This window comes from Saccopteryx leptura, chromosome 4, assembly GCF_036850995.1.
Source record: "Saccopteryx leptura isolate mSacLep1 chromosome 4, mSacLep1_pri_phased_curated, whole genome shotgun sequence".
Classification (NCBI taxonomy): Eukaryota; Metazoa; Chordata; class Mammalia; order Chiroptera; family Emballonuridae; genus Saccopteryx; species Saccopteryx leptura.
In genome coordinates, this window is record NC_089506.1 from 192,214,082 (window position 1) to 192,285,943 (window position 71,862).

Below are 71,862 nucleotides of genomic sequence, written 5' to 3' on the forward strand. Positions count from 1 at the left end.
GAATGGCTCTGGTTGCAACACAGCGATGCCCCAGATGGGCAGAGCATCGCCCCCTGGTGGGCATGCTGGGTGGATCCTGGTCGGGCGCATGCGGGAGTCTGTCTGACTGCCTCCCCGTTTCCAACTTCAGAAAAATACAAAAAAAAAAAAAAAAAAAGAGGAGAGAAGGGGTGAAGCAAGGAGTGTGTGCTGGCATATTAAGCCAACCAGTGAGAAATTTCCGGATAGACACTAGTAAAAAGAACTCTTGTCTCCCCCACAGGGAAAAGTGTCCTTGCGTGAAATAATCCACTCTTAACTTCTTAGTCTCACTCTTGTTCTGCCTATAGAAACCTTCCCTTTTTGCCCTGGCCAGGTAGCTCAGTTGGTTATAACGTTGTCCCCATAAAACAAGTTTTGGGGTTTTATCCCTGGTCAGGGCACATAAAAGAATCAACCAATAAGTACATAAATAAGTGGATGACGGCCATGGCCGGTTGGCTCAGAGGTAGAGCGTCGGCCTGGCGTGTGGGTACCCGGGTTCGATTCCTGACCAGGGCACATAGGAGAAGTGCCCATTTGCTTCTCCACCTCCGCCCCCCCCTCCTTCCTCTCTGTGTCTCTCTTCCCTTCCTGTAGCCAAGGCTCCATTGGAGCAAAGATGGCCCGGGCGCTGGGGATGGCTCCTTGGCCTCTGCCCCAGGCGCTAGAGTGGCTCTGGTCGTGGCAGAGCGACGCCCCGGAGGGGCAAGCATCGCCCCCTGGTGGGTAGAGCGTCGCCCCTGGTGGGCGTGCCGGGTGGATCCCGGTCGGGCGCATGCGGGAGTCTGTCTGACTGTCTCTCCCCGTTTCCAGCTTCAGAAAAATACAAAAAAAAAAAAAAAAAAAAGTGGATGACAACAACAAAAAAACCCATTTTCTTTCCAGTCCTTCATAAATGTGCCCCCCTTTTCTCTACCAAATAAAAAGGCCAGATTGAGATAGGGTGTTAGGACATTAAAAAAAATTATTGATTTTACAGAGAGAGGAGAGAGAGGGACGGGGAGTAAGAATTATCATCTTATAGTTGCTTCACTTAAGTTGTTCATTGAATGATTTTTTTTTGTGTGTATGTGTGACAGAGACAGAGAGAGACAGAGAGAGGGACAGATAGGGACAGAGACAGAAAGGGAGAGAAATGAGAAGCATCAATTCTTTGTTGTGTCACCTTAGTTATTCATTGATTGCTTTCTCATATGTGCCCTGACCGGAGGGGCTACTGCAGACTGAGTGACCCCTTGCTCAAGCCAGCGACTTTGTGGACTCAAGCTGGTGAGCCTTGTTCAAACCAGATGATCCCACACTCAAGCTGGTGACCTCTGGGTTTCAAACCTGGGTCCTCCGCATCCCAGTTTGACACTCTATTCACTGCACCACTGCCTGGACAAGCTGAATGATTGTTTTTACCGGTGACCTCAGCGTTCCAGGGCCATACCCTATCCACTGCACCACCACAGGCCAGGCAAGGTGGGTTTTGTTAGGGGAAAACCCTGCACCTTCTTAGATCGCCCGTCACCGGAATAAAGCAGTTTAAAAGATTTAATCCCTGCCCTGGCTGGATATTTTGGTTGGTTAGAGCATACTCCTGAAGTGCAGAGGTAGCTGGTTTGACCCCTGGTCAGGACACATACAGGAACAGATCAATGTTCCTGTTTCCCTGTCTCCTGTCTCTCTCTCTCTCTCTCTCTCTCCCTCCCTTCTTCTCACTAAAATAAATTTTAAAGAAAGATTCAATCTCTCTCAAGGAGAGCCTTATTAGATGTCATATAACACAGTGGTCCCCAACCCCTGGGCTGCGGACCGGTACCGGTCTGTGGGCCATTTGGTACCGGTCCACAGCGAAAGAATAAATAACTTACATTATTTCTGTTTTATTTATATTTAAGTCTGAACAATGTTTTATTTTATTTATTTATTTTATTATTATTATTTTTTTGTATTTTTCTGAAGCTGGAAACGGGGAGAGACAGTCAGACAGACTCCCGCATGCGCCTGACCGGGATCCACCTGGCACGCCCACCAGAGGCGACGCTCTGCCCACCAGGGGGCGATGCTCTGCCCCTCCGGGGCGTCGCTCTGCTGCGACCAGAGCCACTCTAGTGCCTGGGGCAGAGGCCAAGGAGCCATCCCCAGCGCCTGGGCCATCTTTGCTCCAATGGAGCCTTGGCTGTGGGAGGGGAAGAGAGAGACAGAGAGGAAGGAGGGGGGGTGAAGAAGCAAATGGGCGCTTCTCCTATGTGCCCTGGCCGGGAATCGAACCCAGGTCCCCCGCACGCCAGGCCGACGCTCTACCGCTGAGCCAACCAGCCAGGGCCACAATGTTTTATTTTTAAAAAATGACCAAATTCCCTCTGTTACATCTGTCTAAGACTCACTCTTGATGCTTGTCTCGTAAGTTCGACAATTATGTTTTATTATTATTTTTTTTTAGATTTTATTTATTCATTTTTATTAGAGAGAGAGGGGGGAGAGAGAGAGAGAGAGAGAGAGAACGGGAGGAGGAGCAGGAAGCATCAACTCCCACATGTGCCTTGCGAACCTGCATGGGCCAGAAGGCTGCTTTGATAGTGGCCATGGCTCCTGGCTTTACATTTGGCGTAGTCGGCAGGATTCGATACAGATCGGCAAGGAGCCTTTGAGTGGTGGAGTAGAGGACTGCTAGTGTTAGGGTTCCCCATGGCTGTCCTTTTGGGGATTGTAGGCTGGCTGACTTTTACAGCCATGCGTGAGGAAACTGAGAGCTCTGTGGAAGAGGCTTCCCAGGACCTGCAAACCGAGCAGTGGAAGGAGCTGGAGCAAACGCAGGAGAAACCGATGCTGACCCTGGAGCTGGAGGAAGTGCTGGAGGAGGAGGCCAACCAGGTGTTCGAGATTCGCCTGGAAATGGAGCAAACGCTGGAGGAGAATTCAGAGGTTCATGAGTTGCAGCTTGCCCTGGACGTTGTGGAGAGCCAGCAGCAGCAGGAGGCCAGGGCTGAGGCTGAGGCTGAGGCCGGGTCCAGAGCTGCAAGGTCTGCGGAGCAGAAGGCTGCGGCAGCCCGGGGCTCGAGACCGGCAACGGGAGCTGGTGTTTTCAGTTCCTCTTTGGAAGATGAGGAGAATCGAGCTGGAGTTGTGATCTACAGTCTCCAGAAGATGGAAGCCCAGCTGAAAGGAGCACCTACTGTGGCCCCGGTAGGTCTGCGATTTGGGGACATAGGGCTGGACATGCTTTCCGGAGCAGAGATGGAAATGCTGACTGCCATTGCCACGTGCTCCTCTTTGGGACAGTGTAAGACCTGCGAGGATGGCAGGGATGAGGGGGGTGGCTGACGCCCTATGTGCACGGACTGATTTCCTGGACTACAACCGGAGTGGGCATTGGCTCCTTTGTTGGATGGACTTACGGATTACGGATTTTGGACAATGTAAAATACCCTGATGGGGGTGGGGGGTGGCTTTGCTGGAAGCACTCCCCTGCCCCGGGAAGTTTTTCCCGTGGCTAGAAAGAAGGCCGAGGACATTTTGTGCTTTGGGCTAAGTGCTGAGAGACTGGTGAAATGTACCTTTGTAATTGTTGAAACTGTATGATTTTTGTTTTTTATTATTTTATTTTATTTTTCATTTTTCTTAAGCTGGAAACGGGGAGAGACAGTCAGACAGACTCCCGCATGCGCCAGACCGGGATCCACCCGGCACGCCCACCATGGGGCGACGCTCTGCCCACCAGGGGGCGATGCTCTGCCCATCCTGGGCGTTGCCATATTGCGACCAGAGCCACTCTAGCGCCTGAGGCAGAGGCCACAGAGCCATCCCCAGCGCCCGGGCCATCTTTGCTCCAATGGAGCCCCGGCTGCGGGAGGGGAAGAGAGAGACAGAGAGGAAAGTGCGGCGGAGGGGTGGAGAAGCAAATGGGTGCTTCTCCTGTGTGCCCTGGCCGGGAATCGAACACCGGTCCTCCGCACGCTAGGCCGATGCTCTACTGCTGAGCCAACCGGCCAGGGCCAGATTTTTGCTGTTGTAATCTGTGTAATGTTCTAATTTCCTTGCACAGGGATGCCAGTGGTATAGATTGTGGGTAGTAAAGTGAGCATAGGGGTGGATTGTTGGGCGGATAAAATGTATTATGCTCACTTTGTTAAAGATAACATGAGGAGGCCGTCGCCCAGGTGATATTAATGTGTGTTGGGGTGGGCTAAAGGCAGGCAGAATCCTTGTAGCCTGGGGCTTGGTTTTGGGATTAAGCCTTTCCTACCCTTTTTGCTGTGGGGTGGTACAATCCAATCATGCCTCAGAAAGTGACTTTGTATTAGAGACTTCCCTATTTTGTATATTGGATTAAGGGTTTCGATTTCTACACTATAAAATGGGGATGGAGCGAGAGCTTGCGCTCTTGGTTCCTGAGATTATCATTAGAAGAGAGAGCAGAGGAGAGCAGAGAAAGGCCACGTGGAGGAGGCCAGGAGAAGTAGCCAAGATGGTGGAGTGCTGAGTGAGATGTCAGTTTGTGTAGAGTTTGTATTTGGGATAAGGAAGGAGATGGGGAACAGAGGTGAATAAGTCTGGTGAGCTTTGATTCTAGGAAACTCGGATAAGTCAGTGGCTTTGTGAGCACTGAATGTGACTGGGTTTTGGAGCCCAGTGTGTATTTTTACTTGCCCGCCGGGTGCAGGCTAGAATTAAAGACTATGGCCCACCAGTTTTTGGCTCCGCTGTTTCTTTACCGACTGTCCAAATCCAATGCGAACCTGCATGGGCCAGAAGGCTGCTTTGATAGTGGCCATGGCTACTGGCCTTACATGCCTTGACCAGGCAAGCCCAGGGTTTCGAACCGGTGACCTCAGCATTCCAGGTCGACGCTTTATCCACTGCGCCACCACAGGTCAGGCCTCGACAATTATATTTTATAATTTTTATTTATTTATTTATTCATTTTTGGGGGGGGGAGAGAGAGAGAAAGAGAGAGAGAGAGAGAAGGGGGGAGGAGCAGGAAGCATCAACTCCCATATGTGCCTTGACCAGGCAAGCCAGGGTTTTGAACCGGCAACCTCAGTGTTTCCAGGTTGACGCAATTATATTTTAAAATACCACAGTTTTTACGCTAGTTGCATAATTTTATTTTGTGCATTTATCCGTCCCACCCTAAAGGCCAGTCTGTGAAAATATTTTCTGACATTAAACCGGTCTGTGGCCCCAAAAAGATTGGGGACCACTGATGTAACAGCACAAACACCAGCTTTTTTATTTTATTTTTTATTTTCCTTTTTCTTTTAGGTGAGAGGAGGGGGAGATAGTGAGGCAGACTGCTGCATGCACCCTGTCTGGGATCTACCCAGCAACCCCATCTAGTGGATGCTCAAGTACTGAGGTATTTTTAGTGCCTGAGGCTGACACACTCAGACCAGCCAAGCTATTCTCAATGCCCAGGGCCATGCTTAAACCAATCAAGCCACTGCTGTGGCAGAGGAAGAGGGAGAGAAGGGGGAGGGAGAGAAGTAGATGGTTGCTTCCCCTGTGTGCCCTGATCAGGAGTTGAACCCAGGATGTCCATACTGTAAAGCCAGTAGTCAAGGCCACCATCACCGCCACCTGGCCCGTACAGGTTCGCATTAGATTTGGACAGATGATAATGAAACAATGGAGCTACGAACTGGTGGGTCATTACTTTTAATCCTAGCTTGCACCTGTGGGCAAGTAAAAACATACACTGGGCTCCAAAACTCACTCACATTCATTGCTCACAAAGCTACTGACTTATCCGAGTTTCCTAGAATCAAAGGTTTCTAGCTCACCAGCCTTATTCACCTCTGTTCCCCATCTCTTTCTCTCTGCACCAACTCTGCACCAACTGGCTTCTTCAGCATTCCTCCATCATGGCTGCCTCTCTTCTTCTCCATGTGGCCTTACTCTCCTCTCCTACAGCATGGGCTCCTCCTAGAATATAATCCCTCTTCTCTAATGCTAATTTTAGGAACTGAGAGAGCATAAACTCCCAGTCTGCCCTACTTTATCATATAGAAATCAAAACCTTTAATCCAGTATACAAACAAGGAAGTCTCTGATACAAAGTCACTTATCTGAGGCATAATGGGATACCTCATGAGAATGCACCACACCCTACATCAAAAAGGGTGGGAAAGGCTTAATCTTAAAACCAAGCCCCAGGCTACAAGGATCCGGCCTGCCCACAGTCCACCCCCAACACACATTAATATAATCACGTCCATTCCAAGCAAGAAGGGCAACCAATACCATCACCTGGGCAATAGGCTTCCACATGGGCAACGCCATCTTTAACAAAGTGAGCATAATATATTTTATCTGCTCAACACATACACTGGGCTGATGCTCTATCCACTGAGACACTGGCCAGGGCCCTTTTTGGTTCCTTTTTTTTTTTTTTTTTTTTTTTACAGAGACAGAGAGAGTCAGAGGGATAGATATGGACAGACAAACAGGAACGGAGAGAGATGAGAAGCATCAATCATCAGTTTTTTGTTGCGACACCTTCGTTGTTCATTGATTGCTTTCTCATATGTGCCTTGACGAGGGGGCTACAACAGACCGAGTAACCCCTTGCTCAAGCCAGCGACCTTGAGTTCAAGCTGGTGAGCTTTGCTCAAACCAGATTAGCCTGCACTCAAGCTGGCGATCTTGGGGTCCTCCGCATCCCAGTCTGACGCTCTATCCACTGCGCCACCACCTGGTCAGGCCCTTTTTGGGTTTCAATAAGCATGATGATTTGGTGTTTATGCTCTTGTGTGAGACTTGCCTCTCTCAAACCTTGTTATAACATTAGCACATTACCTGTCTGACCTCTAATGTGAACTTGGGGAAAAAAAACAAAACAAATCCTTCCCTTTTGTACAGCTCATCCAAGTGCCATTCTATTTGATAAATGGAATGCTCCTCTATTCATGAATTGCTAAATAAAGCCAATTAGATCTTCAGTTTATTCAGTTGAATTATGTTCTTTAACAAGAGTGAAGTGTTCCATTTTTAGACCTGGACAATAAAAAACATGTGCTATGTGATTCTCTATTGTGGATAAAAAAGGGGCTACTTACTAAACCTAACAAGTCCAGGGGAGGCGTACATGGTGGCCTTACAAACTCAGAAGCCTAAAGTAACCACACGGGATGGTCTGAAATTAAAACTTCCTAACCATAAGCAGTTCATGGCAGGTAGTCATGTCCTAGGGCGGTATTTTTCTCTAACAAAAGTGAATCACCACCTGACCTGTGGTGGCGCAGTGGATAAAGCATTAACCTGGAATGCTGAGGTCGCCGGTTCAAAACCCTGGGCTTGCCTGGTCAAGACACATATGGGAGTTGATGCTTCCTGCTCCTCCTCCCCTTCTCTCTCTCTCTTCTCTAAAAAAATGAATAAATAAAAATAATTAAAAAAAAAAAGTGAATCACCTTAACTGAGCCTGTCTGTTGTCTTTTTTTGCATCTAAGATAACATACCTGATAACATACCTTTGGAATATCAAAACAGAACCATCAAGCAGAGATCACAGAAACTCTCATTGTTATTATTATCATCTTAATTGTTAATTGCTAACTACCCAATACCTGACTTTGGAAGTGAAGTATGTATCTATTACTTTTATTTTTTATCCTGTCCCAGAGATTTCCCCACTTTGCTCTCTCCACCTCCATACTCATCACCAGTAACCCCCTGATGTCTTTCCCTTTGATTCTGATGTATAAAATAAGTGGTAAAACTGCCATTTTGGGAACATTTTCTCAAATCTCTTGAGATTTTGTTTTTGGGCAATTGTCAGTTTGGCTCAAATAAACTCATATAAATTCTTACAGATTTGGACTTTTTTACATTGACACTATGGAGGGGGCTTCAAGCACCCAGAGGACAATGGGGCTACAAGATGAAGGAGTCTGGGACCCTAAATGATTGTGTAGAGCTGTGCCTTCTCCACTGTTAACGTAAGAAATGTCCAGCCTGACCAGGCGGTGGCGCAGTGGATAGAGCGCCGAACTGGGATGTGGAGGACCCAGGTTTGAGACCCCGAGGTCGCCAGCTTGAACGCGGGCTCATCTGGTTATGAGCAAAGCTCACCAGTTTGGACCCAAGGTCACTGGCTCGAGCAAGGGGTCACTCAGTCTGCTGTAGCCCCACGGTCAAGGCACATATGAGAAAGCAATCAATGAACTACTAAGGTGCCGCAACGAAAAACTAATGATTGATGCTTCTCATCTCTCTCTGTTCCTGTCTGTCTGTCCCTATCTATCCCTCTTTCTAACTCTCTCTTTCTCTGTAGTAAAAAAAGAAAAAATGTCCAAACCTGTGTGAATTTTGATGAGTTTATTTGAGCCAAATTGCAAAGTGGGGAAATCTTTGGGATTAGCTCAAAATATAACAAACAGACCCACATACTTCTTTTACATATCAGCTCTAGGATAGTTAACAGTGAACAATATGATAACAGTGAAGGGATTTGTGTTCTCCGCTCTCTCTGCTCTGGCTGTGTCCTGAGGGGGTCTGGAAAAATGACTTGGATGCTTTAAAGGTATGTTACTCTTACATTCCAAAGGCATGTGACTCTTACATTTTAAAGGTATGTTATCAATTATGTTATCCTAGATGCAAAAAGACAATAGACAGGCTCAGTTAAGGTTAAAGATTGACCTTTGTTAAGGAGAAACACTGCCCTAAGACGTGACTACCAGCCATGAACTGCTTTTAGTTAGGAAGTTTTCATTTCAGACCATCCTGTGTGGTTACTTTAGGCCTCTGAGTTTGTAGGACTGCCATGCAGGCCTCCCCTGAGCTTGTCAGGTTTCGTATGTGGCTCCTTTTTCGTCCACACCATCAGTGTGCACTGGACGGCAACATGGTGAAAAGTAATAAACAGAGCTACTTCTTGAAGTTGGAGCTGCCATCCCAGAGGAACTAACTGCCTTGCAGGTCTTACTCCTCAGACCTTTGGTATGCTAAAAATGGGGAGAATCACCTTTGTCCTGGGCCTACGCAGCACTGCATTCCAACACTGCTTGTAAAGCTAACAGGAAAGCAGACACTATGACTACTGGATTAAAAATTAAAGACATTCTTATTTCTTTATTTACTTAAAATAAGATCTCACTTATTGATTTTAGAGAGAGGATAGAGAAAGGCGGAGTAAGGTGCAAGAAGTATTGATTCAGAGTAGTCGCTTCACGCTTGTGCCTTGACCAGGCAAACCCAGGGTTTGGAACCAGCGACCTCAGCATTCCAGGTCGATGCTTTATCCACTGCGCCACCACAGGTCAGTTTTTTTTTTTTTTTTTTTTTTAACATTATTCTGTGTGGCTTGTTCACTTTTTTGTTTGTTTATTGATTTTAGAAAAAGAGAGGAAGAGAAAGAGAGAAACATTGATTTATTGTTCCACTTATTTATCCATTCATTGGGGGTTTTTTGTTTTGTTTTTTTTATGTGGCAGAGACAGAGAGTCAGAGAGAGGGACAGATAGGGACAGACAGACAGGAAGGGAGAGAGATGAGAAACATCAATTCTTCATTGCAGCTCCTTAGTTGTTCATTGGTTGATTTCTCATATGTGCCTTGACCAGGGGGCTACAGCAGACCGAGTGACCCCTTGCTCGAGCCAGCATGCTTGGGCTCAAGCTGGTGAGCCTTGCTCAAACTAGATGAGCCCACGCTCAAGCTGGCAACCTCGGGGTCTCGAACCTGGGTCCTCCATATCCCAGTCTGACGCTCTATTCACTGTGCCACCATCTGGTCAGGCTCATTGACTGGGTTTTGTATATACCCTGACCGGAGTCACGTGTTGTATCCTGCAACCTTGGTGTATGGTGATGATGCTCTAACCAACAGAGCTACCTGGCCAGGGCTAAGACATCCTTTAGAATTAGCATCATTATGTTAGCTTATTTGTATCTACAGAAATCTCTTCTTTCTGTTCATGTAATTAGTCCCCTTCCCTTTCTCATAAATACCCCTTACCTTCACCTAATTGGAACACTATTTGAGTTTTTGCCTAAATCAGTGTACAAAAAAAGGGGGGTTATATGGAAAAAAGACAGTCAAAGGGGGTTCTATGGAAAATAGCCTGGATCGCATGGCTGCCCCTGAGTCATACCTGAAAGGTGACTAAGGAAGGGGAGGCTGGGCCTGGCGCTCGCTCAGTCAGCTGACTGGGTTGGTCCCATCTCTGCAGCCTCACATTTTGTTTAGGCCAATAAATATTTATTGTGCATCTGCTGTTTTATCGGCCCTGGGCTGGGCACTGGAATCACAGAGATGAGTCAGAAACATCTCCCATTTCAACTTGGTCTAGTGCGGGAGGAGCGTCAGGGGTGTGTTCAAGCCTTGTCCACTATGTCCTCAGTCTCCTGTGCTGGCTTTTCTTTCTAAGACAGCCTGCTCTGGGTGTCCAGGACTACTCTTTTGTTTGAGGTGCAGGTGTAAGGGTGCTATGGAGGTGTTATAGTAAGGAATAACCCTTCAAGTAAGGTGACGGCCCCTGTAAGAGGGGCTGTCCTCTTAGCCCCTCACTGTGTCCTGCTCACTGTCGGGGCTGCGCAGTTTGTGAGCACCAACATGGCTCCTACAGTAATAGCTCTCAGGCCCCGGGGGAGGATGAGACTTGCCATGGGGGACACTAGTTGGGGCTGACAGTCTCCGGCTGTTTATCTGCCACCTCTGTGGTGCAGCCCAGGCCCCACCGACTTCTCTCCCCACACAGCCTATTCCATTTCTTTTTCTCTTGAGTCCAGGAACCTGCTCTAGCCTTGGGGCAGGAAACTTTTCTCTGACTCATCATGTGGTTTTGTTTCCTCTAATCTAGCGATTCTCAACCTGTGTGGGTCGCGACCCCAGTGGGGTCACCTAAAGCCATCGGAAAATACATAATGCATATCAGGTATTTACATTCCGAATCATAACTGTAGCAAAATTACAGTTATGAAGTAGCCACCAAAATTATTTTTTGGTTTGGGGTCACCGCAACATGAGGAACTGCATTGTGGGGTCACGGCATTAGAAAGGTTGAGAACCACTGCTAATCCTTAATTCCCTCAAGCCCTAAATTTTTGGAACCCAACCTGCTTTTTCTGTTATTTGCTGAAAATGACCCTCCCCTGTGGCAGTGGATACCACCTGGTCAAGCTGCTACAATGGGGAGGGGCTGGGTAACAAAATACTTTGGGGGTGAGAAGAAGTAGTAAAAGCAGCAGTTTATGTTTCAAAACTATTGTCCAGTCTCACAGGTGTACAAGCCAAAGGCCAGTGGCTGAGAGTGGCTGAGGAGACGGGAGAGCCAGCCGGTGCCAGAGTGTGTGGACAAGGATGAGGGCCTGTCAGGTCAAAGCATAGCGATGCCTGGAGGCATGAATTCTGTGGGACAGCACGACTTTCGGGGAGCCGAGCTGTGAGGTTGCGTATGTTCACGTGTGAGGACGTGGGGCCAGTTAGGATGCTTCTGAATGCAAGTGTTGAAACCCACCCCAAGGTCATTTAAATAGTAGGGGTTTGCTACTTTTTCTTATAAGAAGTCCAGCGGTCAGCAGTACCAAGGCTGGCCCAGTGGCCCACTGATTTCACTAAGGACTCAACCATTCTCTCATTTGCCGTGCTGTGTGTGCTGTCTGCAATTTCTGGTCACAAGATGGAGCAGCTCAGGCATTTGTGTCTTTACATACGAAGCCCCATGGCAGGCAAGGCATGGGCCTGGTCTCCTGGTCTGGTTCTTTTTCCTTGGGGGTGGGGCAGTGGATATTTTTCCAGGAGCCCCCAATGCGGGGGCATGTGGTCTGGTGCTTCCAGGCTTGGTGTGGGAAGGGAAAGCTGCCTTCAGCAAGGAGGGAGCAGGGAGTGGCTGTTGGTGAGGCCGCAGCGCCTGCTCCTGGCTGTGTGGCTGTGAGCGCCTCCGCCTGTGTCTGTGTCTGACACACAGGCTTCGCTGCTCGTGTGTGCTTGACCCAGGCCACAAGGAGCGTGGTCCCCAGGCTGGGACTTGGTTTCCTACCCGGAGTCAGCTATGGGGAGTTACGGTGTCAGAGCTGTGTTTTATGAAGATGGCTCCAGAAGGCAGTTGGGGTGTGGACAGACTGCCGGTACCGAGGCTGTGAGCTGGAGTCCAGAGCAGTGTCGGGGGCTGCCATGAGTGGCTGCCTTGCAGTTGACAGGTTGTGGGGTTTGGGGGGGACAAGAGAGCAACTTCCTTTCCTTCTGGTTTCCTCCTACCCCAGAAGCTGCTCCTCCTTCTGTTTTCTTTGCAACCTCCTCCTCTACATCAAGATAGGATATCCTCTGTGCTCAGTCCCGGGCCCTCTTTTCTCTCCATCTGTTCCCGCTTCCTAGGTGATCTCATCTAGTCCTGTGGTTTTAAATAATGTTTATATGCCAGTCATCCCGACAGGTGGCTCCTAGCCCTGACTCTCTCCTGGACTCTGCACTTGTGCACCTGACGTCTTCACTTGGAGGCCACTGACCTCTTGCTGGCAGCGTGCCCAAGCCTAGCTCCCCGTCTGCACATTCCCAAATCTGCCCCTCCTTAGCTTCCTGTTTCTGCAGAGCCCCAAACTGTGGAGGCAGTTAGACAAACTTGAGCAGAGCAAGGACAATGGTCCAGGGGCAGAAGGTCGCCAGGGCGGAAAGGCCCGAGTGCCTAGCAACAGGCAAAACTAGGAAAACAAGGACCTCGCCCTCAGGGTGACCTTTCCTCCCCTAGCGTATCACTGGTCATGTGATTTAGACCCCCTGACCTTTCAGATCGCTGGCTATGCAGTTCTGACCCTCCCCTGACCTTTCCTCCCCGGGCATGTTACTAGTCAAGTGGGTTAAACCCCCTTAGAGGGGGAACGAATAGAGGGGCCAGAGAATAGCCCTTAAGCATTAAGCCCCCAGGACAATGAGGTTCTGACAGCATCAAATACATCTGGGCCTCAGTTGTGTTTCAGCTTGAAGCCCAGAAAAGCAGCAAAACCAGACAAGCGATGCCATGGCTGACCTCAGGTTCTCTGCATTGACTAATGACTCTGTGCCCTGGCGCCAACCAATTAGTAGAGACCACAACCCTGAAAGGACACACCTGAAAAGTGGATGAATATTCTAGTGGGATTCTCTCCCGACACCTTAAGATAAACACCCCCAAGATGAGGACCCAGTGCAGCCCTCTCTATGGAGCATGCCCGCCGCCCCACCGATGCATTTTCCTTGTTTCTCTCTCCTAAGCTCCAAGGGCCTTTCTTGTGCCTCTGTAACTTGTTTTCTAAAGCCCAGTTCTTCTACGGTTCACTTCTACCTCTGTGACTTTCTAAATAAACAATGATAGTTGGAGTCTTGGCTCTGATTTCTTTCTCAGCCAGAACTCAAGTACCGAGGTTGCTGAACCGAGGCTGGGTCTGTCTCTTCTGGTCTATCTGGTGCCGTTTTTGTTTTGTTTTAAGATTTTATTTATTAATTTTCCAGAAAGAGGAGAAAGAGAGAAGGGGGAGGAATGACAAGTATCAACTCATAGTTGCTTCACTTTAGTGGTTCATTGATTGCTTGTCATATGTGCCTTGACCGGGCAAGCCCAGAGTTTCGAACTTGGCGACCTCAGCATTCCAGGTGGATGCTTTATCCACTGCGTCACCACACGTCAGGCTATCTGGCGCCGTTTTGGCTGCCAACAACAAAACCACTGTACACCTAGGATCCCAGCCCAAGCCACTTTTCTCCTGTTCCACATTCTGTCCATCAGCACATCCTGTGGCCTCTTTCCTCCACCTCCTCCAGTCTAGTCTCATCTACCCTTTCCTCTGGACCAGACCCCTGTGCTAGCCTTCTCATGGGCCTCCTTGTCTACCCTTCTGCCCACAGTCTGTTTTCCTCACAGCAACCAGAGGTAATGTTGATTATTATTTTATTTATTTATTTTTTAATATTTTACAGAGACAGAGAGAGGGATAGATAGGGACAGACAGACAGGAACAGAGAGAGATGAGAAACATCAATCATTAGTTTTTCGTTGCGACACCTTAGTTGCTCATTGATTGCTTTTTCATATGTGCCATGACTGTGGGGCTACAGCAGACCGAGTAACCCCTTGCTCAAGCCAGCGACCCTGGGTCCAAGCTGGTGAGCTTTGCTCAAACCAGATGAGCCCATGCTCAAGCTGGTGACCTCGGGGTCCTGAACCTGGGTCCTCCACATCCTAGTCCAACACTCTATCCACTACGCCACCACCTGGTCAGGCTGTTGATTATTATTTTAAAATTTTTTCTGGCCAAGCCTTGGTTGGGTAGCTTAGTTGGTTAGAGCATTGTCCCAACATGTTGAGGTTGCAGGTTCAATCCCCGGTCAGGGCACATAGAAGACTCAACCAGTGATGGCATAAATGAGTGTAACAATAAAAGTTGATGTTTCTCTCTCAAAAAGTCAATAAATTAAAAAAAAAATTTCTTGCCTGACTGTGGTGGCATAGTGGATAGAGCATTGAGTGCTGGCTAGCCAGCTTGAGCGTGGGATCAGTGATATGATCCCATGATCACTGGCTTGAGCCCCAAGGTCGCTGGCTTGAACCCAAAGTCGCTGGCTTGAGCCCCAAGGTCACTGGCTTGAACCCAAAGTTGCTGGCTTGAGCCCAAGGTCGCTGGCTTGAGCCCAAGGTCGCTGGCTTGAGCACCAGGTTATTGGCTCAACTGGAGCCTCCAGTCAAGGTGGTGAAGGTGGTCAAGGTGTGTATGAGAAACAATCAATAAAAAACTAAAGTGACGCATCTATGAGTTGTTGCTTCTCCCTTCTTGCCTCTCTCTGGCTAAAAAAACAAAATAAAATAAAATCTGGAAAATTTCAAGCACATACAAAAGAAATGTATTTGTTTATTGCTCTTTTTAAATAGTTAACAATATGTGCCCTACCGGAATGATGTTTTTACAGTATAAATATGATAAATTTACTTCCCTGCATAAAACCTGAAATCCAAATTTCTTACCAACCTCATCCCTAATCTCTTTCCTTCTCATTCCCCCATCAGGCCTCTGCTGCTCCTGGAACCTGCCATGGTTAGCTCAGTTACCTCTGGGCCCTGGCACTGCTATTTTTGAGCCTGGATCACTCTTCAGATCTTTGCATGACTGGCTTGTTCTCAATCTTTAGGTATCTACCACCCCAAATAAACAGACGTTAGAGTTGTAAAGTACTGCAATCCGCAAGTTACATAGGGACACCAGATAGGTTAAAGAAGAATTTCTTTTTTTCAGAGACAGAGAGAGTCAGAGAGACGGATAGATAGGGACAGACAGACGGGAACGGAGATAGGTGAGAAGCATCAATCATCAGTTTTTCGTTGTGCATTGCGACACCTTAGTTGTTCATTGATTGCTTTCTCATCTGTGCCTTGACTGCGGGCCTTCAGCAGACCGAGTAACCCCTTGCTCGAACCAGCAACCTTGGGTCCAAGCTGGTGAGCTTTTGCTTAAACCAGATGAGCCTGCACTTAAGCTGGCGACCTCAGGGTCTTGAACCTGGGTCTTCTGCATCCCAGTCCGACTCTCTATCCACTGTGCCACCGCCTGGTCAGGCTAAAGAAGAAATTTGAGGAGTTTATTAATTAGCAGGCTAGCTAGCTACATGGGGCACAGTCCCAATCATGTAGATCCTCTTACCGTTCTGAACCTTCCTTTATACAAAATCAAGTACTTGTTGGGGTGGGTAAGGAGGGGGCAGGTACAATAGTCAATTACTAACAAGCTTACAACATCTATCTATAGGATCTATTAAAAGGAAAAAGCATTCTTATACATCAAGACCACAAGATAACACAGTAGTGATAATTGTTTTATATACCCGGCAAAGACATTCCCAAATCTTCTAGTGTCTACCCCCATCCCTGTTGCCACAATGAAGTGTTTTGCTTAGGATAAGGAGAGAGGCTAAATGAAAATACCTTTGCTAAAAGTGTTGGGGCTAGCTTATTAGGAAACCTAGTCCCCGCTTATTTAGTTTACAAGTTTTTATACATATAAAGGATTTCAAGCCTGACCAGGAGGTGGCGCAGTGGATAGAGCGTCGGACTGGGATGTGGAGGACCCAGGTTCGAGACCCCGAGGTCGCCAGCTTGAGCACGAGCTCATCTGGTTTGAGCAAAGCTCACCAGCTTGGACTCAAGGTCTCTGGCTTGGGCAAGGTATTACTCGGTCTGCTGAAGGCCCACGGTCAAGGCACAGCACATATGAAGAAGCAATCAATGAACAACTAGAGTGCCACAACAAAAAACTGATGATTGATGCTTCTCATCTCTCTCTGTTCCTGTCTGTCTGTCCCTATCTATCCCTCTCTCTGACCCTCTCTGTCTCTGTAAAAAAAAAAAAAAAAAAAAAAAGGATTTCAAAAGGGATGATTATTAGAAAACGTATAAAATGTTACAGAATGCAGGTTTTTCAAGCAAGGGGAGTGGCCTCGTGATCCCTTTGTCTAGAGCAGTGGTTCTCTAAGTGTGCGCCCTAGAAGATTTTCAGGTGTGCCCTATGGTATTCCAGAGAAATGTGTGCCTGTTGGGGACCAAAAAATCAACAGGGTTTTTAGAGTTTAGATTTTTGGTGGACAGAGGTATGGGGAATTGGCTGTAAGTGACAGTCTGCCCAACCCCCCACCTCACCTGATTAGATTGCAAAAGGCTGTTAAGCTGTGGTGCTGGATTGTTAAAGCTTTTATTTTAAAAGCATTTTAATTAATTAATTAATTAATTTTTTGACAGAGAGAGTCAGAGAGAGGGACAGACAGAAAGGGAGAGAGATGAGAAGCATCAATTCTTCATTGCGGCACCTTAGTTGTTCATTGATTGCTTTCTCATATGTGCCTTGACCGGGGGGCTATAGCAGAGTGAGTGACCCCTTACTTGAGCCAGCGACCTTGGGCTCAAGCTGGAGAGCCTTGCTCAAACCTGATGAGCTCGCGCTCAAGCTGGCGACCTCAGTGTCTCGAACCTAGGTCCTCTGCATCCCAGTCTGACGCTCTATCCACTGCACCACCGCCCAGTCAGGTTGTGGTGCTGGATTGTTTACACTACCCCCCATGTTCCCCAGAAAGACTGGAGGCAAGTTTCTTCCATCCTTTGTTTGGTGTAAAGTTAAGATGATATGTATGGTGGGGGTTTTGGATTGATGATTAAACATAAGGAATTGTCTCTTGAAGCCTTTTGGATTTCTATAAAAGAAGAATATATGGTAATATCTAAAAAAGCTTTGAACATTTTACTACAATTTTCAACATCCTATTTATGTGAATTAGGATTTTCTACCCTCAACACAATTAAGAGTAAAAAGAGAGGAATTCTTCAATGTATTGATGAGGAAATGAGAATTTGCCTTTCAAATATATGCCCAAACATTGAAGAAATCACTAGGACACATCAGGCTAATATTTCTCATAAACAGAAGAATGAAAAAAACTTAACACATTCGCGACGGGACCTGGTGAATTCACTAAATCTTACTAAGAATATCTATATATATATGAAAAGATAACTTTTTTGTTGTTTTTTATTTTTTGTTGTTTTTTTTTAGGTGTTCTTTTTTTTTTTTTTAAATTTTATTTTATTTTATTTATTCATTTTAGAGAGGAGAGAGAGGGGGAGAGAGAGAGAGAGAGACAGAGAGAGAGGAGAGAGAGACAGGGGGGAGGAGCTGGAAGCATCAACTCCCATATGTGCCTTGAGCAGGCAAGCCCAGTGTTTCGAACCGGCGACCTCAGCAATTCCAGGTCAATGCTTTATCCACTGCGCCACCACAGATCAGGCTGTTTTTAATTTTTTTAATTTTTTTAATTTTTTTCTGAAGCTGGAAACGGGGAGAGACAGTCAGACAGACTCCCGCATGCGCCCGACCGGGATCCACCTGGCACGCCCACCAGGGGCGATGCTCTGCCCACCAGGGGGCGATGCTCTGCCCCTCTGTGGCGTCGCTCTGCCGCGACCAGAGCCACTCTAGCGCCTGGGGCAGAGGCCAAGGAGCCATCCCCAGCGCCTGGGCCATCTTTGCTCCAATGGAGCCTCGGCTGCAGGAGGGGAAGAGAGAGACAGAGAGGAAGGGGGGGGTGGAGAAGCAAATGGGCGCTTCTCCTGTGTGCCCTGGCCGGTAATTGAACCCGGGTCCCCCGCACGCCAGGCCGATGCTCTACTGCTGAGCCAACTGGCCAGGGCTCGTTTTTTTATTTTTTAATCCCTCTTTTTTTACAAATTCTAAAAAGCATAACTCAAAAAATGTAACATAAAAAAAAATTTTTTTAAAGAAGGAGGAGGAGAGGAGCAGATGGTCGATTCTTAATAAATTTATTATTATTATTATTATAGAGACAGAGAGAGGGATAGATAGGGACAGACAGGAACGGAGAGAGATGAGAAGCATCAATCATTAATTTTTCGTTGTGACACCTTAGTTGTTCATTGATTGCTTTCTCATATGTGCCTTGACCGTGGGCCTTCAGCAGACCGAGTAACTCCCTGCTTGAGCCAGCAACCTTGGGTCCAAGCTGGTGAGCTTTGCTCAAACCAGATGAGCCCACGCTCAAGCTGGCGACGCTGGCGACCTCGGGGTCTCGAACCTGGGTCCTCTGCATCCTAGTCCAATGCTCTATCCACTGCGCCATCACCCGGTCAGGCCATAAAAATGTTTTTAATGTCAGAATAAATTTAATTTTGTCGTATTTATTTTGTTTAATTACCATGAAAGCATGCTTGGACTTTATATTTTTTTCTTTAATATTTGACTTATTATAACATATTTCTCAGAAATTTGTATATAGTGCGCCTACAATTATTTGTAGGATTTTAATTGCGCCCTGACTTCAAAACGTTTGAGAACCACTGAGTTAGGCTATTGTAGCAATTGTTGGGAGGGCTAAATGAGTTAATATATGTAAAACGTTGAGACCAGTGCCGTGGAAGAGTGGGGGGTGGGCAGTGTTTTGGATCTTTATGTCAGTTATTTGGGGTGGCAATAATTGGCGGTGCTGAGAGCCGGACGAGTTCCTCTTGTCCTTAGTGGCCACCTTCATCAACCATCTGGCACAGTTTGGGCAGAGGTTTCTCATGGATGCTTTGCAAACATTTTGCCTTTCATTTGTTGCACACATTAATATTCGAGGAGGAAAGACAGTGTGTTGGTGTCATGGGCTTCTGGAGAGGGCAGATGACTGTCTGCAGCTTCTCAATTACAGGGTCAAGGTCAAGTTCCTCACTCTGCCCTGATGGCTTTCTAGACTCATCTTTCACTACTGACCCTCTGCAGGTCCCACATTGGCCAACTAAATAACTTTCTGCCAGGAGTTTGCACATGCTGTCTCCTCTTCCAGAAGACTCACTCCTCCCCCACCACACTGATTCCAGCTTCTCCACCACATAGCTACTTGGATGTACTTCCAACAGGAAGCCTACAGGCTCCCTCCTCCCCTGCCACCAGGGGGCTCCCACAGCCTCTGGTCCCTCACTTTCTCAGAGGCCCTGTCCCCTTGGCCTCAGGCCCTCGGTGTCTATTTCAGCTTCTCTGTGGGTTGGGAGTGCCTTGCGTGAGGGGTTTGTTTGAATTTGATTTGGGGACTCCAGCATCAGTGGGCACAAGGCCTGGTACAGAGCAGACAGGGTATTCAAGGCCCTGCCTGAGCTGCTCCTAGCTTACATCTCATCTCCTGTTGTTACCTGCACCCCACTGAACACAAAGCTCAGGCAGGAAGCTAGCTATGGGATGTGGTGGTTAAGGACAGAAGTGCCTGGTTCAGATCCTGGGACTACCGTCCTAGTTGTGTAACTGGATGAGTTACATTTCCTCACCCATAAGATAGAGGTAATAATAGTATAGCCCTGATAAGGTTAAAGCCGTTGACCCCCAGGGGACTATTGACAGAGACAATTTTGGTTGTCACTGCTGGGTTGGGAGGTACTGGCATCCAGAAGGTAGAGGCTAGGAATGTTACTACAGCTCTAACATGCAGGGCCGCCCCCACAGCGAAGAACCTCCTCAAAATGTGTCAGTGCTAAGGTTTAGTGCTTGGACCTCTTGGGCCATAGTAAGTGCTCTGTAGATGTTAGTACCATTACTACCGCTACTTAAGCACACCTAGCTCTCTGGCATCTCCATCTCTCTGCCCAAATAGCCTTCCTCCACTTGGTGTGGGGGATGAATACCTACTCACCCTTCAGGACCTAGCCAGAAAACTCCTCTTTGGGGAAGCCTTCCCTGATCTCTCCCACCCTTGTCCCCCAAGATATCCTCAACCTGGAGGTGGAAAGAGGGCACCCACACATGTAAGCCAGGGAACGAATTGAGGCTCTTACACCTGAATGACTTTGGGCAGGTGATTTCTCTCTGTGCCTCTGTACCCTTATCTATGAGATCAAAAGGTAGCTTTGAAGATGAAATGAGCCAGCACTGGGCAAATGTTTGATTAATATCAGAACTCCTTTTGTATTATTAGTCAATGAAACCTAAAAGCTTAGTGTTTGGTTCACATTGGGGGAAATCGCTAAATAATGTGTTTTTTTTTTTTGTGTGTTTTTTTTTTTACAGAGACAGAGAGAGGGATAGAAGGGACAGACAGACAGGAACGGAGAAGTGAGAAGCATCAATTATTAGTTTTTCGTTGCGCGTTGCAACACCTTAGTTGTTCATTGATTGCTTTCTCATATGTGCCTTGACCGTGGGCCTTCAGCAGGCTGAGTAACCCCTTGCTCGAGCCAGAGTCCTTGGGCTCAAGCTGGTGGGATCTTGCTCAAACCAGATGAGCCTGCGCTCAAGCCGGGCGACCTCAGGGTCTCGAACCTGGGTCTTCCGCACCCAGTCCAACGCTCTATCCACTGCACCACTGCCTGGTCAGGCTAAATAATGTTTTTAAATAAGATTTGCTATGGAAAGAATAGGAACTAGCAAAATTATCACCAAGAGACTTAAGAAAAAAATGATGTTATGTGCTATTTATGTGAGACCCACATGTGCCAACTAAAGATTCAGAAAGTGGGAATGTAAAAGAGTGGGAAAAGATTACCAGGAAAATAACCCAAAGAAATCCAAGTTTCACTACATTAACCACAAAAAAAAAAGAAAAAGATTCTGGGTCAAAAAGCACTATCAGAAGTGACCTGGATGACCAAACAATTTTAAACTTGGACACACCTAACAAAATAGTCTCAAAACTAAAGTTAACAGGATAACAAGAAGTTGACATTCTTGTCACAGCACTGTGAAATTTTAATATATCACAATTAATAAGAAAAAACTATAAAGCTATGGAAAATTTGAACCAGGCCACCAACAAGCTTGAACTAATGGACAGGAATGGAACCCTGTAACCCCATGATTTGAGAATACAGTTTTTCTCAGGCACACGTGGAATCTGTACAGATGTCTTAGGTATAGCTCTTCAATATGGTGCCCACGGCCACATGTAACTAATGAGCATTTGCACTGTGGCTAGTCAGAATTGAGCTGTGCTGTAAATGCAAAATACATACCAAAGTAGAAGATTTTATTTTTTAATTACCTTAGACTTAGAGAATATTGCACACCAATTTTAATGGAGATCATTAATTTTTACCTGGATATTTTATACAATGTAACTTGAAAAATGTGTCCCTGAAAACATTCCAGCTAATTAAAAAAAAAATTAGCTTCACTAAGTTATATAATGCTTTGGTTCTGAATATGGAACATCCTGACATGAGCCAAGCTTTACCTTAACTAAAGTGAGTAAAAGAGAAATCCACGCCGTGCAGGGAGTGCTGTGTACATGCCCCACTCAGAAGACTTCTGTTTTTTTAGATGAAACCGGTTCTGTATCCTGAAAGATGTGTCTTATCTTCCCAAAGTCAGGAAGTTTAGAGATGGACTTAGAGCAGAAGCACAAACTGATCTGGGACATGTATTTCTGAGCCTAACAGATCCAGCCAGAAGATAGTTTCCTGATGGACAAAGTAGGTTATATAGTATTTAAAGAAGAAACTCATTAGAGTTTATTTGGAAAAAGGGATTTCTCAATCGGATTTCAAGACCTTCCCTTTGGCCTGTGTGTGATGTGTTTTCTGGAGAGTGTGTGCCTTGGAGATTTTGTGACTTAGGTCAGCCAAAGAGCCCTTCTGCCCCGACCTCTCTCTCTCTTTTTTTTTTTTTTTTGTATTTTTCTGAAGCTGGAAACGGGGAGAGACAGTCAGACAGACTCCCGCATACACCCAACAGGGATCCACCCGGCACGCCCACCAGGGGCGATGTTCTGCCCACCAGGGGGCGATGCTCTGCCCCTCCGGGGCGTCGCTCTGCCGAGACCAGAGCCACTCTAGCGCCTGGGGCAGAGGCCAAGGAGCCATCCCCAGCGCCCGGGCCATCTTTGCTCCAATGGAGCCTTGGCTGCGGGAGGGGAAGAGAGAGACAGAGAGGAAGGAGGGGGGGGTGGAGAAGCAAATGGGCGCTTCTCCTATGTGCCCTGGCCGGGAATCGAACCCGGGTCCCCCGCTCGCCAGGCCGACGCTCTACCGCTGAGCCAACCGGCCAGGGCCAGACGACCTCTCTCTTTTTGTTGAAAAGAGGGACCTGATAAACCTAGGCTGAGTCAGAGAGAGCTCTTGGCATTGACTCCATCTAACCACTGATTCTTCAGTCTGACTTGGACAACAGAGCTGGGGCAGGACGTGTGTTAGGAATCTGACGAGGAGGAATTGGGAGCAGGGAGTCCAGGCCCCTTAGGGGAGACCCTCCTGGATATCCCAGACTACAGCCAGCTCCTAAGGGACATACAAACATACTGTGGCAGCCAGACAGAGCTTCCTTTCTACAAATAAAAATACAAATTATTTTTATTAAACAAAACAGTACCGTTATCCCTGCACACTCTACTAATTTGAATCATGGAACATGCACGAGAGTTGCTGTTAGTTTAGGACATCAGAATTTTTGTTTTTGAAATCTTATGTAACTTTGGGAAACAAAAATATATACAATTGATTGTATTATACTTGTTTCACCTTTCAACAGTAGTGAAATAGTCTTTTTCTTTTTTATAGGTGGTAACAAGAATACATCCTTATGTTTACATACCTAGTCACATGATTATGCTACCAGATGATTTTAAACAAATTTTAGTTTATAATTAAAATTTCACTATCAAGAACCTGAAATATGGTAGCACTGTGTCTTTTTTATTTTTATTTATTTATTTATTTATTTATTTATTTATTTATTTTTACAGAGACAGAGAGAGAGAGAGTCAGAGAGAGGGATAGACAGGGACAGACAGGAACGGAGAGATGAGAAGCATCGATCATCAGTTTTTTGTTGCGACTTCTTAGTTGTTCATTGATTGCTTTCTCATATGTGCCTTGACCGTGGGGCTACAGCAGACCGAGTAACCCCTTGCTCAGGCCAGCGCCTTGGGTCCAAGCTGGTGAGCTTTTGCTCAAACCAGGTGAGCCTGCGCTCAAGCTGGCGACCTTGGGGTCTCAAACTTGGGTCCTCTGCATCCGACGCTCTATCCACTGCGCCACCGCCTGGTCAGGCGGTAGCACTGTGTTTTAACTGATAATCCTTATAATTGCGATAAGAATTACAAAATGAGGAACAAGGAAACTCATCTGTTGAAAAATGCAAAACTCTCAGGCTCTAAAATGCCTCTGTCATGTTTCCTGTGGAGTCAGAGAGGACATTTTTATTGGGCTCGCCAGGGGACAGCACACCTTCCATAGAGCAGCCTTTCCTATCCCAGTGCAAGGAGAAGGGTCTGGAAATGAGAGCGTGGGTGTCCTCACACTCTCGCGTGTCACCAGCCCACTCACTAGCCGACTCCCGTGGCTGGCCGGTTGGCATGACTTTGATGAGGTCCACGCTGCTGCCATTCATACCTGGGAAACAAATGATAATGACCCTTGCTATTTTCAGCCCAGCAAACACATCAATAAATTGCTGCTTGGCCGACTCTTACTAGGATATTTTTATTTTTATTTATTTTTATTTTTATTTTTATTTTTTTTCATTTTCTGAAGCTGGAAACAGGGAGAGACAGTCAGACAGACTCCCGCATGCGCCCGACCGGGATCCACCCGGCACGCCCACCAGGGGCGATGCTCTGCCCACCAGGGGGCGATGCTCTGCCCATCCTGGGCGTCGCCATGTTGCGACCAGAGCCACTCTAGCGCCTGAGGCAGAGGCCACAGAGCCATCCCCAGCGCCCGGGCCATCTTTGCTCCAATGGAGCCTTGGCTGCGGGAGGGGAAGAGAGAGACAGAGAGGAAGGCGTGGCGGAGGGGTGGAGAAGCAAATGGGTGCTTCTCCTGTGTGCCCTGACCGGGAATTGAACCCGGGTCCTCCGCACGCTAGGCCGACGCTCTACCGCTGAGCCAACCGGCCAGGGCCTTTTACCAGGATATTTAATAGACTGGTCTTGGTGCCCAAATGACAGCACCAAATCCACCCAAAAATTCCTTCGCATTTTGCTTAGAGGAGGGGTGTCTGGATCTAGACGTGCCGCTCATACACCTGGGCGATGTTTTCTGAAGCATCTCTCCTTTGTAAGCTGCCCTTCTAGCTGGAAAGCTGAAAGAAATTCTACCAGCAGGTAGTTCTTCCATAAGCCTGTCCCAAACAGAATTTGCTACTGAAATTGGATTCTTGTTTCCTCGGTGCTTCAAACTTCAAGGATTTTCTATCCCTGATCACATTCTGTCCGGCCCCACATTTGAAATTGGATCCTGAGCCTGTTTGTGCAATGAGATCATTTTCTGGTTCATCTAAAAATATGTTCACCTATTTAGTGAAAAGGACACCAGCCTGTATGTAACTTTTTAAGTGCCTTTTATAAGCTCCCTTAGTCATTGATTCGTATTCTTCACCTTTGGCTTCAGAAAGATCACTGGGACCAGCATGGACCAGCACAAATCCTGCTCACTTCTGTTCAGGGGACCCATTTGCTTAAAGGTGTCCCCTGATGTGAGCCTGGAGAGAGTTTCTGAACCCAACCCCCTCTCTGCCATCTTCCTCAAGTTTTCCAGTTTTCACTGTAAATATTGCACCTTCTCTCCAAGCATAAATTCAAAACAGGATTCATCATGCACCGGCAGAAGTCCATGAAGACCAGGAGAAGGTCCCAGGAATCATTCTTCAGCTGCAACCACAGGAAAACCTTCAGAGTCCATGAATTAGTCCTTATCTTTAATGCATCTTTGGGAAATCAGGAATTAAGAACTCTCCCTGGTCCTTCAGGAGCAATGCTGGAGAGAGAGTGGGGAACAGAGAGAGAAAGAGAGAGAGAGAAGGGGAGAGAGAGACAGAGAAACAGAGATAGTCTTTCCCTCCAGGTCATTCTCCATTTGTAAAGAACATCACATTGCCTGTAGAGCAGTTTCTCAATCTCAGAACTGTTGACATCCTTTGGTTTGGTAGGGTGTGGGTAGGGCTGTCATGGATACTGTAGGATATTCAACATCATTGCTGGCCTCTACCCACCAGATGCCAGCAACACTACCTCGCCCCGCCCCCCACCAGTGTGACAATCAAAAATGTATTTTTTTTTTTAATTTTTCTCAAGCTGGAAACGGGGAGAGACAGTCAGACAGACTCCCGCATGTGCCCGACCGGGATCCACCCGGCTATTTTGTTTTTTTTTTCTTCTTAAATGAGAAGCAGGGAGGCAGAGAGTAGACTCCTGCATGCCCCATGACCGGGATCAACCAGCAAGCCTCCTACTGGGTGATGCTCTGCCTGGGGCATTGCTGTGTTGCTCAGCAACTGAGCTGTTTTAGCACTTGAGGCAAGGCCATGGAACCATCCTCAGTGCTCAGGGCCATCTTGCTCCAATGGAGCCATGGCTGTGGGAGAAGAAGAAAGTGATAGAGATAAAGAAGGGAGAGGAGGAAGGGTGGAGAAGCAGATGATCACTTCTCCGGTGTGCCCTGACCGGGAATCAAACCTGGGACATCCACACACCAGGCTGATGATTTACCACTGAGTCAACCAGCCAGGGCCAAAAATGTTTAGACATTGGCAGATGTCCTGGTGGGTGGGGGGTGGGGGGAAATCCTCCCCTGTTGAGAACCACCACCCTGGAGTAATCTTTTAAATAAGTGGGTCAGATCGCATCACTTGGAGTTTCTCACTGTGACTTGGATGACCATTTCTGATCTAGTGACCTCTTTTCTTACCACTCTTTCCAATATTCCCTTCATTCTCACCTCAGGGCCTTTACACCTGCTATGTCCTCTCTGCCAGAAACATTTCCCACAGCTGCCTCCTTATCCTCCAGGGCGCTGTTTAAATGTTAACTCCGTAAACATCCTAGAAGAAATAGCACACCCACATTTTTTTGCTATTTACTCCTTTCCCTTTTCTACCCTCTTTGTTTGCAGATTTTTTATCATTGTCTGAAATTATCTATTTTCTTGCCTGTCTTCTCTACCAGAAGGTAGCTTTCATGGGATCAGAGGTTGCTGGTTTTTTTTTTTAAATTAGTTTAGAGAGAGGAAGGGAAAGAGAGAAACATCAATTTGTTCTTCCACTTAGTTATGCATTCATTGGTTGATTCTTGTGTGGGCCCTGACTGGGTATTAGACCTTCAACTCTGGCATATTGGGGCAACACTCTAACCAACTGAGCTACCCAGTCAGGGCTAGGGCAGAGGTTTTTGTCGATTTTGTCCCTGGCTGTTTTTTTGGTTAACACCATAATGCCTGGTACAAAGTGGGTGCTTAGTAACGGTAGATGAGTAAATATAGATGAGTTAAAATTATGGGTGATGGCCTGACCTGTGGTGGCGCAGTGGATAAAGCGTCGACCTGGAAACGCGGAGGTCGCCAGTTCAAAACCCTGGGCTTGCCTGGTCAAGGCACATATAGGAGTTGATGCTTCCTGCTCCTCCCTCCCCCTTCTCTCTCTCTCTCTCTCTCTCTCTCCCCTCTCAAAATTAATTTTAAAAAAATTAAAAAAACTTATGGGTGATGATGGAACCCAGCGATGGGTCATGCCAGAGGTCTACCCTCTCAGGGCTCCCCAGCTGGTAAGGGAGAAAAGCTGGACACAGATCATTCCAGTTCTAGTGACCAGAGCTGTGACGGCAAAGATACCTGGGACCAGGAGAGCTCAGACAGAGGAGATGAGGGTAAAGGACCTGGAGAAGACTAGAAGCCCTCGTGAAGGCTCTTGAAGGATGAGTAGGAGTTTGTCATGTGCAGAACAACATCTATCTTCATTCATTCATCCATTCGTTCATTCATTCACCCATCCATCCATCCATCCATCCATTTCCTGGGGCCTCCTGTGCTGGGAAATGCTGGGGACCCAGAGATGAGTAAATCCAGAACTCTCATTCCTTCAAGCCTGACAGGGGAGGTTGACAGGTACAGGCACAATCCAGGGTGATCAGAGTATGCTGAAGGGAGATACTGAGGCTGTGGAAGCCACTAGGGGCAACTTAGTGCTTGTGCAAGGAAGGGAAGGGCATCCAGAACGAGAAGGAGGTCCCTTCTGTGCAAAAGGCTGGAGATATGAGAGAATCTGGCCCATTCCTGGAGTAATGCTGAGTTTGTGTCACACTGTGACCTTAGCACATTGCATGTCCTAGCACAATGAGCATGACCTAGGCACAATGAGCCTGACCTAGTGATAAGCCCTATTTTACAGACAAGGACATCAAGCTTTAGAGAGAGATTGAATTGCTTTCCCAAGGGAGCTTGGCTGGTGTTCAGTATGACCAGTGTTGAACCAGGCTGATAAGATGAGGATGGAGATGTGTAGAAGGCTGGTTCTTTTTTTGTTTGTTTGTTTTTGTTTTTTACAGAGAGAAAGTCAGAGAGAGGGGTAGACAGGGACAGACAGACAGGAACAGAGAGATGAGAAGCATCAATCATTAGTTTTTCATTGCGCAATGGAACACCTTAATTGTTCATTGATTGCTTTCTCATACGTGCCTTGACCATGGGCCTTCAGCAGACTGAGTAACCCCTTGCTGGAGCCAGTGACCTTGGGCTCAAGCTGGTGAGCTTTTGCTCAAACCAGATGAGCCCGTGCTCAAGCTGGCGACCTCGGGTCTCGAACCTGGGTCTTCCGCATCCCAGTCCGACGCTCTATCCACTGCGCCACCGCCTGGTCAGGCAGAAGGCTGGTTCTTTACACAGATGGTATGGCCTTGAGTGGCCTTGGGAAGTGTCTCCCTCTGGTCTCCCCTGTGTGCAGGGTGCCAAACTAGTCAGAGAAAGATGGATGCAGGAGACTGGGACCAAGACCTGTGGAGCAAAAGTGAAGGGTTTGCAAAATGGGAGGAATGACCTTCTATTTCCTTTCCCAGAATGGAACAACAGAGGGGGTGTCTGTTGATACTTCTGGGGCTACAATTGCTGTGTGTGGGGGCATTCCTCTACCAAAATGACCATTGCTATGACCTCTGCCTTCTTGCCTTTTCTTCATACAAGAAAAGCCAGAGGTGGGAAAGGAACTGCCCTTTGTGGTCCACGTCTCCTCCCCAGGAATCCCTCACTGGGATGTGTACTCCCACATCAGCCAGATCCACCCTGTGGACATCAGTAAGGAGGATCTGCCCAACTGCCGCCTCATCAGTTGCTTTTGGGGCCTTCTACACTCCCAACCCCACTTTGGGCTTTGGGGAGCTGGCAAGAAATAGCTGAGGAGGGGGCAGAACCGAAAGCAGAAGACAGTAGACCTGGTGGTGGTAGGTGATGGAAAAAGAGCTGGTTATCTATTGCCGCATCATAATGAGTCAGCCTGAAACTTAGTGTCTTTAAGCGTTCATTAACTTTCCAAGTTTATGTGAGTCAGGGGTGTTGGGAAGGGCTCAGCTGGGCAGTTGTAATACATGTCTTTTCCACAGTGAGATGCTGCTAGAGCTTCAACAGCAGGGGCTGAATGTGGCAGGAGCTTACTGGACACTTGGCTCTCTTTATGTGATCTGTCCACAATAGTTCAGGCTTTCTTTTTTTTTTTTGACAGTTTATTCCTTCTTTTTTTTAATTATAATTTTATTTTTTTAATGGGGTGACATTAATAAATCAGGGTACATATATTCAAAGAAAACATGTCCAGGTTATCTTGTCATTCAATTATGTTGCATACCCATCACCCAAAGTCAGATTGTCCTCTGTCACCTTCTATCTAGTTTTCTATGTGCCCCTCCCCCTCCCCCTTTCCCTCTCCCTCTCCCCCCTCCCCCCGTAACCACCACAATCTTATCAATGTCTCTTAGTCTCGCTTTTATATCCCACCTACGTATGGAATAATGCAGTTCCTGGTTTTTTCTGATTTACTTATTTCACTTCGTATAATGTTATCAAGATCCCACCATTTTGCTGTAAATGATCCGATGTCATCATTTCTTATGGCTGAGTAGTATTCCATAGTGTATATGTGCCACATCTTCTTTATCCAGTCATCTATTGACAGACTTTTTGGTTGTTTCCATGTCCTGGCCACTGTGAACAATGCTGCAATGAACATGGGGCTGCATGTGTCTTTACATATCAATGTTTCTGAGTTTTTGGGGTATATACCCAGTAGAGGGATTGCTGGGTCATAAGGTAGTTCTATTTTCAGTTTTTTGAGGAACCACCATACTTTCTTCCATAATGGTTGTACTACTTTACATTCCCACCAACAGTGAATGAGGGTTCCTTTTTCTCCACAGCCTCTCCAACGTTTGCTATTACCTGTCTTGTTAATAATAGCTAATCTAACAGGTGTGAGGTGGTATCTCATTGCAGTTTTGATTTGCATTTCTCTAATAACTAAAGAAGATGATCATCTTTTCATATATCTTTTGGCCATTTGTATTTCTTCCTGGGAGAAGTGTCTGTTCATGTCCTCTTCCCATTTTTTTATTGGATTGTTTGTTTGTTTGTTGTTGAGTTTTATGAGTTCTTTGTATATTTTGGATATTAGGCCCTTATCTGAGCAGTTGTTTGAAAATATCATTTCCCATTTAGTTGGCTTTCTGTTTATTTTGTTATCAGTTTCTCTTGCTGGCAAAAACTTCTTAGTCTGATGTAGTCTCATTCATTAATTTTTGCCTTCACTTCTCTTGCCTTTGGAGTCAAATTCATAAAATGCTCTTTAAAACCCAGGTCCATGAGTTTAGTACCTATGTCTTCTTCTATGTACTTTATTGTTTCAGGTCTTATGTTTAGATCTTTGATCCATTTTGAGTTAATTTTAGTATAAGGGGACAAACCGTAGTCCAGTTTCATTCTTTTGCATGTGGCTTTCCAGTTTTCCCAGCACCATTTGTTGAAGAGGCTTTCTTTTCTCCATTGTGTGTTGTTGGCCCCTTTATCAAAAATTATTTGACTATATATGTGTGGTTTTATTTCTGGGCTTTCTATTCTGTTCCATTGGTCTGAGTGTCTATTTTTCTGCCAATACCATGCTGTTTTGATTGTCGTGGCCCTATAATATAGTTTGAAGTCAGGTATTGTAATGCCCCCAGCTTCATTCTTTTTCTTTAGGATTGCTTTGGCTATTTGGGGTTTTTTATAGTTCCATATAAATCTGATGATTTTTTGCTCCATTTCTTTAAAAAATGTCATTGGAATTTTGATGGGAATTGCATTAAATTTGTATATTGCTTTGGGTAATATGGCCATCTTGATTATATTTATTCTTCCTAACCAAGAATAAGGAATATTCTTCCATCTCATTATATCTTTTTCGATTTCCCTTAACAATGGTTTGTAGTTTTCATTATATAAGTCCTTTACATTCTTTGTTATGTTTCTTCCTAGGTATTTTATTTTTGTTGTTGCAGTCTTGAAGGGGATTATCTTTTTGAGTTCGTTCTCAAATGTTTCATTGTTGGCATACAGAAAGGCTATGGACTTCTGTATGTTAATTTTGTATCCTGCGACCTTACTGCATTGGCTTATTGTTTCTAGTAGTCTTTTTGTGGATTCTTTGGGGTTTTCGATGTATAGGATCATATCATCTGCCCAAAGTGATACCTTTCCTTCTTCTTTTCCGATATGGATGCCTTTTATTTCTTTGTCTTGTCTGATTGCTCTGGCTAGAACCTCTAGTACCACATTAAATAAGAATGGGGAGAGTAGACAACCCTGTCTTGTTCCTGATTTAAGGGGGAAAGCCTTAAGTTTTGTGCCATTTAATATGATGTTAGCTGATGGTTTATCATATATGGCTTTTATCATGTTGAGATATTTTCCTTCTATACCCATTTTGTTGAGAGTCTTAAACATAAAATTGTGTTGTATTTTATCGAAAGCCTTTTCTGCGTCTATTGGTAAGATCATGTGGTTTTTGTTCTTTGTTTTGTTGATATGGTGTATTACGTTAACGGTTTTACATATGTTGAACCATCCTTGAGATTCTGGGATAAATCCCACTTGATCATGATGTATTATTTTTTTAATATGTTGTTGTATTCGATTTGCTAGTATTTTGTTTAGTATTTTAGCATCTGTATTCATTAGAGATATTGGTCTGTAGTTTTCTTTTTTTGTGCCATCCTTGCCTGGTTTTGGTATGAGGGTTATGTTGGCCTCAGAAAATGTGTTTGGAAGTATTGCTTCTTCTTCAATTTTTTGGAAGACTTTCAGTAGAATAGGAACCAAGTCTTCTTTGAATGTTTGATAAAATTCACTGGTATAGCCATCTGGGCCTGGACTTTTATTTTGGGGGAGGTTTTTAATGTTTTTTTTCTATTTCTTCTCTACTAATAGGTCTGTTTTGGCTTTTTGCTTCTTCTTGACTCAGTCTAGGAAGGTTGTATTGTTCTAGGAATTTATCCATTTCTTCTAAGTTGTTGAATTTAGTGGCATAATGTTTTTCATAGTATTCTACAATAATTCTTTGTATATCTACGATGTCCATGGTGATTTCTCCTCTTTCATTTTGGATTTTGTTTATATGAGTTCTTTCTCTTTTTTCCTTGGTAAGTCTTGCCAAGGGTTTGTCAATTTTGTTGAACTTTTCAAAGAACCAGCTCCTTGTTCTATTAATTTTTTCTATAGTTTTTCTGTTCTCTATTTCATTTATTTCTGCCCTGATTTTTATTAACTCCTTTCTTTGGCTGGTTTTGGGTTGTCTTTGTTCTTCTTTTTCCAGTTCCTTAAGGTGGGAAGTTAAGTGGTTCACTTGGGCTCTCTCTTGTTTGTTCATATATGCCTGAAGTGATATGAACTTCCCTCTTATCTGTGCTTTTGCTGCATCCCATAGATTCTGATATGTTGTATTGTCATTTTCATTTGTCTGTATATATCTTTTGATCTCTGCACTTATTTCTTCTTTGACCCATTCATTTTTTAAAAGTATGTTGTTTAGTTTCCACATTTTTGTGGGATTTTTTCCCTCTTTTTTGCAGTTGAATTCTAGTTTCAAGGCTTTATGATCAGAAAATATGCTTGGTACAACTTTGATTTTTCTGAATTTGCTGATGTTGTTTTTGTGGCCCAACATATGGTCAATTCTTGAGAATGATCTATGTACACTGGAGAAAAATGTATACTTTGTCACTTTGGGATGAAATGTCCTGTAGATGTCTATCATATCCAGGTGCTCTAGTGTTTTGTTTAAGGCCAATATTTCTTTGTTGATTCTCTGTTTGGATGGCCAATCTAGAGCCGTCAGTGGTGTATTGAGGTCTCCAAGTATGATTGTATTTTTGTCAGTTTTTGTTTTAAGGTCAATAAGTAGCTGTCATATATTTTGGTGCTCCTTGGTTGGGTGCATATATATTAAGAATTGTTATGTCTTCTTGATTCAGTGTCCCCTTAGCCATTATGAAATGGCCATTTTTGTCTCTGAGTACTTTTGCTGTCTTGTAGTCAGCATTATCAGATATGAGTATTGCTATGCCTGCTTTTTTTGGATGTTATTTGCTTGGAGTATTGTTTTCCAGCCTTTCACTTTGAATTTTTTTTTTATAAAGATTTTATTTATTCATTATAGAGAGGGGAGAGAGAGAGAGAAGGGGGGAGGAGCAGAAAGCATCAACTCCCATATGTGCCTTGACCAGGCAAGCCCAGGGTTTTGAACCAGCAACCTCAGCGTTTCCAGGTTGACACTTTATCCACTGTGCCACCACAGGTCAGGCTTGAATTTTTTTTTTATCCTTGTTGCTTAGATGAGTTTCTTGTAGGCAGCATACAGTTGGATTTTCTTTTTTAATCTATTCTGCTACTCTGTGCCTTTTTATTGGTGAGTTTAATCCCTTTACATTTAGTGTAATTATTGACACTTGTGAGTTCCCTATTGCCATTTTATAGATTGCTTTCTGTTAGTTTTGTGTCTTGTTTGATCCTTCTCTTTCGTTTTTCTATCTTTTGTTTTTATTTGGTTGTATTCCATACATCTTTCCTCTGTTGCTATCTTTTTTAAATCATGTGCCTCTGTGGTGGTTTTTTTCAATAGTGGTTACCATTAAGTAATGAAAAGGGTTCCTATCCTGTTCATTGTAGTGCACTATCTTGTGAGTACTTTTGCACTCCATCGTCCTTTGCTACTGTTAATCTCCATCCTCTCCCCCCCCCCTTTTTTTTTTGTTGTTGTCACAGTTTAAATTTGGTTTTATTGTGTTCTTCTTGGAGCGTTAATTTGTGGCTTTGTGGTTTTTTTGTTCTTTGTATCTGATTGGAGAACCCCCTTTAGTAATTCCTGGAGTGGGGGTTTTCTGATGATAAATTCCCTCATCTTTTCTGTATCTGTGAATGTTTTTATTTTTCCTTTGTATTTGAAGGATAGCTTTGATGGGTATAGTATTCATGGCTGAAAGTTCCTCTCTTTTAGGACTTTAAATATTGGGGTCCACTCTCTTCTAGCTTGTAGAGTTTCTGTTGAGAAATCTGATGATAATCTAATGGGCCTTCCTTTATATGTTGTATTCTTCTTTTCCCTGGCTGCCTTGAGAATTTTTTCTTTGTCCTTGGTTTGTGCCAATTTTATTATGATGTGCCTTGGAGTAGGTTTGTTGGGGTTAAGAAAACTCGGAGTTCTGTTTGCTTCTTGAATTTGAGGCTTTAGTTCTTCCACAGGCTTGTGAAGTTCTCATCTATTATTTGTTTGAGTATGTTCTCCATTCCATTTTCTCTCTCTTCTCCCTCTGATATACCTATTATTCTTATGTTATTCTTTTTGATGGAGTCAGATAATTCCCGTAGGGCTATCTCATTTTTAAAAATTTTTGAGTCTCTTTCTTCTTCTCTCTGTTGTGCCTCAAGTTGCTTGTCTTCTATTTCACTAATCCCACCTTCTATCTGGCCTGTTCTATTAGCTAAGCTTGTTACCTCGTTTTTCAGCTCATGAATTGAGTTTTTCATCTCTGTTTAATTTGTTTTTATAGTTTCAATTTCCTTGGTAATATATTCTTTGTGTTCATTGAGTTGTTTTCTGAGCTCCCTAAATTGCCTTTCTGTGTTTTCTTGTATATCTCTGAGTATTTTTAGGATTTCTATTTTAAATTCTCTGTCATTTAACTCCAAGGTTTCCAATATATTAAATTTTTTCTCCATAGATTTTTCCTCATCTATCTGTGTTACCTCTTTTTCTTTTGTATCCATGATATTTGATTTTCTCTTCCTTAATGGCATCTGAGGGTGGTTTTGTTGATAGTATTAATGATATTTAATAAAGAATAAAAATAATAAAAAAATAAAAATAAAAAGAAGAGTTTTTTTTAAAAAAAATTAAAAAAAAAGAAAATTATTCCCCCCCTCCTTTTTCCCTCTCCTCTCCTCTCCCCTCTTTCTTGAGAAAATCTTGTGGTGAACTGTAATTATATTGTACTAAATAGAACAAACAATGCCTATAATGGAGGGCCTGAGTTGGGGAGAAGTAATAAAGGGGCAAAAGAAGGGGGTATGGACCCACAAAATGCAAATAAGGAAAATATTTGGGTCAAGAATAAAATGATTTGCTTTTAGGTGTTGGTTGACTAAGAGATATGATGAGAGGAATTAGAGGGAAACAGGAAAATGGGGGAAAAATTAAAAAATTACTATTGTATTTAGTGGAACAAGAACTAGATAAAATGGAGAGCCAGGGTTGGGAGCACTTTTAGTGAGTTAAAAAAGTTAAGTAAAATCCCCCAAAATGCCACAAACATAAGTTTGAGTCCCAGATAAGATAATTTGTTCATTATTGAGGATTGAATGAGAGGAAATGTAAAGGAGAAAGGAGGAAACTAATATAGAGGGAGAAAAGAAAGAGAGAAAAAAAGAAAAAAAAAGAGGAAACCACTAAAAGAAGAAAAAAGAAAAAAAAGGAGAGAAAGAGAGAGAGAGAGAGAGAGAGAGTTAAGGGTTTTGGAGTGCAACTCTCATAGAGAGAAAGGAAGAGGAAAGAAAAGATAATGGGAGATGTAACACTTACGGGTAGTGTAGTTCAAGGAGAGGAGAGAGTAAGACTGGCAGAGAATTAAACGGCCAAATTGGAAGAGGAAAAAAAAAATCAAGACATGAAGATAAGAGAAACAAACGAACAAATATAATAAAATGGGATAGGTTATAAAGTCTGTGGATTATTCTTGATTTTGAGAGGTTATCTTCTTGCTTTTTTCTTTTCTCTCCCTCTTCCTGGCTGGTGACTCTGTACCCCGGGTTCTGCCCCTGTGGCATGCTCAGGTAGAGGTTTGCAGTTGATAAGTCTCTATGGTGATGTCATGTATTGGGCTTCAGTCTCGTTGGCAGTCGAGGCTCATTAACATTTGTAGGCTCCGACAGTGAGAGAGCTCGTGTTCCTGGATTTTCTCTCCTAGTCTTTCCTTCCTCAATTAATAGCCTGGTAATCCAGCTATGGGGTTGCTGCTGCCTCTGCCTGGATAGTAAGAGGCTCAAAGAGCTGGCAACTCCCCACTCTATTCCCACTCAGCACAGGGCTCTGGGTAAGGCTCAGTCAGTCAGAGCTGCTAGCATAATCAGGCGGGGGCTTCTGCCCACTCAAAGGCCTCTGGCTCTGCCACTCTGTCTGGTAACACGAGCGGGCAGGTCCCCACTCCCGGGGTGCTCGGAGGAATCTCTTGCTCACTATCTGTGCGCGCAGACCAGGATATCAGGCCGGCAGTCTCACCCTCTGAGTGAAACCCCCGCCCGCACAGAAAAGTTCCAGCATTGGAATTAGCTCTTGCTCCCTCCTCGTGCGTGGCTTTTTCAGGGCGCTGGGGTGGCCCAAGATTCTGCTTTTGGCCCACACAAAGGCCCCTGACTCTGCCTCTCTGTCCAGGAACATGGGCGCCCACTGCCGAGGCGCTCGGAGGAATCTCTCGCCCACTATCTGCACGCGCCGACCAGGAGATCGGGGTGAATGGCCACCCCACTTGTTTTTCTTTATCTGGGTTTGGTGCGAGTGTTAGCTTGTATTGCCTGGGTTGCCACAGGCACAGTTTTTCCTCGGCTTGGATCTCCGTGCCACAGCCTGGTTCGGCCGTTTGTGCCGCGGCCTGGATCTATTCACCCACTTTGCCTGCCTTAGTTTCTATACTCTCAGTTCCCAGTGAAAGCAGCCCTATTTAGGTTAGTAAGGAAGGTGGAGTATTTCTTACTCCCTATTTCCTTCGGGGTTTGATTATATATTTAGCCAATTTTTCGCTCAACCATACCTTCGGGTGTATTGCGGAACATCTGGAGACTCCAAGGATAGATTTTTCTGTTTCTGGTTGAAGATCTTGTTGAGTTTTTGGGGAGATTTATAGGTATTGCTTCCTACTGCGCCATTACTCTGACGTCATCTCAGTTCAGGCTTTCTTACAGCGTGGTGGCCTAAAGCTTACATGGTGGCTGACAGCTTCAAAAGCAAGTATTTGCATAAACAAGGCAGAAGTCAAATGGCCTATTATGATCTAGCCTCAAAAGCCACATAATATCACTTCTTTCATACTCCATTCATTAAAACTGTTGGAAAATCCCACCTGATTTAAAGGTGTGGGGATATAAGCACATCTGTTAAGAGGACTAATGTCAATGTCACATTGTAAGAGGGGCATCTCTGGAAAAAGTGTGGTCCATTACAAAAAGAGAGGAGGCACAACTGGGGGTGAGTGGATGGATGGTGGAGCCCTCAGTGATAGTGGGAACTGAGAAGGACAATATGCTGAGGTGTAGGGAAAGTGGGCAGCCTGAGAACCATCCAGGAGGAGACATGTAAGAGGCTGGTTGGAGTTGGAGCTGAGGAGGCAGCTTTGGGACCATTGGGGTCCACAGAAAGAAAAGCAGAAGGAGATGATGAGTTTGCTGAGGGGGGAAGAGAGAAACATGGTTGCTGGGAAAGAGAGGAGGGAAGAATCAGAGGAGGTGGTATTGAGAGGGGGAGGGATAGCCAGGAGGCCAGGGCACTTCTGAGCCAACAGAGGAAGCTCAGAGCCCTTTGTGCTGGTGTATGAGTTTCCAGAGCTGCCACGACTAAGTACCACAAACAGGGTGACTTAAAACAACAGAGATTTATTCTCTCGCAGATCTGGAGGCCAAAAGTCCAAAATCAAGATATGACCATGGTTGGTTCTTCCTGGATGTTTTGAGGGAGAAACCATCATATTCTATCTTCTAACTTCTGGTGGTTGCTGGCAGTTCTCAACACTCCTTGGCTTGTAGGCACATCACTTTATTTTATGCCTCTATGGCTGCCTCCTCTCTGGGGCTTCACATGGTCTTCTTATAAGGACACCCTTCATTGGATTTAGGGACCACCCTAATCCAGTATGATTGTATTTTAACCGAATATGTCTGTGAAAAGGCCCTATTTTCAAATAAACCACATTCCGAAGACAGGAATTTGGGGATGGGGAATAATTCAACCCAATGAAACCAGGTTTTAGGGTTTCTGGGTTAGGTCCCTGATCATCTCTGGCCTTTCCCTCTCTCAAGTGGCCCTTTGAACGTGATGATCCCAGAGAACCTGACAATGGAGCAGGTGGTGGGAAAGAACCCCCTGGTGGAGCTAGGAGGCCAATACCAGCCACCTGACTGCTGGACACGGCACCACACAGCAGTAGTGGTGCCCTACTATGGGCAAGCCCAGCACCTGCAGCACTTGCTCTTCCACCTGCACCCCTTCCTGCAATGCCAGCAACTATATTATGCCATATATGTGGTGAACCAGGTGTGGCAGGAATGAGGTGGGGCAAGGGCAAGAGGACAGAGTACTGAGCATATATAGCCTTGGACAATTAGAGCTGAAGGTGTCACTCTGAGCTGAGTGTCTGGGTCAGAGAGTATCTGGATTTATGAGTCAAGAAGATCTTGAATTGGGGGAAATCAGAGCCAAGGGCTACAGGTTTAGTCTTGACTGGCTGAATTTGGGATCAGCCTGAATGGCTGTCTCAGGGAAAGACGTGGTTTCACTGAATCTGGGCCTCTCTGAGGCCAGGGCTGGCCAAATTGGGCAATAAAGCTATGGGGTACATTAAAGGGGTTTGGGATCAGTTAGATGCTTGTTTGAATTCTGGCCTTGTTCATTACTATGTGTGTGGTCTGAGTGTTAGACCAATCATCCATCCACATGTCCGTCCGTCCGTCCATCCATCCATCCACCTATCCACCCATCCACCCATCCACCCATCCATACACCCATGCATTCACCCACCCATCCTTCCATCCTTTCATCCATACATCCATACATCCACCCATCCACCCATCCACCCATCCACTCATCCATCCACCCATCCATCCATCCATCCATCCATCCATCCATCCATCCATCCATCCACCCACCCATCAACCCATTCACCCATTCATCCATCCTTTCATCCATCCATCCATCCATCCATCCATCCATCCATCTTTCCCACTGTTACTCAGAATAACTATGTATAAACTTGGGGAACTTACCCTCTGTGCCATGGTTTTCTTATTCATGAGACAAGAATGATAACAACACCCACATCACTGGGTTTTGAGAAAAATTAATTGACTTAATGAATGTATAGCAGTGACGCCAATGCCTGGCACATAGTAGGTGCTCAATAAGTGTTATGATGATGGTGATTTTTTTTTAAAATATATATATATATATATATATATATTTTTTTTTTTTTTTTTTTTTTTTTTTTGCATTTTTCTGAAGCTGGAAACAGGGAGAGACAGTCAGACAGACTCCCGCATGCGCCCGACCGGGATCCACCCGGCACGCCCACCAGGGGTGAAGCTCTGCCCACCAGGGGGCGATGCTCTGCCCATCCTGGGCATCGCCATGTTGCGACCAGAGCCACTCTAGCACCTGGGGCAGAGGCCACAGAGCCATCCCCAGCGCCCGGGCCATCTTTGCTCCAATGGAGCTTTGGCTGCGGGAGGGGAAGAGAGAGACAGAGAGGAAAGCGCGGCGGAGGGGTGGAGAAGCAAATGGGCGCTTCTCCTGTGTGCCCTGGCCGGGAATCGAACCGGGGTCCTCCGCACGCTAGGCCGACGCTCTACCGCTGAGCCTACCGGCCAGGGCTGATGATGGTGATTTTGATGATGGCGATTATGGTTTCAATGGTGATGATTCTGGTAACAATGGTGATACTTAAGATGGTGCTGCTGCTGATGACAGTGATGATGATGGTGGTGACAGCGGTGGTAGTGAGGATGATTGTGTTCATGGTGGTAATGGTGATAGTAATAGTAATGATGGAGATGAGGGGATTATGTGGGTGGTGTTGAAGATAATGCAGATAGTGATAATGATGCTGATGATGTTGATAATGGACATGATGATAATAAGTGATGATGTAATAGTTAAGGTGATGATGGTAAAGAAGATGATGAAGATAGAGGAAGAAGAGAAGGAGGAGAGGCAAAACTTATCATGTTCGCCTGACCTGTGGTGGCGCAGTGGGATAAAGCGTCGACCTGGAACACTGAGGTCGCCAGTTCGAAACCTTGGGCTTGCCTGGTCAAGGCACATATGGGAGTTGATGCTTCCTGCTCCTCCCCCCTTCTCTCTCTCTCACTCTCTCTCCCCTCTCTCTAAAAATCAATAAATAAAATATTAAAAAACAAACAAACACTTATCATGTTCCTGGCCATCAGATGTAGTCATTATCTAGGTGAAGCAGAAACATACAGAGACCCAGGTGGTCCCTGATCACTCCTAACCTCTGCCTCTTGAAAGAGGCCTCTTGAAAGTGATGATCCTTGAGAAACTTGAAGATGGCCGAGGAGGGGGAGCTGAGAGGCTGAAGCTACTGACTCTGTCTAGGATGAGGATGTGGACCCAAGAAAAGTTTCCCAAGGGAGGTAACCTTCGAATTGCACCTTCCTGGATAAGTGCGCATTTTCCATCTCCACAGTGGGAATAAGAAGGGGTTCCAGGCACTTGAGAAGGTGAGAGAGAAATGGGCCTGGTAGGTGGGATAACGCTGCTGTGTACTGGTGAGGACAGCACCGAGCATCTCTGTCCTCCCAGGTGAACAACACTGCCTTCAATCGGGGCAAACTCCGCCATGTGGGGTTCTGGGAGCCCATGCAAGAGGAGGATTGGGACTGTGTCTTCTTCCACGATGGGAACCTACTTCCAGAAGATGACCGCAACCTCTACATCTGTAACATCTTCCCTACCCATGTGTCTGTGGCCAATGACAAGTTCAACTATAAGTAGGGGGAGGGAGGGGAGGGGTCTGTTGGCTAGGTCCTGCTCTTTCCTGGATCTTGCCCTGTCTGTATCATCCAGACCCTGATCCCTGGAGAGGAGGCAGGGAGGGATCATCGGGCCTCAGGAAGGACCTTGCAAACAGTGAAGAATCTTTCTCTTGGGTATGGTGTCAAGTATAAGTGGAATTGGTTATTTTGAGGGAGTCAGGATGCACTTAATAAAGTGGTAGGCAGACAGGTTATTAACTGAGGTCAGAGGATGGGAATGAATGATAGCAAGCGCCATCAATGGGGTCACAAGATGGGCCTGTCAGATGATTCAGGGAGTGGATATGCCAGGGTCAAGTGAGGGACCATCTCAAGGGTCAGGGGAAAGGCTACCCTAGAATCAGGCAAGGGGACATCCTTGCCTGATTATGGGAGAGGTTATCACAGGGTGAGTGGAGAAGAGCTAACCTAGAAATTAACCTTGGAGGTCTCGATTAGAAAAAGGCCAGGGCCCATTACCTGAAATTTCTTGTGCTTCCAACTCTCTCTGCCTCTCCAGGTGGCCTTACCAAGGCTACCTACGGAGGTATTTGCCCTGTGCCCAACTCACTACTTGAGGATAAACGGCTTCCCCAACACATACTGGGGTTGGGATCGTGAGGATGAAGACATCGTTGCCAGGTGAAGACCCTACTCTGGGGAGCCTAGCACTGGGGGCAGCAGGTCCCTCCCTCCATGTGGGGGGAACACAGGCCATCATGGCCTGAGAGGGTGGGCTTGGCGTAGAGATCCTCCCAGAGGAGACAATCATTTGGCTTCCCTGGTCTCTCCACTCTAAGGCTGAAACTAAAGGGGATGCTGCTCTCACGTCCCCATCTGCTCTTTGGCCGCTACCACATGCTGGAGGAGGGGCTGGACCTCAGCCACAAGCAGAGTCCCAAGAGATGAGTCCGGGTTGGAACGGGGTTGCTGATCCTGGGTCATCTCTGAGCCCTGGGCTCATATGCCGTCTGTTGCATCCCCCCCACCCCTTGCCCCACAAGGCCTGGCTTCCTAGCCCGGATCCCACGCAGGTGGCAACACAATGGCACAAAGTCATTGGGCTACAGGCTGCTCTCCAAGGAGCTGCAGCCCCTCTACACCAACCGCACTGTGGACATCAATGTCTCAGCTCCAGAAGTCCCAGCACCAAACTGAGGGGTATCTGGAGATGGAATGGAACCCTGGATATGGGCTGCTGGGAACCCCTCCCACCTCTTCCCTGGTTTCTTATTAAAGGATTATTTTACCACATTCTTCTGTCATCCCTAATCCGTCCTTTCATTTTTATTCATTCATTCATTCATTCATTCATTCATTCATCCATTCATTCAGGGGACCCTATCAGGCTCACCAAGTGCTGTTTTTTTCCACGCAGTTCCAAGTACTTAACACTCACCCTCCTACTTCTCATGCAAACTCATGGGGAAGGCACTATTTATAACAGGGGTCTCAAACTCGCGGCCCACGGGCCGCATGCGGCCCGCCGAACAATTTTGTGCGGCCCGCAGACTAATCCACGAAGTTCAAAATATTTTGGATAAAATTAAGTAAGCCTAGGGGCCTACTTGTATTTTTCATTTCTCTAGCATCCTAGCTAGATATTAGCTTAGTTAACAGCAGTTGTGATGCAAACTACAGTTTCTGGTTGTTTTGTGATACTGAGTAAACTGCATGTACGATTGTGCTTGTTGTACTGATTTTTTTTTATTTTCAACTGCAGTGAGAAAAAGTGTTGCGTAACAGTTGCCTTTTGTAGACCTAGTGCGGCCCGCCGAACGGCTGTGATCTTGCTCTGTGGCCCACATGCTGAGTTGAGTTTGAGACCCCTGATTTATAATCTTCTTTTTGAAACCAGGATAGATGAATTTGACTTGCCCCATTAATGGAGAATCTAATACAGGAACTTGGCTCCTGGGCCTGTCCACTTAAAGATTATGCTATTTTGCTTTTTATAACAAAATAATGGGTAGGAAGAAATAGTGAATAAAATGTGAGGAAGGTTGTATAAATTACTACATGTCCACATGGTAGAATACCATGCAGTCTTTGAACAGCTGTCTTGTTTGAAAAGAACAAGAGGCACACACATATATGTCCATGAAAGAGAGTTCCTGCATAGGTATATGATTATGAGCACAGAAATCAGTGTGTGTGGGTAATAAATGCTGGCAAACTCCTGTAAAGGGCCAGAGTAAATATTTCTGGCTTGTAGGGTAACAATGGTCTTTGCTTCAATGACTTAACTCTGCTATTGGGGCACAAACACAGTCACAGAATAAACAGATGAATATGAATGTATTCCAATAAAACTTTATTGAAAAAACAAATGGCAGACCAGATTTAGCTGATGGCCAGTTAGCTGACTCCTGATATGATGAGGAGCCTATATAACCAGTTTATACACTGGATACCTATGAGTCTCATCACTAATGGTGGAGGGGGAATGAAAATAAGAGGATAGAGCGGAGCTAATCCTAAATGAAGAGAAAAACTACAGTATGATGACCAGTATACATTTTACAGTAACATTTATGCATTTACCAAAGTGTACATTCACTTGTCTATACACACAAATCACATAAATGAATAATTGTTGACTGTGCAACCTCAGGACATAAATTTCAATGGGGATTAACTTTAATAAACAATTATATCTTTAAAAAAATGTATAATCTATCCACTCCTCCTGTTATGCAGTGGGTTCTGTAGCAAACACTACAGAACTGAGAGTGTATTGACCTGACTGTATAAATATATGTATATGAATATACATACAGATATGTAATAGTTTGGCATTCAGTTTGCTGGCATTTTAAAATATTGAGCATATTAAATAGGGTTATCATTAATATGATTTCCCACAATCTATCCTATAAAGAATCTGGGAACAATCTGTCTTTTATCCCTTTCTACAGAAACACTTTTCTCAATACATTAGCCAGGATTTCTCCCTCAGATGAATTTTATAATTGTTAAGGGTAGTACAAATATTGACAACTCCTCCACTTATTCTTAAAAGTTCTTTTCCAGCCTGACCTGTGGTGGTGCAGTGGATAAAGCGTCAACCTGGAAACGCTGAGGTTGCCAGTTCAAAACCCTGGGCTTGCCTGGTCAAGGCACATATGGGAGTTGATGCTTCCTGCTTCTCTCCCCTTCCCTCTCTCTCTTTCTCTCTCTCCCCTCTCTATAATGAATAAATAAAATCTTAAAAAAAAAAAAAAAAAAAAAAGTTCTTTTCCAAATAATTCCCTCACATAAAATGTGTAACTTTGTGATATGCAATGCATTTCTAGTTTTTCTGAAGCATCAATTCTACAATGTGCAATTAAATCGGACTTTTTAAAATAAAGATATTTGTAATTCTTAGATATTGATTTGGATTTTTTAAGACTATTCATTTTAGGCCCTGGCTGGTTGGTTCAGTGGTAGAGCGTTGGCCTGGCATGCAGGAGTCCTGGGTTCGATTCCTGGCCAGGGCACACAGGAGAAGCGCCCATCTGCTTCTCCACCCCTCTCCCTCCCCCTCTCCTTCCTCTCTGTCTCTCTCTTCCCCTCCTGCAGCCAAGGCTCCATTGGAGCAAAGGTGGCCCGGGTGCTGGGGGTGGCTCTATGGCCTCTGCCTCAGGCACTAGAATGGCTCTGGTTGCAACAGAGAAACACCCCAGATGGGCAGAGCATCGCCCCCTGGTGGGCATGCCGGGTGGATCCGGTTGGGCACATGTGGGAGTCTGACTGCCTCCCCGTTTCCAATTTCAGAAAAATACAAAAAAAAACAAAAACTAAAGACTTTATTCATTTTAGAGAGGGAAGAGAGAGAGAAGGGGGAGGAGCAGGAAGCCTCAACTCCTATATGTGCCTGGACAGAGCAAGCCCAGGGTTTTGAACCAGTGACCTCAGTGTTCCAGGTCGATGCTTTATCCACTGTGCCACCACAGGTCAGGCCACTAAATCTGACTTTTTTCTCTTTTTTTGACAGAGACAGAGTCAAAGAGAGGGATAGTTAGGGACAGACAGACAGAAACAGAGAGAGATGAGAAGCATCAATTTTTCGTTGTGGCGCTTTAGTTGTTCATTGATTGCTTTCTCATGTGCCTTGACCATGGGGCTACAGCAGACCGAGTAACCCCTTGCTCAAGCCAGCGACCTTGGGTCCAAGGCAGTGAGCTTTGCTCAAACCAGATGAACCTGTGCTCAAGCTGGTGACCTCGGGGTCTCAAACTTGGGTCCTCCGCATCCCAGTCCGACACTCTATCCACCGCACCACTACCTGGTCAGGCTAAATCTGACTTTTAAGAGATATTTTTCTTCAAGAAATTTGGAGTTTGTTTCATTTATGAACATGTGAATTTGTAGTAGGTGACTGATTTCTAGGTAAAGCCTTTCACAGATTTAACTGCTTTTGTAAGATCTGCTTCCGGTATGAGTTGTTTGATGTTTATTAAAATTTGATCTATTGAAGGCCTTCCCACATTTAGTACACACATAGGGTCTCTCTCCTGTGTGAATTCGTTGATGCTCTTTGAGTTGTGGTTTCTTATCAAAGGATTTCCCAGTCACAGCATTCATAAGGTTTTTCCCCAATGAATTCGACGATGTATACTGAGTTGTGACTTTGAAATGAAAGATTTCCCACAGCTGTAGCACTGATAAGGTTTCTCTCCTGCATGAATTCTCTGATGTATAATCAACACTGATTTCTGGATGAAGGCACTCCCACATGCGTAACAGACAAAAGTTCTCTCTCTAGTGTGAGTCATCTGATGTGTATAGAAGTTTGACCTACCACTGAAAGCCTTCCCACATTCAGCACATAAATAGGGTTTTTCTCCAGTATGAATTCGCTGATGCTCTTGGAACTCTGACTTGGAAGTGAAGGCTTTCCCACACTCACTGCATTTGTAAGGCTTCTCTCCTGTGTGAATTCTTTGATGCATGCTTGCTGAGATTTGACTTACGGTTGAAGGCTTTTCCACATTCACTGCATACGTGATGTCTTTCTCCAGTATGAATTTTCTGGTGTTCCTTGAGGTTTGACTTTTGGGTGAAGGTTTTTCCACAGTCATTACATTCATAAGGTTTTTCCCCAGTATGAATTCGATGATGTATATTGAGTTGTGACTTTGAAATGAAATATTTCCCACAGCTGTGGCACTGATATGGTTTCTCTCCTGTGTGAATTCTTTGGTGCACCATTAGATGTGCCTTCCGGATGAAGGCCTGCCCACATTTGATACACATATAGGACTTCTCCCCTGAATGGATTCTCTGGTGCAAGCTGAGTGTTGACTTCTGGGTGGAGGCCTTCCCACATTCACTGCACGCATAGTGTCGCTCACCAGTATGGATTTTCTGATGTATAATGAGGGTCGAATTCTGGGAGAAGCCTTTCCCACATTCATTGCATTTGTAGAGATTTTCTCCAGTATGAGTTTGCTGATGTCTGAAGAGAGATGGCACCCAGAAAAAAGCTTTCCCACATCCATGGCATTTATGGGGCTTCTTTCTAGAGTGAGTTTTTTGGTGTGTAATCAACTCTGACCTCTGAACAAAGACTTTTCCACATTCCTTACATATACAAGGTATGTTACCTGTATGATCTGTCAGATATTCATCAAATTTTGGTTGTGAGGTGAAGGCTTTTCCGTGTTTGCTGCATTCTGGAGGTTTTCTGCACTATCGAATCCCTGTTGCTTGGGAAGGTGTGACTTCTGGGTGAAGTTCTTCCCACATTTAGTACATTTATTTGGTTTCTCCTGAGTATGAATTTGAGGTTGTGTGAGTGACTGTTTATGGCTGAGGACTTTTGTACATTGATTATCTATGAAGACGTTCTCTCCTGTATGAGTACTCTTGCAGTTAGTATTGGAAGAGCTATGGGTGAATAGCACACCGGATCCAACAATTTGCTCAAGGTGTTTTGTTGTACTGCTTTGATTTTGACGATTTACTTCTAGGTTATGCTTCAAACATTCTGCAAATGGACGTTTATTAAGTCTTTCCTGTGAAGGCACAAGGTAAGGCCTCACATAAATGATTTTCCTAGGGTCCTTATATTCACAATCTTTTTCTTTATTCATTTTTTTCTTGTTGAGGAAAGCTCTATGATGTGAAGATTTATTTAGACTTTGGGGATCTCTCTCTGTATGGTCAACATCTTTCCACAGTTCTTCTAAAATGGTACACCAAGAACCATCTCTTGTGACTCTGCCCGCCCTACCACTATGACATGAAGCTTTTCCAGAAATGTCGTGTTGTGGCACTTTAAGACCAAACTTCATTTCTAGAAGGAGAAAAAGATAAAACAGATGTGATGAATTGTTAGAAAAGGATAGAGGAGAAATCATGGAGCTGTAAGAGTGAGCATAGGGAAATAGCTGAGTCATGTTGAGGAATCACATACCATTTCCCAAAGTAGCTGCACTATTTTACATTCCCACCAACAGTGCACAGTGGTTCCATTTTCTCCACATCCTCACCAACACTTATTATTTTCTGTTTTTTTTTTAAATTTTTTAATTTTTTATTTATTCATTTTAGAGAGGAGAGGGAGAGAGAGAGAGAGAGAGAGAGACAGAGAGAGAGAGGAGAGAGACAGAGAGAGAGAAGGGGGGGAGGAGCTGGAAGCATCAACTCCCATATGTGCCTTGACCAGGCAAGCCCAGGGTTTTGAACTGGCAACCTCAGCATTTCCAGGTCGATGCTTTATCCACTGCGCCACCACAGGTCAGGCTATTTTCTGGTTTTTAATAGTAGCTATTCTAATGGGGATGAGGTGATATTACACTCTGGTTTTGATTTACATTTCCCTAATAGTGATGCTGGGCATCTTTTCCTATGATTGTTGGCTACTTGTGTATTATCTGGACAAAGAACTATTCAACTCCTTTACCTATTTTTAAAAATTTAATTTTTTACTCTTAAATAGCAATTTTACCGAAACATTGGCTTTAATTTATTCTGAAGATCTTACACTCTGGGTTCCCAAGTGTAGATTTAGAACATGTTTAACTTTTTGCTCCATTTAGATCATAAAACTCTTTCTGAACCAGATGATATTCAAATCACTGCCCAATATCAGAATTGTGCTGAAAATCTTATCTGTAACTCTCCAACAAAGCTTAAAAATATTGCTTCAATAAATGACCAATTTATTCCAAAATTCAAGCATGCTTTGTTTTTTTTGTTTGTTTGTTTTTTTGTGTTTTTTTTTACAGAGACAGAGAGAGAGTCAGAGCAAGGGATAGACAGACAGGAACGGAGAGATGAGAAGCATCAATCATTAGTTTTTTGTTGCGCATTGCAACACCTTAGTTGTTCATTGATTGCTTTCTCATATGTGCCTTGACCGTAGGCCTTCAGCAGACCGAATAACCCCTTGCTCGAGCCAGCGACCTTGGGTCCAAGCTGGCTAGCTTTTTGCTCAAGCCAGATGAGCCCGCGCTCAAACTGGCAACCTCGGGGTCTCAAACTTGGGTCTTCCGCATCCCAGTCTGATGCTCTATCCACTGCGCCACCGCCTGGTCAGGCGCCCACTGCTTTGTTTTAACTTAAAATTGTTTCTTGGACCAGTATAAACTGCTGTGCCCTTAAAATTGCTTCCCAATGTCACTGCACCTCTAAGGTGACACCATTTTCTCTTTCAAAAGCAGTCACTCTCTACACCCCCTATTTGATACTTATTTTTTATGTTGTTATTTTTTTTAAATTTTATTTATTCATTTTAGAGAGGAGAGAGAAAAGGAGAGAGAGAGACAGAGAAGGTGGGGAGGAGCTGGAAGCATCAACTCCCATATGTGCCTTGACCAGGCAAGCCCAGGGTTTCGAACCGGAGACCTCAGCATTTCCAGGTTGATGCTTTATCCACTGCGCCACCACAGGTCAGGCTTGATACTTATTTTTAAAATAGACATGATTGCCCTGGCCGGTTGGCTCAATGGTAGAGCGTCGGCCTGGCATGCAGGAGTCCCGGGTTCGATTCCTGGCCAGGGCACACAGGAGAAATGCCCATCTGCTTCTCCACCCCTCACCCTCTCCTTCCTCTCTGTCTCTCTCTTCCTCTCCCGCAGCCAAGGCTCCATTGGAGCAAAGTTGGCCCGGGCGCTGAGGATGGCTCCATGGCCTCTGCCTCAGGTGCTAGAATGGCTCTGGTTGCAACAGAGCGACGCCCCAGATGGGCAGAGTATTGCCCCCTGGTGGGCATGCCGGGTGGATCCCAGTCGGGCACATGCGGGAGTCTGTCTGACTGCCTTCCCGTTTCCAACTTCAGAAAAATACAAAAAATAAAAAATAAAAATAAATAGACATGATTAATGCCAAAAGGCTGATGATTTTAACATCTCATACTATTATCCACTCTATTTATACCCACTGTTTCTTTGAATTTACCTCAGCAGATATTTAAACTATCTTTCTAAAATAAAGTAAAATAACCTGACCAGGTAGTGGCGCTGTGTATATAGCATTGAACTCGGACACAGAGGACCCAGGTTTGAATCCCCTAAGTCACCAGCTTGAGCACGGGCTCATCCTGTTTTAGTGTGGGCTCACCAGGTTGAGCGAGGGGTCACTGGCTTGAGCATGGGATCATAGACATGACCCGATGGTTGCTGGTTTGAGCCCAAAGGTCACTAGCTTGAAGCCTAAGGGCACTGGCTTGAGCAAGGGGTCTCTTGCTCTGCTGTAGCTCCCTCAGTCAAGGCACATATGAGAAAGCAGTCAATAAACAACTAAGGTGCTGCAACAAAGAATTGATGCTTCTCATCTCTCTCCCTTTCTGCCTGTGTGTCCCTATCTGTCCCTCTTTCTGTCTCGCTAAAGAATAAAATAAAATAAAATTAGAGCAAAATATTCTTTTGTGCCTATCTTCAGAAATTCAATACTTCTATCCTGAATGGTTTTCCCACACTTCACACTTATATAATGAAAATTAAGTAGGGAGAGTACAAAATAATTGACAGATCATCTGCAGGTAGGTGTCTGTATATATTATATACAATGTCTATGTAGTAAATATTAAATATATGAAAACAGTGAAGTAGGGAATAAGTAACAAAACTATTCAGGTACATTTGTAAATTGGAAATATGTGGCCATTGGTGATAATATTACTAAGTAGAATCTTGGCTGATCATAAATGTCAGGAATTCACAAATCCCATTAGGAAGAGAATAACCGAAGCATGACAGAATAGGGAGCTGCTCTATGGAGATACCACTGGGATTAAGAAAAGGGTCAACTAAATTATAAATGCAAAAGAGAAAAATGGTAGGATTTCTAAGATAATAAATTACAAGACTGAACTGGAAGAGCTAAGAAAGAAGAATTTGACAACATGTACAAAGTGAGAAGAATGTCAGATTCCAATTTCTGATCTCTAAAAAATAAAAGGGAGTCATCTCCTGAGACCTGCCCACCATGTAGCTAACCAAGGCCATAGAACACAGGGATGGGAAGGGTTGATATAGGGATCACCAGAAAAATATATGAGGCCTAATTATCAGACTAGAAGGACCATTTAAGGCAATTCCTATATGAAAGGATGACCAGAGGGAAGTATAGAGCCCCAAGCTGGAGACAAACAATTAGAAAAAAATGAAGAAAGAAGATATAGCATAGGCCCTGGCCGGTTGCCGGTTGGCTCAGTGGTAGAGCGTCAGCCTGGCGTGCAGAAGTCCCGGGTTCGATTCCCGGCCAGGACACACAGGAGAAGCGCCCATCTGCTTCTCCACCCTTCCCCCTCTCCTTCCTCTCTGTCTCTCTTCCCCTCCCGCAGCTAGGCTCCATTGGAGCAAAGATGGGCTGGGCGCTGAGGATGGCTCCTTGGCCTCTGCCCCAGATGCTGGAGTGGCTCTGGTCGCAACAGAGCGATGCCCCGGAGGGGCAGAGCGTCGCCCCCTGGTGGGCGTGCCGGGTGGATCCCAGTCAGGCGTATGCGGGAGTCTATCTGACCGTCTCTCTCCGTTTCCAGCTTCAGAAAAATACAAAAAAAAAAGAAAAAGAAAAAAAAAAAAAGAAGATACAGCATAGAAAAGAACAGTCCATGAATTCAGGGGGCAAATAAAAAGGAAAAAAGGCCTTGAGCACTGGCATCCTAAACCAGGCACTGTGGGTTCAGGTCACACCTGGGGTACCAAAAGGAAAAAAAAAAAAGGCTCTGAAAAAACTCCAGGGGATAAACATTACAACAGAAGAAATGTACACATGAAAGCCAGTCAGTTAACAGATATGAGCTCCTCTAGCTATTTGGTTATGAGAAAAATGAAATTAAGACATGAAACAGCTCCTTTACCCATCACAGGGGCCATGATTGAGAAAGTGTTGGTAAGTGAGAAGTGTTGGCAAGCCAAGGTATGCACATGGGAGTCTAGACTGTGAAACCCATCTGAAGATCCATATGGTTTATTAGTCAATTTAAGTATACTTATTTCCAATGATCAGGCAATTTCATTCCAGAGTGTTCACTTCCAAGAAATTTTTATGCCAGCCCCTATGGGACATTTACAAGATAATTAGCTGTAGAAACTGGGGGCAACCTAAGTGTCCACCACTATGGGAATGGATTAAGTATGGTAGGTTAAGTAACGGTCCCCCCAAAGATATCCACAGCTGCAATGGTAATAGTCACTCACCTCGATGTCTCTGATGTGGGAGTTTGGCCTCCCCTATCCATAGCTCCTTTTCATTTTCCACCCTCAAAATGACCTCTGGGGTGGTGTGATACCCTGTTAATGAGAAAGGGTCTCAGATTTAGATGTGGTCTTGGGCTTCAGATACCGTTCAATGAAGCCTTGCATGGTAAGAACGAAATAATACTCAAAGATGCCCAAAAGGAGGAACAAACAACTTAGGAGAAACCAATTACATTCTACAGATGCCCTATTGCACTCCACTAGGAGGTTCCCAGGGCATGTGTTCTCACCCACAGAGAGGAGGTGGCTGTAGATCTCCAGCATCACGTCCATGTACAGACGCCTCTGGGAAGGGCTGAGTTGCTGCCATTCTGCCCTACTGAAGTCCACGGTCACATCCTCAAATGAAACAGATCCCTGTAACAACACACCCTAGTTCAATGTGAACTGTCATCATTGGTGGACGGGAAAAATACATGTAAAAACATGTTTTTAGCCTGACCTGTGGTGGCGCAGTGGATAAAGCGTCAACCTGGAAATGCTGAGGTTGCCAGTTTGAAATCCTGGGCTTGCCTGGTCAAGGCACATATGGGAGTTGATGCTTCCTGCTCCTCCCCCCTTCTCTCTCTCTCTCCTCTCTAAAATGAATAAATAAAAATTAAAAAAAAAAAAAAGAAGCCTGACCAGGCGGTGGCGCAGTGGATAGAGCGTTGGACTGGGATGTGGAAGGACCCAGGTTCGAGACCCCAAGGTCGCCAGCTTGAGCATGGGCTCATCTGGCTTGAGCAAAAAGCTCATCAGCTTGGTCCTAGGGTCGCTGGCTCCAGCAAGGGGTTACTCAGTCTGCTGAAGGCCCGCAGTCAAGGCACATATGAGAAAGCAATCAATGAACAACTAAGAAGTCGCAATGCGCAACGAAAAACTAATAATTAATGCTTCTCATCTGTCTCCATTCCTGTCTGTCTGTCCCTGTCTATCCCTCTGACTCTCTCTCTGTCTCTGTTAAAAAAAAAAAAAAAAGAAAAAGAAAATGTTATAAAAACAAACATGTTTTTAACATTTAAAAAAATAGTGAAAATAGTGTTAATGTTTCTTTTAATATCTTCTATTATAAAATGTTTTTGTCAAGTTGAGATTTTTAAACACTATTGAAATGTATAATCTCACAATTTATTAGTTCACAATGGTAAAAAGCCATGCATTTTTTATACTTTTTTAAGATAGATCATCTCTGTACTTCAAGTATAAACCTATCACAGGACAATGATACACTAATTATTATTATGGCCACTCATGAGTATTTTATTTATTTATTTATTTATTTATTTATTTATTTATTTTTTGTATTTTTCTGAAGCTGGAAAACAGGGAGGCAGTCAGACAGACTCCCGCATGCGCCCAACCAGGATCCACCCAGCATGCCCACCAGGGGGCGATGCTCTGCCCACCTGGGGCATCGCTCTGTTGTGACCAGAGCCATTCTAGCACCTGAGGCAGAGGCCACGGAGCCATCCCCAGCACCCGGGCCATCTTTGCTCCAATGGAGCCTTGGCTGCGGGAGGGGAAGAGAGAGACAGAGAGGAAGGAGAGGGGGAGGGGTGGAGAAGCAGATGGGCGCTTCTCCTGTGTGCCCTGGCTGGGAATCGAACCCGGGACTTCTGCACGCCAGGCCGATGCTCTACCACTGAGCCAACCAGCCAGGGCCTCATGAGTATTTTAAAACATACAACATACCATGAAATGTAGTGAATAACTTGGAAGTTCAGGAAATCCTGAGTGTAGTACATTCCAAATATTCTAGCTGTGGACAATTTTTCAACACTGTTCTCTGGTATTTTTATTCATCTATTAAAATGGGAAATACTACCTAGTCCTTAAAAGGAAGTTTTTGCTCTAGGATCCTATCATTCTATAAACTATGAAGTCAAGAGGGGAAACAAGCCAACCTAACAGAGCAGGTAAGTAGGAGTCAGGTGGGGACCAACCGAGAATATGCAAAGGCCCAGTGGTAAATGAAGGATCTTAGCCTATTGATGAACAGGGGGAGTTACCATTTTCTTTAATATTTTCTTTTTTCTTTTATTTTTTTAGGGAGGAGAAAGAGAGAAAGGGGGAGGAGCAGGAAGCATCAACTCCAATTATGTGCCTTCACCAGACAAGCCCAGGGTTTTGAACCAGCAACCTCAGTGTTCCAGGTCGATGCTTTATCCACTGCGCCACCACAGGTCAGGCCAAGAGTTACCATTTTCTTGCTTGTGGCTGGGGCTTCCTATCCAGCCCAGGGACTAAGTTTTCCTCTTCCTTTGGCCCAGTGCTGACACACTGTCTAACAGAGCCACCTTCATCGACTACTTCAGTTTCCTCAATAAAACAGAAAGTCTATGACTATAAGGTGACAATAGCCTCCTGTAGTCCACTCTCACCAGGAGGATCCAGAATGTCTCAGGCCTAGAGAGTCCAGAATCTGCTGTTTCCTGAATCTTTCCACAACTGTCCCTCAGGCTGCTTCTGCTTACCTCATGTGATCCATCCTGCTCCTGTGGACCCAGGACCTAGGACCTCTGGGACAAATTCACATCAGCAGGCATGTCCTCTCTGGGCTTCAACTCTTGGTTTCTCTTGCAGACAATTCCACTTTTCCAGGAGCCCGAAGCTATGTGGGCATCTGCAGGCTCCAATCAGAGCTGCAGGGGAATGCTGGGCTGAGCTGTGAAGGGAAAAACTATAGCCTCAAATGTGTGGCCGGATCCAGGGGCTCTGAAGAGACACCAAGAAGCCCTGGAAAAGCAATGAGCACATGGTCACTCATCTAATATTTGCTCCACACAAATATTTCGGGGGGCCAATAGGCAATGGTCACTGTGAAACAAGCCAACTTCAGAAAACTGCAACCTAGTAATTAATCAGTGAAAAATAAAAAAAGACCATGAGTTTGGACTGAACTCAATGAAGGTTTAATTGCAGCTCTGCCACCTTTTAGCAGTGAGAATATGAAGCTATTAGTTTAGTTGTAGTTTCCAAAATGAGGAGGAAGGTGTTTTTCATAGGCACTGGGTAACTCACATGACATGAGACTTATTAAGCCCTCAACACCTGCCTGGCATGTGGTAAACACTGAATAAAAATCAGCAAGTTGCAAATCAGCTATCAGGCACCTTGTTTAATTTTCACACAACACTGTCAGCTAAAGGCTATACTCATTATTTTCTTATTTTTAACTGAATTTGTTGGAGTGACATTGACTAATAGTTACATAGGTTTCAGGTGTACAATTCTATAATACATCATCTACATGTTGTATCGTGTGTTCACCATCCAAGTAATGTCTCCTTTCATGACCATTTATCCTCTTATGTCCCATGACCCTATAATCATTATTATGCATATTTTATAGATGAGGAAACTGAGACTGAATGCTGTTGCATAATTCACCTCAAGGCCACTCAGTCTGCAAAGGGACTTGGTATCATCTACTAAGGCCCCTTAAGATGCACCTTGCCTGACCAGGCGGTGGCGCAGTGGATAGAGCGTCAGACTGGGATGCGGAGGACCCAGGTTCGAGACCCTGAGGTCGCCAGCTTGAGCGCAGGCTCATCTGGTTTGAGCAACGCTCACCAGCTTGGACCCAGTGTCGCTGGCTTGAGCAAGGGGTTACTCATTACTCAGTCTGCTATAGCCCCACGGTCAAGGCACATATGAGAAAGCAATCAATGAACAACTAAGGTGTCGCAATGAAAAACTAATGATTGATGCTTCTCATCTCTCTCCATTCCTGTCTGTCTGTTCCTATGTATTCCTCTCTCCGACTCTGTAAAAAAAAAAAAAATGCACCTCAACTGAGCAAGTTTCATGGGCCAACAATATAAAATTGGACATTAAAGTACACTTGGAAATTAAGTTACAAAAAAGTTATATACACACAGAAAATACACAGAGTGAAAATTAATGAGCCGATCTTCCAACTTCAATTCGAATGTCCCACTTTCCCCCCAGTCCCCATCACTAAGAACCTCATCACTACCCCACAGACAAACCCTCCATCACTTTTTCCGCACATCCGGCATTACTATTCCATCATTTGTCCCCCAAACCCCATATTCCTCACACCAAGCGGATTTTACCTTATTAACCCCACACAATCCTGACTCTTAATTTTCCAAATCACCTCACTCTCCCGCCTGCGACAAACGTTTAGAAACAGTTGACTCCGTAAGCAAAATGGCTGCTCGGAGGCACTTCCTGTTTGGATGACTGTGCGCACGCTCACTGAAACCGTTGAAGCCAGTTAATGCTAATAGTTAGCATGGCGTATAACAGCGATTCTATCTCGTGGTTCATTTTCTTTCAGAAACTATCAGGCAAACAACATGGTGGGGCCTGTAACGATTATGACTTTAGAGGCCAACATTTAAAAAAAACTTTTATTCCGTACAGCCAGGGCTTGTATAAATATTTGCAATCTCACAGGGTGAAAACTTGGAGTTGTCCCACGTTGGCAGGAGACCTATTAAATACCCGTGTATATCTATTTGTCGTAGAGACTGGCATTGTATATTCTCGAATATACCTTTTCTAATGTATTTTTTTTCTTTTTGCATTTTCTGAAGTTGGAAACGGGGAGGCAATCAGACTCCCGCATTCGCCCGACCGGGATCCACCCAGCATGCCCACCAGAGGGCGATGCTCTGCCCACCTGGGGCGTTGCTCTGTTGCCACCAGAGCCATTCTAGCACCTGAGGCAGAGGCCATGGAGCCATCCTCAGCGCCTGGGCCAACTTTGCTCCAATGGAGCCTTGGCTGCGGGAGGAGAAGAGAGAGACAGAGAGGAAGAAGAGGGGGAGGGGTGGAGAAGCAGATGGGCACTTCTCCTGTGTGCCCTGGCTGGGAATCAAACCCGAGACTCCTGCACACCAGGCCAACGCTCTACCACTGAGCCAACTGGCCAGGGCTCTAATGTATTTTAACATTGATATAAAGCCCCACTCGCAGAATCCTTGTATCCAACCTCTTTTCCTTCCCAGGACTCATTCTGCAGAGACACTAATGGGAACATGTTGGGAACCCAAAGGGTGTCCGAGCTTGGAAGAACTTTAAGGTACCAAAAAACTGAAAATTGATACTGATATTCTGGGAGGAAAGGTCAGGCCTTCCTGTCCCGTCCCTCCTTTGGGGAGGGGAGGGAGAAGAATGTAGAAGCTTTTGGCTTGCAGGAACAATGGGTCATTTAGTTTTAAATCTAAAATAAAGGTTAACTGAGAAACTTCTACTTCAATAGGAGGCAGAATTTATGTACCACCTTGCATTGATTGTAGTTCTTCCCCTTTCCTGGAATCTTGAGAGTAAAATACCTGTAGGCTGGTGAAGGAAGAGGAACCCTGAAAGATTTGTAAATATTTTTGATTGTGTTACATTGAAGTCTTAATGATTCTGTGTATCCCCTAGACCAGGGGTCCCCAAACTACGGCCCATGGGCCACATGCAGCCCCCTGAGGCCATTTATCCGGCCCCTGCCGCACTTCTGGAAGGGGCACCTCTTTCATTGGTGGTCAGTGAGAGGAGCATAGTTCCCATTGAAATATTGGTCAGTTTGTTGATTTAAATTTACTTGTTCTTTATTTTAAATATTGTATTTGTTCCTGTTTTGTTTTTTTACTTTAAAATAAGATATGTGCAGTGTGCATAGGAATTTGTTCATAGTTTTTTTTATAGTCCTGCCCTCCAATGGTCTGAGGGACAGTGAACTGGCCCCCTGTGTAAAAGGTTTGGGGACCCCTGCCCTAGACAAATGTTATAATCTTGTTAATGATTGTGCCATAATGTCATGCTCTCCTCCGACCGCCTGCGATCGAGGGTATATAAGCAGCCCCTGAACTATTTTGGGGGGATGCACGATTTGGGCCTGCAGATGCCCTGTCAGCCATATGCGACTGGCATATTTAATAAATCTCCTCCTCTAATAAAACTCTTCAAATTCATCTGGACTGGTTGTCTCTACATGAACTCGATGAAATGAGGTACAGTGCCTTTCAGAATCTGGGGTGCAGTACTTTATAACAATCAGATTGGGGCAGCTCCAGGACCTAGAGGTATACATCACTCTCAGGACTCCAGGAGGGGAGGAAGAGTTAGAATCAGTGTAGGAATTTTTTTTTTTTCTTTCTGTATTTTTCTGAAGCTGGAAACGGGGAGAGACAGTCAGACAGACTCCCGCATGCGCCCGACCGGGATCCACCCAGCACGCCCACCAGGGGGCGATGCTCTGCCCCTCCGGGGTGTCGCTCTGTTGTGACCAGAGCCACTCTAGCACCTGGGGCAGAGGCCGAGGAGCCATCCCCAGCGCCCAGGCCATCTTTGCTCCAATGGAGCCTCGGCTGAGGGAGGGGAAGCGAGAGACAGAGAGGAAGGAGAGGGGGAGGGGTGGAGAAGCAGATGGGAGCTTCTCCTGTGTGCCCTGGCCAGGAATCGAACCCAGGACTTCTGCACGCCAGAGTGTAGGAATTTTTAATTAAGATATGTAAACATTGCCTGACCTGTGGTGGTGCAGTGGATAAAGCGTTGACCTGGAAATGCTGAGGTCGTCAGTTCGAAACCCTGGGCTTGCCTGGTCAAGGCACATATGGGAGTTGATGCTTCCAGCTCCTCCCCCCCCTTCTGTCTCTCCTCTGTCTCTCCCTCTCCTCTCTAAAATGAATTTAAAAAAAAAGAAAAAGATATGTAAACATTGTCTCTGTTGGGCGGATAAAATGTATTATGCTCACTTTGTTAAAGATAACAGGAGGAGGCTGTCGCTCAGGTGATATTAATGTGTGTTGGGGTGGGCTAAAGGCAGGCAGAATCCTTTAGCCTGGGGCTTGGTTTTGGGATTAAGCCTTTCCTACCCTTTTTGGTGTGAGGTGGTACAATCCTATCATGCCTCAGAGAGGTGACTTTGTATTGGAGACTTCCCTATTTTGTATATTGGATTAAGGGTTTGGATTTCTACATTATAAAAGGGAGGCAGAACGGGACTCGGCCCTTGGTTCCTGAGGTTAGCATGAGAAAGCGGAGAGAGTAGAGCCAGCAGCTAAAGGAGGCCACGTGGAGGAGGCCAGGAGAAGCAGCCAGGATGGCGGAGTGCTGAGTGAGATGCCAGTTTGTGCAGAGTTTGTATCTGGGATAGGGAAGGAGATGGGGAGCTGAGGAGAGGAAGGCTGGTGAGCTAGAAACCTTTGATTCTAGGAAACTCGGATAAGTCAGTGGCTTTGTGAGCACTGAGTGTGACTGGGTTTTGGAGCCCAGTGTATGTTTTTACTTGCCCGCCGGGTGCAAGCTAGATTAAAGAAAATGGCCCACCAGTTTGTGGCTCCTTTGTTTCTTTACCGACTGTCCGAATCCAATGCGAACCTGCATGGGCTGGGCTGTGATAGTGGTGGCCCTGGCCATGGCTCCTGGCTTTACAGTCTCCTAAAGGATCTTAAGGAAAGGGAAGAGGAAGTTTTCAGATAAGTTTTGTCTTCTTTGTTGTCTAGCAAGTAGTGGCCTCAGTCCTTCCAGAGAACTATAGTTAAACTATGACTAGATGACCTAGTTGTCCTTGTAAGCCAGGATGCTCCTGCATTCTCTAAAGAAAGGAGGGGGTAAGAAGCCTGACTTTTCCTCTTTGAAATGGCGTTGCTAACCATTTTCACAATTCCTTGGCACCTTATCACATTAGTACTTGGTCATTATTGCTTCAAATTATTTGAAAGTAGATAAAGCAGGAATCACTACAAATGAAGCTGACATTCTTGCTGACTTTCTCCTCCCATCTGCTGCCTCAGGGAGCCAGCTACCACCATGAATGGGTGGGGTCCTTCTAGGTCCTGTTCTTATATTTTTATTACATATGTGTCCAAACACCATATAATGTTGCTTAATGGGTTTGAAAAAAATGTATATAAATGCCATCGTTTTATAGGCTGTTACTCTATAACTTACCCTTTTCATTTAACACTTATAGTTTTTAAAAAAATTATTGATTTTAGGGAGAGGGAGAGGAATAGCAACTTGTTCTCCTACTTAGTTCTTCATCCACTGGTTAATTCCTATAGTGCCCTCACCAGGATCAACCCCACAACACTGGTGTATCAGGACAATGCTCCAACCCACTGAGCTACCCAGCCAGGGCACATTTAACACTTTTGAGATCTTTCCACTTTGATACATATAGATTTTATTCATTTTAACCACTGCTTAGTCATTCTTTAGACAATCATACCCAGTTCATTTACATCCCTATTGATGGAAAAAAATGCTGCCGTAAATAGCCTTGCACACTTTCCTTTGTTTATAAGTGGATGTTTCTCTAGGAAAGCCTTTTAAACTTTGTACCCTTTGCAAAACATTAGGGGGTAGTGAAAACAATCCGGTCCATTGTGAAACAGAATGAATAGAAAATGAAAGAGTGTATTGCAAGTAGGCAGGTTAATTATTGTTTTCTTAACTTCTTGCTTCAGTTTCCTGTGCATGTAATGGGTGGTTTTGTACAACACATTTCTTACCTTGGGTGGCTGTCAGGACTGGAAAACCAGCTTGGAATTGCCAGCTCAGCTCAGGGCATGGACCTATCTGATGTTGTTTCCCCCATGAACTCATCAAAGCAGTGTATTGTCAGACTTTTTATTTTGCAAATGAGTATGAGATAGTATCTCATTGTGGGCTTTTTTTTTTTTCATTGTGGTTTTAATTTGCATTTCCCTCAATTACTAATGAAGTGGAACATTTTTTCCTAAATTTGTTGGCTCTTCAGGTTTCACGTTTTGTGAATAGCCTTTGACTCTGTGTTCTTTTGAGTTGCTTGATTTTATCTTATTTATCTTCTATTTGCAGGACTCCCTTGTGTAACAGAGTGAAATGCTCCCTCTATCTTAATTTGTCCTGTATTTCTCCCACCACCTTCAGGCTAATAGCTCCTGACTCAGAGATGCTAATTAACTAAAGGAATTCTGCTTGAGGCTTGAGCAGACCCTTGTCAGAGGTGGGGAAATAGCATAAAGTAATGAGTCCTTATCAAAGATTTGGAAGAAGAGTCTCCAGAATTGGATACAGACCAACCAGAACAAAGGGATTTAGAAATGTTGTGCTGTTCTTTAGATTTCTTTCATCCCCTAGTTGTCTAACTGCCTAGGCCTCTTGATACACCCAACTCTTGCCGGTTCTCCTTCTTTGCCTTGACATAAAGGACCCCTGAATCCTGGACTCTCTTAAGATGGATTTGTGAAAGCCATAAGACACGCTCATCTTCTCAAGCTGGGCCTTCTTGATAAATAAACCTTTCCTTACTCAGACTCTGACATATTGAATATTGGCCTTAAATTTTTTAAAATTTATTAATTTTAGAGAGAGAGGGAGGGGAGAGAGAGAGAGCAATATTAATCCATTTTTTTTTAATTTTATTTTTGTATTTTTTCTGAAGCTGGAAACGGGGAGAGACAGTCAGACAGACTCCCGCATGCGCCCAACTGGGATCCACCCGGCACGCCCACCAGGGGGCGATGCTCTGCCCACCAGGGGGCGATGCTCTGCCCCTCCGGGGCGTCGCTGTGTCAAGACCAGAGCCACTCTAGCGCCTGGGGCAGAGGCCTAGGAGCCATCCCCAGCGCCCGGGCCATCTTTGCTCCAATGGAGCCTTGGCTGCGGGAGGGGAAGAGAGAGACAGAGAGGAAGGAGAGGGGGAGGAGTGGAGAAGCAGATGGGCGCTTCTCCTGTGTGCCCCGGCCGGGAATCGAACCCGGGACTTCTGCACGCCAGGCCGACGCTCTACCACTGAGCCAACTGGCCAGGGCTTTTTTTTTTTTTTTTTTTCATTTTTCTGAAGCTGGAAACAGGGAGAGACAGTCAGACAGACTCCCGCATGCGCCTGACCGGGATCCACCCGGCAAGCCCACCAGGGGCGACGCTCTGCCCACCAGGGGGCGATGCTCTGCCCATCCTGGGCGTCGCCATATTGCGACCAGAGCCACTCTAGTGCCTGAGGCAGAGGCCACAGAGCCATCCCCAGCGCCCGGGCCATCTTTGCTCCAATGGAGCCTCGGCTGTGGGAGGGGAAGAGAGAGACAGAGAGGAAAGCGCGGTGGAGGGGTGGAGAAGCAAATGGGCGCTTCTCCTATGTGCCCTGGCCGGGAATCGAACCCGGGTCCTCCGCACGCTAGGCCGACGCTCTACCGCTGAGCCAACCGGCCAAGGCTTTGATCCATTTCTGTATGTGCCCTGATAGGGGATCAAACCAGCCAACTTTTGTATACTGGGATGACACTCTAACCAACTGAGCTATCCAGCCGATCCTTAATGCTGGCCTTCCTCTTGAAGCATCTGGTACACGAACCTTGTACTTATAACACTTAGCTGTTCTGTATATTATGGATACTGGGTCCTTGGATTGTTTCATGGGTTGTAAATCTTTCTCCCAGACTCTCAACTACCTTTAGGCTTTGCTCATTGTGTACTACATTTAGCAACAAGGCATTTGTTGGAGACTTAGGCCAGGGCAGTAGCGGTGGGGAGGTAGGGTCAGAAGCTGGGTGGTTGGTGGCTAGCAGGGGTGATAAGGTGGCTGCAGGATTCCTTTCAACAACATGATTTAAGCCTGACCAGGTGGTGGTACATTGGATAGAGCTTTGGCCTGGGATGCAGAGGACCCAGGTTTGAAACTCTGAGGTTGCTGGCTGTAAGGCCAGCGGCCCTGGCCAGGGCTACTGTAAGGCCAGGAGCCGCCATCGTGGCCATTCACATGCAGGTTCGCATTGGATTCGGACAGTCGGTAAAGAAACCATGGAGCCAAAAACTGGTGGGCCATAGTCTTTAATCTAGCTTGCACCCGGCGGGCAAGTAAAAATACACACTGGGCTCCAAAACCCAGTCACATTCAGTGCTCACAAAGCTACTGATTTATCTGAGTTTCCTAGAATCAAAGGTTTCTAGCTCACCAGCCTTATTTCCCTCAGTTCCCCATCTTCTTCCTTATCCCAGATACAAACTCTGTACAAACTGGCATCTCACTCAGCACTCCGCCATCTTGGCTGCTTCTCCTGGCCTCCTCCACGTGGCCTCCTTTAGCTGCTGGCTCTACTCTCTCCGCTCTCTCATGCTAACCTCAGGAACCAAGAGCCCCAGCTCCCGTTCTACCCCTATTTTATAGTGTAGATTCAAAACCCTTAATCCAATATACAAAATAGGGAAGTCTCTAATACAAAGTCACTTTCTGAGGCATGATTGGATTGTACCACCCCACATCAAAAAGGGTAGGAAAGGCTTAATCCCAAAACCAAGCCCCAGGCTACAAGGATTCTACCTGCCTTTAGCCCGCCCCCAACACATTAATATCACCTGGGCAACGGCCTCCACGTGGGCAGCGGGCACCATCTTTAACAAAGTGAGCATAATACATTTTATCCGCCCAACAGCTACCATCACGGTCGCCCAGCTCTTGCAGGTTCGCATTGGATTCAGACAGTCGGTAAAGAAACAATAGAGCCAAAAACTGGTGGGCCATTTTCTTTAATCCTAGCTTGCACCCGGTGGGCAAGTAAAAACACACACTGGGCTCCAAAACCCACTCACATTCAGTGCTCACAAAGCCACTGACTTATCCAAGTTTCCTAGAATCAAAGGTTTCTAGCTCACCAGCCTTATTCTCCTCAGTTCCCCATCTCCTTCCTTCTCCAGCGTCAAACTGCACAAACTGGCCTCTCACTCAGCACTCTGCCATCTTGGCTGCTTCTCCTGGCCACATGATCTCTTTCTGCTCTCTGCTCTGCTCCCTCTGCTCTCTCATGCTAATCATCCCAGGAACCAAGAGAGCAAACTCTCGTTCTGCCCCCATTTTATATTGTAGCTTCACAACCTCTAATCCAATATACAAAATAGGGAAGTCTCATACAAAGTCACTTCTCTGAGGCATGATTGGATTGTACCACCCCACATCAAAAAAGGGTGGGAAAGGCTTAATCCCAAAACCAAGCCCCAGGCTACAAGGATTCTCAACACACATTAATATCACCTGGGTGATGGCCTCACGTGGGCAGCGCCATTTTTAACAAAATGAGCATAATACATTTTATCTGCCCAACACTGGCTTAAGCACAGGCTCATGTGGCTTGAGCGTGGGCTCATCAGCTTGAGTGCCAGGTCATTAGCTTGAGCATGGGATCATAGACATGACTCCATAGTTGCTGGCTTGAGCCCAAAGGTTGCTTGCTTGAGTCCAAGGTCTCTGGCTTGAGCAAGGAGTCACTAGGTTTGCTGTAGCCTCCCTGGTCAAGGCACATATGAGGAAATAATCAATAAACAACTAAGGTGCCTCAGTGAGGAGTTGTCTCTCGTCTCTCTCCCTTCTTGTCTGTCTGTCCCTCTCTCGGTCTCTCTCTGTCTGTCACACATGCACACACAAAAAGATCCATCCATGTTGTTACAAATGGCAGTATTTTATCTTTTGTTATGACTGAGTAGTATTCCATTGTTTGTATTTATGTACTGTATCTTCTTTATCCATTCATCTATTGCAGGACACATTGGTTGTTTTCATATCTTGGCCATCATGAATAATGCTGTAATGGACATAGGGCTGCATATATCTTTACAAATAAATGTTTTTAATTTTGGGGGGTAGATACCTAGGAAAGGGGTTGCTGGGTCATATGGTAACTCTATTCTTAAAACTTTGAGGAGCCTCCATACTGTTTTCCATAGTGACTGTACTAGTTTATATTCCCACCAGCAGTGAGTGAGGGTTTCTTTTTCTTCACAGCCTCTCCAACACTTGTTATTACTTGTCTTGTTGATAATAGCCATTCTATGGTGTTAAGTGGTAGCTCATTGCAGTTTTTTTAAAAAAAAACTTTTATTGGTATTTATTTTATGCTGAATTTACTCCCAGGACATAAGTTTTTGTTTCTTCTGGGATATCTCTTTCTCCTGTGCAACCTCCTCTTCTGGTTTAGGAACAATCTGCTCTTTTTCAATAAGGATCATCTCAGTTTTACAGGGAGAGCTCATGTAAGGGTTAATCTGTACATGAGCCCTGTGCATTGTCTTGGGAGCTTTTTGTACCTGCCTGTGTTCAATGACCAGAGAGAATCCATATCTAAACCCTTGAGTTCAGCATTACTCTCTGAATTTTTAAGCATGTGCAGCAAAAATTTAGCATTCTTTTTGGGCCACAGATCCTATGTCTAGCCTCACTGAGCTGGGAACACCTACCAACTCCACCACTGTAATGTCACACATTGCTTCTGGTGGTGACATCCTTCAGATACCTAGTGGCTTTTTAGATATGCATACCCTTGATGGCCTGGGCAGTTTCACAAGTGTTCTTAAAGTAAACACAAAGATCTGAATCTCTCTCTTTCTCTTTTATTTTGAGAGTACGTGTATTAAAGCTGGGGAGAGGCCTTGGCCGGTTTGCTCAGCGGTAGAGCGTCGGCCTGGCGTGCAGGGGACCAGGGTTCGATTCCCGGCCAGGGCACATAGGAGAGGCACCCATTTGCTTCTCCACCCCCCCCCCCCTTCCTCTCTGTCTCTCTCTTCCCCTCCCGCAGTGTAAGGCCAGGAACCGCCATCGTGGCCATTCACATGCAGGTTCCCATTGGATTCGGGCAGACGATAAAGAAATGGCGGAGTCAGAGGACGGGGGGCCATCCTATTTATTGGTGTCTCACCAAGACAGGCAAACCACAAAAGAAGACAAGGGAAAAGCAGAAAACCAGCTCTTCCCATGAAGGGCAAGGGATCAGGGAAGCCCCTGCAATTGTGATAGCAGGAACTGTGTGTCCAAGCTCCTGGTCTGTCCCACTTTATAGTGTAGAAAACCAAAATCCCTTAATCCAATATACAAACAAGGAAGTCTCCGATACAAAGTCACCCATCCAAGGCATAATTGGATTCCTCATGAGAGTGTACCACCCAGATAATACAATCATTCAAGGGTGTGGGGAAAAGCTTAGTCCCAAAACCAAACCCCAGGCTACAACAACCTGGCCTGCCTATAGCCTGTCCCCCACACCCAATACAAGTCACAAGCGAGCAAACATATATATCACATTTACAAACTTATTTGACCAACACGCAGCCAAGGCTCCATTGGAGCAAAGATGGCCCGGGCGCTGGGGATGGCTCCTTGGCCTCTGCCCCAGGCGCTAGAGTGGCTCTGGTCGCGGCAGAGCCGCGCCCTGGAGGGGCAGAGCGTTGCCCCTGGTGGGCGTGCCGGGTGGATCCCGGTCGGGCGCATGCGGGAGTCTGTCTGACTGTCTTTCCCCGTTTCCAGCTTCAGAAAAAATACAAAAAAAAAAAAATGCAGAAACGATTATCTCTGTACACGTCTCCTTGTACACTTGTACGAGAGATTTTACAGATGACCTACCTAGTGACCAACATCACAGCTGCCTGGCCCGTGCAGGTTCGCATTGGATTCAGACAATCGGTAAAGAAACAATGGAGCCAAAAGCTGGTGGGTCATCATCTTTAACCCTAGCTCGCACCCGGCAGGCAAGTATAAACACACTGGGCTCCAAAACTCACTCATTCAGTGCTCACAAAGCTACTGACTTATCCGAGTTTCCTAGAATCAAAGGTTTCTAGCTCACCAGACTTATTCACCTCTGTTCCCCATCTCCTTCTCCCTGCACAAACTAGCTTCTCCTTCAACACTCTGCCATCTTGGCTGCTTCTTCTGGCCTCCTCCACGTGGCCTCTCTCTGCTCTCTCCTCTAATGCTAATCTCAGGAACCAAGAGTGAGCAAGGTCCCGGTCTGCCCCACTTTATAGTGTAGAAATCCAAACCTTTAATCCAATATACAAATAGGGAAGTCTCTGACACAAAGTCACTTATCTGAGGCATAATGGGATTCCTCATGAGTGCACCACTCTACATCAAAAAGGGTGGGAAAGGCTTAGTCTTAAAACTAAGCCTTAGGCTATGAGAATCCTGCCTGCTTACAGCCTGTCCCCCCACATCCAATGCAAACTGTAAGCGAGCAAACATACATATCATATTTACAAAGTTATTTGACCAACAGGCAGTCTCTGATACAAAGTCCACCCCACATCAAAAAGGGTGGGAAAGGCTTAGTCCTAAAACCAAGCCCCAGGCTACAAGGATCCTGCCTGCCCACAGCCCGCCCCCAATACACATTAATATAATTACGTCCATTCCAAGCATAAGGTCAATTAATATCATCACCCGGGAGACGGGCTTCCATGTGGGCAGCACCATCTTTAACAAAGTGAGCATAATATATTTTATCTGCCCAAAAATCCTCCCTATGCTCACTTTACTACCCACAATCTACACCACTGGCATCCCTGTGCAAGGAAATTAGGCACATTACACAAATTACAACAACATGACAAATCATACAGTTTCAACGATTACAAAGGTACACTTCACCAGTCTCTGAGCACTTTGCCAAAAGTGCAAAATGTCCTTGGCCTTCTTTCTAGCCATGAGAAAAGCTTCCTGAGGCAGGGGAAGGGCCTCTAGCAAAGCACCCCCCCCCCCCCAATCAGGGTATTTCACATTGTCCAAAATCCGTAAGTCCATCCAACAAAGGAGCCAGTGCTGACTCTGGTCATAGTACAGGAATCAGTCCAAGCACAGGGAACCTCAGCCACGCCCCTCATCCCTGCCTTCCTGGCAGGTCTTACACTGTCCCAAAGAGGCGCACGTGGCAATGGCAGTCAGCATTTCCATCTCTGCTCTGGCATCACAGGCATCCACCCTTGTGTCCCAAAATCGCAGACGTAACAGGGTCGTAGTAAGTACTCCTTGCTGCTGGGCTCTCACCTTTTGGAGACTGCGGATCACAACTCCAGCCCGATTCTCCTCATCCTTCAAAGAGGAACTGAAAATATCAGCTAGCGCTGCTGAGCTTGAGCTCCGGGGCCGCTGCCACCTTCTGCTCTGCAGGCCTTGCAGCCCCAGCCTCAGCCCCAGTCTCCCGCTGCTGCTGGCTCTCCACAACGTCCAGGGCAAGCTGCAACTCATGAACCTGTGATTCCTCCTTTAGTGGCTGCTCCATTTCCAGGAGAATCTCGTGAACCTGGTCGGCCTCCTTCGGTGCTTGCTCCAGCTCCAGGACCGGCATCTCTTTCTCCCACGTTTGCTCCAGCTTCTTCCACTGCTCGGTTTGCAGGTCCCGGGCAGCCTCTTCCACAGAACTCTCGGTTTCCTCACGCATGGCTGTAAAAGTCAGCCACCCTACGGCCCTCAAAAGGACAGCCATGGGAACCATAACAGCAGCCAGTCCTCTACTCCACTGCCCAAAGGTGGTACTGGATCCTTGCCGATCTGTATCAAATCCTGCCACATACTACACCAAATGTAAAGCCAGGAGCCGCCACCGTGGCCATTCACATGCAGGTTTGCATTGGATTCGGACAGTCAGTAAAGAAACAATGGAGCCAAAAGCTGGTGGGCCATTATCTTTAATCCTAGCTTGCACCCGGCGGGCAAGTAAAAACACACACTAGGCTCCAAAACCCACTCATTCAGTGCTCACAAAGCTACTGACTTATCTGAGTTTCCTAGAATCAAAGGTTTCTAGCTCACCAGACTTATTCACCTCTGATTTCCATCTCCTTCTCTCTGCACAAACTGCACAAACTGGCTTCTCTTTTAACACTCTACCATCTTGGCTGCTTCTTCTGACCTCCTCCACGTGGCTTTTATATGCTCTCCTCTCTAATGCTAATCTCAGGAACCGAGAGAGAGCAAGCTCCCGGTCTGCCCCACTTTATAGTGCAGAAATCAAAACCTTTAATCCAATATAGGGAAGTCTCTGATACAAAGTTCACCCCACATCAAAAAGGGTGGGAAAGACTTAGTCCTAAAATCAAGCACCGGGCTACAAGGAAAGGCTTAGTCCTAAAACCAAACACCAAACACCAGGCTATAAGGAGCCTGCCTGCCCACAGCCTGCCCCCAACACACATTAATATAATTACACCCATTCCAAACATAAGGGCAACTAATATCATCACCTGGGAGACGGGCTTCCATGTGGGCAGCGCCATCTTTAACAAAGTGAGTGTTGGTCAAATAAGTTTGTAAATATGATATATATGTTTGCTCGCTTGTGACTTATATTGGGTGTGGGAGACAGGCTATAAGCAGGCCAGGTCGTTGTAGCCTGAGGTTTGGTTTTGGGACTAAGCTTTTCCCCACACCCTTGACTGATTGTATGATCTGGGTGGTGCTCTCTCATGAGGAATCCAATTATGCCTTGGATAAGTGACTTTGTATCGGGGACTTCCTTGTTTGTATATTGGATTAAGGGATTTTGGTTTTCTACACTATAAAGTGGGACAGACCAGGAGCTGGCTCACTCAGTTCCTGCTATCACGATTGCAGGGGCTTCCCTGATCCCTTGCCCTTCATGGGAAGAGCTGGTTTTCTGCTTTTCCCTTGTCTTCTTTTGTGGTTTGCCTGTCTTGGTGAGACACCAATAAATAGGATGGCCCCCCATCCTCTGACTCCGCCATTTCTTTATCGTCTGCCCGAATCCAATGGGAACCTGCATGTGAATGGCCACGATGGCGGCTCCTGGCCTTACAGTGAGCATAATATATTTTATCTGCCCAACACTCCTCCTCTCCTCTCATTTAAAAAAATACCTTTTTTATTTTCAGTAGCAATGATCTTTGATTATATTTGGCAGGGTATTTTTGGGATTTCAAAATCAAGTGAATTTCAGGCTCCAAATGAATTGCCTCAAAGGAGTTTGATTGAAATGAATATTTTCACATATTGGTTGGTTTATGAATTAATAAAATTTATGCACCCTGGGGGTGGTGTTTTTAAAGAAAAAATATGTATATATTTTATTTATTTATTTATTTATTTATTTATTTATTTATTTATTTTTTCTGAAGCTGGAAACGGGGAGAGACAGTCAGACAGACTCCCGCATGCGCCCGACCGGGATCCACCCGGCACGCCCACCAGGGGGCGATGCTCTGCCCACCAGGGGGCGATGCTCTGCCCCTCCGGGGCGTCGCTTGTTGTGACCAGAGCCACTCTAGCGCCTGGGGCAGAGGCCACAGAGCCATCCTCAGCGCCCGGGCCATCTTTGCTCCAATGGAGCCTTGGCTGCGGGAGGGGAAGAGAGAGACAGAGAGGAAGGAGAGGGGGAGGGGTGGGGAAGCAGATAGGCGCCTCTCCTGTGTGCGCTGGCCGGGCATCGAACCCGGGACCTCCGTACGCCAGGCCGATGCTCTACCACTGAGCCAACCAGCCAGGGCCTGTATATATTTTAAAGTAAGTTTTTCTAACCTGTTGCTTAGTTTGCTTTAATAAATCCTGAGTTCCTTTTCATCCACAGCTGATGACTTTACTTACCCACCAGCCCCAAGCATTGGTGTAGGGCCAGGTACTGCTTAAAACACTTCACAGATCCCGTTTCATGGACCTCACCCCACAACTTCTTCTGGTAGGTTCTGCAAGGTGTAATCCAGTTTACTGACAAGGAAACTAAAGCTGGGAGCATAGACTTATAATTAAGCCACAAAGGTCAGTTCAACCTCTCTGTCCCCTTAATCGGGATAGGTCCCTCACACTTTCATACGTCTTTAATTTTTATTTATTTATTTATCTTTTTTACAGAGACAGAGAGTGAGTCAGGGAGAGGGATAGACAGGGACAGACAGGAACGGAGAGAGATGAGAAGCATCCATCATTAGTTTTTCATTGCGCGTTGCAACACCTTAGTTGTTCATTGATTGCCTTCTCAAACATGCCTTGACTGCGGGCCTTCAGCAGACCGAGTAACCCCTTGCTGGAGCCAGTGATCTTGGGTTCAAGCTGGTGGGCTTTTGCTCAAACCAGATGAGCTCACGCTCAAGCTGGCGACCTCGGGGTCTCGAACCTGGGTCCTCTGCATCCCAGTCCGATGCTCTATCCACTGCGCCACCGCCTGGTCAGGCTTCATACGTCTTTAATCATTATTCTTGCATTTGAAGTGGCTTCAATAAAGCCATCTTTAGAAAGAAAAATAAAATACAAATTCCAATAAGTATTAAGGCATGTTTATCATTTTGGTGTACTTCAGGAGAAAAAAATGAAGATCATCTCTGGGTGGTTTCATCCCCAGCAATCCAGGGATGACGGGATCTGCACTGGGCCAGCTCTTTGAGATGACAGAACATTGTTGTCACAGGGAAGCCAGCCTTGCAGGCTAAAGTACAAAATAAGTAACAGAAAACTTTCCATCAGTTTGTTCAGAGTGCCCAGGTGTGCGGGCCCAGCACCCCCAGTATTTACTTCCCTCGTGCGGCCGCACGGTGGTCCTGCACTCGCAGGGGAGCGCACCTGAGAGCCCTTGGGCACTTGAATTGGGAGGAGTCTGAGGCGGGCTTCTTGCCTTTCTTCTTGCTGTGAGTCCTGGCAGGGGAGGGGAATTTCAGTGGTGCTTGGGAGGCACAGGGGAATGGCGCCCCCTGGCGTCGTGCAAGGAACAGCCTTTGATAACTGGGTTATCCTGCTTGGTTTTCCCTTACCCCACAATGTGAGGACAGCACCAGGAAGGGAGGTATTGCCTAAGACCACACAGCTCAATAGTGCAGGGATGGCCTTGTATCTAGGCTTTGAGTAGGAAAGAGAAGGGGGTGAAAGGCTCCCTGAGGAAAGATTCAACCTCGAGGGCTCCTTTGCCAGGCTCCTGCTGGAGCTGAGACAGAGACCTGGCCTTGGCATCATAATGGGACTTGAGAGATACCGTGAGGGGTCGGGCACTAGGGCAAGGTGAAGTCTCCTCAACTCCAGCTCCTGCCTGGGCCATGTGGTCCAGGAGTTTGATCAATATGAGGTTAAGGACCATCAACTCAGCCTTGGTGACAAGTTCTGGGGATGGTGGGGGGCAAGCCAAAGAGGGGAGGAGGGGAAACAAGTTGCAAATATATATTTTTTAAGTTAAAAAATAAAAAAAATTAATATTTAGAGAGAATGAGAGAGAGAGAGAGAACTTTGATTTGTTGTTCCACTTATTTATGCATTCATTAGTTGATACTTGTATGAGCTCTAACTGGGGATCAAACCTGCAACCGTGGCATATTGGGAGGATGTTACCAGGCCAGGACAAATTGCTAGTCTCAGTCTCAGACCTCACAATCTGACTCCAAGCAATCTCTCAGACTCTTCCCCAAACTCGCTTCAACTCCTCACCTCATCTCAGTGGCCAGTATCGCCACCCACCCTTCGCCCCAGCCTTCTGAGGGGGATCCTGAGCCCTGCCTAGATTTACCTCTCTTCCTATTCAATCTTCTGTTGTAAGACAATATTTCCATAGGTCTCTTGTGTTTCCACAAAGTAATTGATTGCTCTTTGTTCTGAATGATCTTTTCCAGGATGTCTGTGTATCAGAAACATCAGAATATATTACCTCTCCTTCTAGAACAAAGCACAGGCATGGTCCAGCATGAAAAAGATAATGTCTCTCACAGGAGCAGGAAGCAGGCTTGCTTTCTGTGTGTTATATAAAGATGGGTTTCCTTATGCTCAGGATTTCTCTTTTGTAAAACACCCACAGGATGTTCAGGTGTCACCTGGCTCTGTTTACATCGCCTTGTGAGATTTGGGACTCAAAGAATCAGTGCAAAATACTTAAGACTCAGCCTGACCAGGCGGTGGCGCAGTGGATAGAGCCTCGGACTGGGATGCAGAGGACCTAGGTTTGAGACCTCGAGGTCTCCAGCTTGAGCGCGGCTCAT

The 71,862-nt window shown here is 45.6% G+C and overlaps 1 protein-coding gene, 1 long non-coding RNA gene and 1 other non-coding gene across 3 annotated transcripts; 2 read left to right on the plus strand and 1 right to left on the minus strand.

The window, feature by feature from the left end:
- The first annotated feature begins 6,709 nt into the window (after window positions 1-6,709).
- On the plus strand, window positions 6,710-6,814 carry LOC136404756 (small nucleolar RNA U13). Its single transcript, XR_010751450.1, has one exon. It is a non-coding gene; the product is annotated as a small nucleolar RNA U13 (small nucleolar RNA).
- A 2,321-nt stretch (window positions 6,815-9,135) lies between these two features.
- Window positions 9,136-23,089, plus strand: LOC136403561 (uncharacterized). Its single transcript, XR_010751154.1, has 3 exons — window positions 9,136-9,268; window positions 14,984-15,105; window positions 22,994-23,089. It is a non-coding gene; the product is annotated as an uncharacterized lncRNA (long non-coding RNA).
- A 21,797-nt stretch (window positions 23,090-44,886) lies between these two features.
- On the minus strand, window positions 44,887-53,735 carry LOC136402488 (zinc finger protein 175-like). Its single transcript, XM_066379957.1, is given in 8 exon segments — window positions 44,887-44,910; window positions 44,912-45,057; window positions 45,138-45,456; window positions 45,458-46,179; window positions 46,182-46,799; window positions 51,148-51,240; window positions 51,438-51,564; window positions 53,664-53,735. Coding segments are annotated over 8 exon segments (2,121 nt in total).
- Window positions 53,736-71,862: the final 18,127 nt, after the last annotated feature.